This window comes from Bactrocera oleae, chromosome 6 (genome assembly GCF_042242935.1).
Source record: "Bactrocera oleae isolate idBacOlea1 chromosome 6, idBacOlea1, whole genome shotgun sequence".
Taxonomy (NCBI): domain Eukaryota; kingdom Metazoa; phylum Arthropoda; class Insecta; order Diptera; family Tephritidae; genus Bactrocera; species Bactrocera oleae.
This window is the reverse complement of record NC_091540.1, coordinates 11,329,127-11,401,215: the sequence shown is the minus strand read 5'-3', so window position 1 is coordinate 11,401,215 and position 72,089 is coordinate 11,329,127. Positions and strand designations below refer to the sequence as shown.

General features: G+C 35.8%; 2 protein-coding genes and 1 non-coding gene across 4 annotated transcripts; all 3 read left to right on the top strand.

Annotated features, from left to right (window-relative positions):
* Window positions 1-11,168: 11,168 nt before the first annotated feature.
* Window positions 11,169-11,240, top strand: TRNAE-UUC (transfer RNA glutamic acid (anticodon UUC)). Its single transcript has one exon. It is a non-coding gene; the product is annotated as a tRNA-Glu (tRNA).
* Window positions 11,241-55,791: 44,551 nt separating this feature from the next.
* On the top strand, window positions 55,792-58,737 carry LOC138857729 (putative uncharacterized protein DDB_G0285119). The gene is made up of 4 exons (XM_070111382.1): window positions 55,792-55,883; window positions 57,091-57,351; window positions 57,821-58,663; window positions 58,710-58,737. Exons 1-4 carry the CDS (start codon window positions 55,792-55,794, stop codon window positions 58,735-58,737), a joined length of 1,224 nt encoding a protein of 407 aa, XP_069967483.1.
* Window positions 56,575-65,325, top strand: Dyro (Dpt-YFP repressor by overexpression). Of its 2 annotated transcripts, none has more exons than XM_036360875.2 (3): window positions 56,575-60,350; window positions 62,140-62,337; window positions 62,448-65,325. In XM_036360875.2, the coding sequence occupies exons 1-3, from the start codon at window positions 58,776-58,778 to the stop codon at window positions 63,234-63,236; spliced, it is 2,562 nt and encodes an 853-aa protein (XP_036216768.2). In that variant the 5' UTR covers window positions 56,575-58,775; the 3' UTR covers window positions 63,237-65,325. The 2 variants fall into 2 exon arrangements, with proteins under 2 accessions (XP_036216768.2, XP_014090858.2); XM_014235383.3 differs by having other exon boundaries at window positions 57,752-60,350; window positions 62,191-62,337.
* Window positions 65,326-72,089: the final 6,764 nt, after the last annotated feature.

Sequence of the window (72,089 nt, the reverse complement as noted above, 5' to 3'; positions counted from 1 at the left end):
ATTTTTTAGCTCTGCTTCAAGCTCAGCAATTTCGTTTATATAATACTAGTATTATAATAACTTGTTAGCATAAATGATTTGAACTCTATTTACTGGGAAAACATATTAAAATAAAATAATATAAAAATAATGTTGTTTAAGCTCATATTATAATGATTGTTTTATTTAAATGTCAAATTATATCAAATATTCCTATTGCGCAACGCTTACAACAACACTTGAGTAAATTGCGAAATTTTAAGTGCTTGCAAATCTGTGCCATAGTGATTAATTTGCCTTTCAATTTACCAAAGCAAAATAATTTACATAAATTCATATTTTTCAGCGCAAGGAATATAGTAAAATAAATTATGCATACACTTCAATAATTCTTGTTGCTTAATGAGCTGGAAGCTGGTTGTTAATCTTTTTCTACTTTGTGCCACAAAAAAAAAACTTATTGGATAGAAAGTAATGCAAACACTACATTACTCAACTGAACATTTGTTTGCAACATTTTTGTTAAATTTTTTTATTATTCCGATTTCTTTTTTTTGTTTTTGCCTCGCTGATTTATTGTTCCCGCTGCTTGTAAGCAATAATGTAACAAATTAAACAGAAACATTAATAGACGATTACATAAGTACTTATCAGTAATGCTCTGCAGGAAATTTTTTAGAAAGTGCAACTAGTACTTATATTGTGCGGAAAACAACTAGTTGGATAAAGAGATAAATTTAAATTCAGAAGTGTATGAAATATATGTCTTTATATTAGGCACTTTTAATAAATAGGCAGGCACCAACAGGCAAAATTTTTGAAAATGTCCGTTTGAAAAAATCAGTCTCAAATTATATGCTCCTACGTTCGAAAAATTCATCATGAGCTTAAGAACTGCATATTTTTTTAAAAACCTATAAAATTTTGTATCGTCGGTTAACTTCCTTACATGATCGCTACGGTTTGTAATTTCATTCATTTTTTCTGTTAACTTCCCCTTTCCGCATTTTCTTCAGAAACTCTAAACAATACATTTACGCGATTTCTTTTATACACATCTGACTCAGGCAAAATTATTTATTAGAACAGATACGAGATACATTACCAGCAGTCCCTGGGGGATGCTTTCCGCTTCAATGGAGTGAATGTTGCAGAGGAACGATGTACATGCATATGGAACAAGTGCCGCTTGTTGTACTTCTAAAAACAAAAACAAGCAAAAACACTAACTCCGTTTGCACCGAAGCTATAATGCCCTTCACAAATACAAGAGATTCGTTACAGGAATTTTGAACGGTCTGTTTGTATGACAGCTATATGCTATAGTGATCCGATCTGAACCATTTCTTCGGAGATTTTAATACTGCCCAATATAATAATCCATTCTAAATTTGGTGAAGATATCTTGTCAAATAAATAAATAAATAAAAATAAATAAATTTTTCCACACAAGCACTTGATACCGAACGTTCAGTTTGTACCAACAAATGGTGAGAAAAGCGCGTTTGCAAAATTTTAGATCCATAACTCACAAACTGAGGCACTAGTTTGAGTATATACAGAGAGACAGATGAACAGACGCACATGGCCTAATCGACTCCGCTCATCACGCTGATCATTTATGGTTTATAGGTATACGCTTTAATAGAAACATTTTCTTGTGGTTGTTGCAAACTTAATATTCCCTGTTTGGGGTATAAAAAAAATCGAAGACATCAAACCGAACAAACACACCCCGTTATTCCTTCCCTTCAGTGGTTTGCAACTTGAAAATTAATTTGATTGGGAAATGCAGCACACACATGCTCAGATGTTTCTAAATTCATTTACACTCGCACAATTTCAATATTTATGTATTTATGCTATAAGTGTAGTACAATTGTTGTAATTTATATGCGATCATATCTTGTACAAAACGAACAAAAGCACTTATGTTGTTCCCGGTATCTGTTTAAAATGCATTTATACTTGCTTGAATTGCTTCGGTGGCGTTGATGGCGGTGGTGGCCTGTTTCAGCTTCAATTTCAGTTACGTTTCCCATGCCCACACCGCACACCCCAGGCTCGACGCTATGTGCCGCGAATTATATGCTAATTGCTCATTTGTTGGTATCTCTTCGTGTCGTATAAATTACATTACATATCTCTTCTATTTGTTTATTTCGTCGTTTCCCCTGTGTGGTGTATGTAAAAGCGTTTTGTTGCCCTAGTGGTGCTTCCTGGTGACTTCAATGTTTTGTGGGTTATGACTGCACTTGAGTTCTTTATTGCGCAGTTTTGTACACATTGTTCAACGGATTGCCATCCATGCTAATGTTTTTCATAAGCGTCTAGTGCGCTATTATGTTTTCCACTGGTGATAAGTGATGATCTTCAGCATAGTTTATGCTGAATGGTGGATTGAACTCATTAACATATGTACATATATGGAAATTGATATGGAATCTTAAACAAAATGAGCGCAATGAGCATATAAACCATTGAAATAATGGTTCTGTTTGCCACTGATTTGCTTTGATCAGCATTAGCATAGCAAATTTTTCATTAATGGTTTAATGAATATTGCACACTAAATTTACATATATAATATGTAATTTCGGCAGATGTGTGGTTTTGTGGAATGTTGGCCTACCTAAATTGATTTTCATTATTTTCAGTTCTAAGCTGAAATAATCTCCTTTGAAATCACATATATTTTGATTAAAACATTTATAAATGATTTATTTTAATTGTTCGGTTTTCTTTCGAAATAGTTTCCAGGCAGCTTTTCGCAAAAGCGAAAAAGTACACCGGGAAAGTACAAGAGAAAACAAGATGGGACTAAGAGAGTTCATATATAATATGTATTTCAATAAATCCTTCGCGCAAAATTTATGTTTAGCATTTTTAGAATAAAGTCTAGTAATTTCTCAGTACAATTTTAAACGATTTTGGAAAAGAAAAAAATGTTTCAAAAAGGTAGTTTTTAGTACCAATTCTTATATTTTAAAATTCATTTACTAGTTCGTTACCAAAAATACATGTTGAGCTTTGTAATTCTTTTATGGCTTGTTAAATTTTCGATTCTGAAAATTTCAATGACATTTATTTTATCATATTTAACCTGCAATAAATGTTCTTAAAAGATTTGGTACAAATTTCTTGATTTATGGTTGAAGTTCATGATATATCGAAACAAACTTTCATTAAAAAAAAAACTCAAATGTTTCGGAATGCAATCATTTCCGAAGTTAACTAGTTCAATTCCTCCCATTCTTTTAAAATGCGTAAAAATTAATGTATTTCAAAAATTTACTATACAGGACTTCTTGAAAAAAAGTCTTGCTTCAATTTTATCAGATTTATATGTCCACTGAAAACTGCTTAGCTGAATTTTTATCCACTGAAGAGAAATACTATTCTTAGAATTGCTATAATGATGATAATTAAGTTCACATTCTCAATTAAAAGGAAACAAGTTCACTTAACACATTACAAATTTAAAATTTCCTTGAAAAAATTACGATGCAACACAAGACAAATGCAACAGAAATTTTGCGCATTACGAAGCTAACTAACCTAAAAATTACTATACCTAAAAATTACTATGGTATACAGCTATCTAGTTTATGCATAGATTTATGTACTAAAGTTGTTTTTAAAAGTTTCGAAGTATATCTTTTTTGTATATAAAGTGTGATAATTCAATGTTATTTTTCATTTGACAAGATATCTTTACGAAATTCGGCACGGATTATTCTTCAAGGCAACGGTATAACCTGCGAATAAATTGTTGACATCGGACCACTATAGCATACTGCTGTCATACAAACTGATCAAATTAAATCGAGTCTTTGTATGGAAAGCCTTTTTATTCGAGAAGATATTTTCACGAAATTCGGCATGAATAATTATCCAAATCAACGGCATAATCTACGAGGAAATTGTGCAAATTGAATTTATATAGCATATAGCTGCCATACAAACTGATCAATGAAAATCAAAATAAAAATCTTTTTATACCCTTTTATGCAACTCTGAAGGGTATTATAATTTTGGTGCAGCCATTTTTATACTCCTCTAGTCATGCCTGTTGACGTGAACACATGTGCTGACCACAATTCTGCTATGAAAAGGGTTCAAAATTCACACTTTTTAGCAATATAGCTTCATTTAAATAAGTGTCACAGAGTGTTCAAGCAAATCACTTCATTAAAACAATTAAATTTGCATATTAAATGTGGTTTCTTTGAAAAAATTGCAGTCATCAGTACAACAAATTGCCAACAATTTTACAAAATTAACACTAAACGCAACCAAAGAAAGTGGACGAGAGAAATAATGCCAAGACAGTTGAGGCATTAGTGCGCTCTAAGAAAATTTATGCAAATTGACAGCGCTAATAATGGGAATTCACACCGCCTGCGCCACTTAGTTCGACTTTGTATATGTTTTGATCGCTTGTGCACTGGACACAACGATTGGATAATTAAAATTTGTATATTAATAACTCTGTATGTATACATACACAAATGCATATGCAACGGCAGTTGCAAATAAACGCATTCTGGGCGGCAGATGATTACTGGCGAATGTCGGCTAATTTCATATAATTGGCAGATGAACAAAATGCACTGTAATACAAACACCAGCAAACACTGTATGTATGTATGTATGTAGGTGTAAGCGCTAATGCTTTTATATAAAAATGATATATGCTCTACAAGCATTAAATATGCGCTGATGACCGCCTGGGCAATTTCAAAGAGGAAACACAACGTATTGTGTGATTAGTGTTTAATTTGGTTAGCTGCATGGAAAATGGTTGAGAAGGTTAGAGAATTGGAAACAAGGATAATGGCACTAAAGGTAAGAATAGTTGATTATTTATCGTGTAATGGCTTTTTGATGTATGTATACATATATGTATATATATGTTTGTATAATAGCGAAATTATATATATTATATATTGTAAATCTAATCGCTTAATGTGTATAACAGCTTTAAAGCAGATAAATGTTGTCGCTTTAATACAAGTGTTTATTCACAAGCCGCCATTTGTCTATGTTAATTTGCCATCTATCATGTGCATACGTAAGCAATAAAGCGATTAAAATAATTATCGGTTAAGCTTTTACAGGCTATTTATGGCTTATGCCACTATATAAATAAGTAAGTGCATACGGCTATAGCTTTTACGAGTCGCTTTGAAATACTAAAAATAAATGTATAATATTACACTTTACAACACAATTAAAGTATTACACTTTTTAAATTACAACAAGTAAGGAAGAGCAAAGTTCGGTTGAAACCCAACATTTTATACTCACGCAAAATATAGTGATATATGGAGTTTTCGTATATACATATGTTATTTAAAAGTAAAAAGTACAGCATCCATTATTTACAATCACAGGCAAAAAGATACACTATTATTTGTAAGAGAATCTTTCTGAATTTCATTGAGATTGCTTACATATTGACCGATAGATGCGGCATTAAGTCAACGGGTAGTTCGTAAATATTTATATAAGGTATTTAAGGGATCGATCACATAGTTCTTGAGATATAGATTTTCACCTAAAAGTGGGCGGTGCTACGTCTATTGTCCAATTTTTACACCAGCTCCTATTAAGCCCTCCCTTAACATCGTGACTGTGAAATTAAAGGCTTGTGGCGCATTTATTCAGTGAGCTATCGCACTTTTAGTAGTTTTCAACACAACCGTTATATAGCGGATGGGCGTGGTTATTATTTAATTTTATGCACTTTCCTAGCATATGAAGCAGTGCTAATAAGACTTCTTCCCAGCCTGTTTGGTTGAGTTAGCTTCAACGGTTTGGAATATATGTACATTAAACAATTTAGGGGGCGTGAACCCGCCTACTTTTATAAAAATTATAGCCAACAGATATGCTTAGTTTTGGTATATATATTTCACGAAAACATTTAATAAAAATATCTTTTGTTTCAAGAAAATTAGGCATTGCATACCTTTAGGCGCAATGCATATTTATTTAATTTGTTTTCACGATGCGAAGTTTCATTGAAAAGTGTTGAAAAACGTCCAGCTTACTTAAAGCAAAATTAAAATATTAAAAAAAAATTGTTGAAATTTTCCATAAAGTTTTTACAGTTCTTGTTTAGCAGAGCGAAAATAAACTTATATTGATTGAATCCGAAAAACCGCTATGTAACCTCAAAGCTGCAACATTTTTTTTTTGGACAAACTGTTTTGTTTTGATTTTTACTTTAGGTATATCATTTATGGAATTTATTTAGTTAATTGCACCGTATTTTAACTATTTTTTATTAACTGACGACAAAGTTATGAGCGTGGCGAAATATCTATAATTTTAATACATTTTTTTCTTGGAGGATTTAGTATATAGTATGTATATGAAACAGGCGTAATTGCTTTTGGTAAGCGGCTTAACGTTTAATTATTTATGTACCATAATTAGCATTTCATTAAAAGGCAATTTAAAACCTTTGCTGTATTATAATTAAAAAAATCAAACACTAAAAAATTGAGTGAAATTAATAAGCGCTTGGAAACCCTTTCGCAAAATACATTATTATTAAGGCAAAATATAAAAAGATTAGTGGAATTTAATTTCAATTATGATATGAAAAAATGCGTTCAAAATTTTTCTTAATTTAATGCAGTTGATAATTATGAAAAACTGGAGCAAAAATGTATATAAAATATATATTTTATAAATATATTACAAAGAAAATTAAAAAAATTTTAATGCTGAAAATAAGAGGATAATATAATTTGTTTATATGTCAAAATGTATAACTTACATTTTCCATTAAATTTATGAGACCTTCTCCTGGCGAGAGATTATTAATTATTGAATATGCAAAAAAATTCGATGGGGTATATACATATGAAATATATATATATTGAATGTATATACATACATAAGCTGCAATAGTAGAAATAAATTTACTTTAAAAGAAAAATTTTTTAATAAATTTTAATGTTTAATTTAATATTAAATATATGTTTTTTTTTTTAATTTAGAAAAAATGTTTAATATAAATTAATTAAAATTATTTAAAATTTTGTGCGATTTATTTTCAAAAAAGGAAAATTTATTAAATAAAAAATTTTCAGTTAAAAAACACATTTCTCTCATTATAAAAAAAGCACTAAAAATTTTTTAGATATGTGGATTTATCCTTTTATCTTTTTATCTTTCGGTGAACCATATTAACCAGCAATCACCAATTTGAGCAAACGGATGGCCTTCTCACTAGCCGCTTGAATTGCTAACCTCCTCCAAATTTCCGCCAAATAACAATTTAAAACTATCACAAAGTGCATTGACTCACTACAAAGTTACTGCAACAGCAACAACATGCATATACAAAATGCGTGTGTATAAGCTGTCACGCATTGTTAATGGGTTTTGTTGCCGCGTTGTGACCACATGTCACTACAACAGCATTACCAACAACAAGTCGCCAGTGCATTGCATATGCAATAGCATAAGAGAAAACATATGCGTATGGGTGTGTGCGTGTGCAAAAATATAAAAATAAAAGCGCTTAGCAAAATGTGGAAAATTTGCAATCACGCCACATATGAGACATTGCAGCAAGTTGCAATTGCAGCTGCCGCACCGGTGTGGCGGACTAGAAAATTTTCCACGCAACGCTGTAATGGAAGCTTCATAATTTATTTACGCGTGCATTTTGCTTGAACGCAGCGAATGGCAAATTATGAAAAGCAAATGCAACGCGTAGAAAGTTTAGAACAGAGAAAAAGAGAGCATGAGCGGGAGTTGGCAATGGAGAAAGAAGAGTGTGCACTGTGCTGCAGTTCGCACAAAAGGCAGGACTAACAAGTCGGGTCATGAAGGACCTTAAGAAATTACACGCCATTAAAACGGTTTTTTGTTTGCCAAGCAAAAAAGACTGAAGGCGACGCTAACTCTACTCTGAAACGACTACAGACTCACACATTACAAGCGTATCCTTGCAATTTTAAACATGAAGTAGTGGCATTAAAAATTCATAATCACACTGGCATTTTGCAATTTGACTACAATAGCGAAATTGCATGGTAAGCTCTGGAAATATACGATTAAATAACATGTGACGTGCGCGCTGACCTTTCTCGCTTCGAGGCAGCGTTGCTGGTGTTAGTAAGGAGTTTTCTTTCTTTGTAAGCTCTTGCCAGCCATAAGGTCCAGTAATAGCACAAGTAAGCGCTGGTCCGACTCGTGTCTGCCTGATTGCTGCATTCACATTTCTTAATCGCCTGCATACGTGCAACAAATCACGGTAAATATTTCGCAAAAAAAAGTTTAAACTAAAAATATACAGGGTATAACAGTATTTTCTCTATTTATAATTCATATTTTAAACACCCAACATGCTTAGTATGTATCAAAACCATTTTCCAACTTTAGACGCACGCACGCACAAGCATGTATTTGTGGCTTACGCATGTATTTTGGCTTAGATTTGTGTGTTTGTGTGTGTAGTAAGTAGAGCTGTAATACGTTTTAATCTGTGCAACTTATGACATGCATGCTAATGCAATACCATATGCATTTAATTACTTGCAACACGCATCGGATACATGCGTGCCACACACACATTCATAATCGGTGCAAACGCACTGACCAATATTGCATTAGTCATATGCACTGCGCGGAGCTAAAAAAAGAAAAGCAAACTTAAATGCAAATAATAAATAAAAGTTATGCGCAGTTTGACAAGGCTGTTCGAGGAAATAAATATTCACTTGTCATGCTCTAAAACATCAAGTTGCGCGCTGTTAATGCCAGCGACCAACAGCGTATATTAAATGGCAAATTACTAAAGAAATGAAGATAACGGTAACAACCAAGTCTTTAATATAAAAATTTAGTACAGAATTTTAACATAATTTCTAGTCAGAATTTTCACAAAATCATTTTTTTTTTGTATTTTCGTTAAGTGTAATATCTTGAAAATATTCTCTGAAAATTTCAAGTTGATCCGATAATTACTTTTTGAGTATTTCGACAAATAACAAAGAGCACTCGGGCACGTCAAAGCGCTCGGCAGCTCTAGTGTGAATCTTAAAATGCGTTTTTCTCAGAACTATATTTTTTTAACTGGTGACAACTGTAACTAGAAAACCGCTAAGTACATGTTAATGAAATGTATACAGCATTTAAAATACATAATAAACTCAGGCCTGATTGAAGGTTTCTTTTTTCAAAACTTTCGATTTTTTAGGACCAATTAACATAAAACTACTTATTTTTGATCGTTCAGTTTGTAAGGCAGCTATATCATATAGCAGTTCGATCAAGAAAATTTCTTCAGTTATTGTAGCGTAGCTTTGGGTCATAATCTATCGAATTCCATGAAGATATCTTGTCAAATACAGGAGTGCAATTTTTATGAGAGCTAAACCTATAGTGGTCCGATCTGAATAATTTGTTTAGAAATTGGTGCGTTGCCTTGGAAAACAATCTATGCAAACATTTATGAAGCTATCTTCAAATGAAAAGATATTTCATGCAAGAACTTAATTCTGGTTATTCAGTTTGTGTGACAGCTATATGCTATAGTAGTTCGATATCGGCGATTTCCACAAATAAGCAGCCCCTTGAGGAGAGAAGAATGTGTGCAAAATTTCAGAGCGATATCTCAAAACTGAGAGACTAGTTCGCGTATATACAGACAAGCAGACGCACATTTCTAAATCAAATTAGCTCGTAGCGCTAATCATTTATATATACATACATGGCCTCCGACATTTCCTACTGTGTGTTACAAAATTTGTGGCAAACTTAATAAACCCTTTTCAAAGTATAATAAAGCAAACGCATACGGGAAGATGTAATACTTTTGAAAGCGTACACAAAAATATGTATTATATTTTTAGAAACTGAAATTTGCACATATACAAGTTCTCGAGTCGAAATTGTTTTCCAAATGCCATTACAATTAAATGAAAGCCAATGATTTATATCACTGAAAAATGCTTGCAAAAAATGCTTACCGAAATGCCAGCTCGGGCTGTCGGCGGTCAAGAGTGGTACACGTGCCGACAAATAACACAAACAGAATAAGTAAAAACACTGCGACAACTTAGTTGACTGCGTAAAATCTATTTTTCGAAATATACAAAAACATTTCTAAATTTAATCAAGTAACGATTAATTTCGTATGATGCAAAATAAGCAATAAATTGCCGCTTAGTGGCGCTGTTGTTGCTGGCGTTGATGCTAATTTCGTTGTTAACAACAACAATTCGTTAAAAATAGTATGGCATGCCGCAGTAGCGAATGAAATTGTTTATCAACATTTCAGAGCTATTAAAATATATACATAATGTAAATATATATATACAAATATACATACATGGCATTGGCTGAGCAACGCTGACCCAAATTTACTGGCCCATAATTTTAAAAGCAACAAGGAAAATCCACTTTGCTGTCTACTGGTTCGATCTTTTTTTGATTTTGTTCTTTGAAAATACGTCAGCACTGCTCTTGGCCAAGCCAAGTGTAGGCACACAGATGCTCATGCACGTGTACGTCGCAATTCGTTGGCGCTAACGCCACCTTTCGACCACTACGGCGACCCAGCCACCTAAGCGCTCGCCAGCGTTGCCAATTTGATGGATGCTCCTGTTTATTGGCTTAACTATGTTCGAGTGTTGCTTTAGTTTTGTTTACTTTGTTAAGTTTCACAATTTTATTTCAGCTATAAGAAAGCATAAAAAACGAAAGCTTCAGTTCTATGTATGCACAAATGTACAATAGGTATGTATAAGTATGCATGTGTTGGGTTTTCATGTACCTACGACATTTTATGCCCGCTCGTGGCAACTTGAAAAACAATATTTTATCAATACTATTTCTTTTCGATTTTCGTTGGCAGCAGCTGTTTAAATTTTCAATTTTTTTAAGTTCTTGAATTGATGAAATAAATGCGAAATAATATTGAAAGCGTAGATTTGTATGCGCAGCACTCGTAAAGCGCGCATAACAATCCAAAAACACTTAATTTAGCAAAACAAAATAGCAAAAATAACACGAAATACAACAAAACATATATAATATACATTTATATGAATATAGATATACTATATATAAATATCAAATATATTTTTTATACTGAGTCACTGCTTTCGCCATAGCGCAAAACGAGCAAAATCTGCTGCGCATTAGATTAACAAGATAAGCGGTCCCATATGGTCTAGTGGCTAGGATATCTGGCTTTCACCCAGAAGGCCCGGGTTCGATTCCCGGTATGGGAAATCTTTTTTTTGTGTACAATATGATTTTTTAAATAATTTATTTATATCAAAAAAATTGTCTGAGTTGGGTTATTGGGTTAAAGTACTCGAAACTTCCTAACAATTTCACACTCCTTCAGTTTGTTGAAAATAGTACGAAATCTCTCTGCATGCGTTCAATTTCGATTATTTTTAAAATTTACACTAGGTATGGCTTATCCTTAAGGATGCTTTGATTTGGATGGATTTTCGTCCGACAAAACTGACACTAGAACGGTTAAAATCTGAAAACTATAGTCAAGAAAGATATAATGTTGCGACCTAACTTTTGCAATTGCAGTTATACTCAACGCTGCCACCAGCTTAAGTTAAAGACACTTGTGTAGTTATAAAATAAGAGTTTTCAAAACACCTTTTTACATTGGATGCTAATAGTGTCTTGTCATTGTAGGTCGCATTAATAATGCACAAATTTCAAGGCGTAGTCTTCAGTGGAAAATTAAACATGAGAACCAACAGCGGTTAATGCAAAGTGTCATGCAGAGACTAAAGCGAAAATAGAAAGGCAACACTATAAGTGCCAGTTAGTATTGCAAATTATAGAAGTTAATTTCCAAGAAAGCACACGCTGAAATGACGAAATGTTCTTAAGCGAAACGCACGACTTCAAGGAATTCATTTTCTCATTTCTACTAGCTATACTTCATTTTCGTTAAAAGTTTATGTGTGTACTTTTGTATTAGGGTGGAACGAAAAAAAACATTACTTTTTTTTTGCTTAGCCTGAGCGTAAAATTTGTAGATTATAAAAAAGGAAAATTTTTGGAAAAAAAAAATTTTAACTAGAGGCGGCCTACTCACTTTTGAAGTAAATTTCGAGTTAAAATTTTTTTTGGATTGAATTTTGTTTGTTTTCTTCACATTTCTATAAAAGCTACCGAATTTGACGGTTTTTGACTCAAAATTTTTTTAACGCTTAAGCAAAGCATGTTGTCCTTTAAGAATTTTTTCAAAACTCCAATAACAACCCCAAAAATTTTTTTGGAGTTGATAACTTTTAATAGGCCGGAAAGAGAACTCTCCACAGCTTCTAGAACACTTATCAAAATTTTTTTACGAAATAAAAATTTTAGCTCGAAACATTACTTTAAAAGCGTCTAGATGTTAAAAAAAAATTTTTTTTCCCAAAATTTTTTTTTGTTTATGTTGTAATCTTCAAACTTGACCATCAGGCTAAGCAAAACAAAAACAAAATTTTTTTTTCGCTCCACCCTATTATGTATGAGCGCATAAATAATATTTAAATATATACTTAGTTATATTAAATATGTCATATCATTTGTTATCTTACGTTTGCAATTAAACTTTTACAACCAATTAATTTTTCTTTATTGCAGATTTGGAAATTTGCGCAGCAGTATATATGTATGTACGTATGTATGTAGTTGTATTGAATTGTTGTAGGTATGTGTACCGTTGTGCCATTGCAAAATGAAATGAAGTGAACTTTTAATTAATTTAATGCACCAGGACACGCCTGCCACATCCTGTCTTAATTTTTTCTTTTGCTTCTGCACCCACCTCCACCTGCCTGCAGTCATTTTGCAACTACTCACATACACACTTATACACTTATAAGTGATACACATATATCTCTAGTAACTTTTGAAGTGTAATTAAATATGTCACAACGTAATAATCACAGACAGTCGCTCGCAACTCTACGCCTGTTGGCTGATGGCTCGTGACGGCAGTGACAACGATGATACCTGCGCTCGGCGTCTATTCAACTATACACGCACATGCAGGTAGTGGTGTGGCAGTGATACACCTGCCCTCGATTATTTCATGGCAAGTTTAACAAGCAAACTTTTCATTTACTATCTCCACGAAGTTACTTTGGTACTTTGGCACTGACAAACAACTGATATAACTTTTGCATTGAGTCAAATTTCCGCTCAAACAAAGCCATGGAATGAGCCAGCTAGCAGCGCTAACTGCCATGCACTAGTGGAATGAGGCGGCTAAAGTTCAGTTCAATGGGTTAAAGTTGGAACTTTGATTTGCCATTATGGTGCTTTTAAGGCTCCGAGTGCTGGAATTTGCACTGCATGTTGATAACCTGCAAGTTTTGCTGTTCATTAGTTGGAAAAGCAAATCAGTGCGATGGGCTATCTCAAATAGAAAGTTCGCATGGTTCGTGCTACACTCTGTATATATACCATATATACGTGTGTGTATTTTTCAAGTGCTTTTTGCAGTTAAGCCTAATCAATGAAATCGAAGATTGACATTTTGTGTAGACTTTGACTTTATAAATGAATTAATGAATGTTTCGAACGAAAGGGGTACGTAAGCTTTATGTAATTAATGATTGATTTCTCTAATCGGTTTGCCATTGATTTCGAAACCAAATTGTACGTTTGTAATTGTAGGCCTGCCTTGTCTAGCGTCAAAACTGCCTACAATCCATTATTTTTTAACCTTTCATTGCAATCACTCACTAATGAATCACTTAAACCCGTGAGAGATTGAAATCTCTGACATATTTTCGTGAATTAAGTGCAACATTTTTACTAAGCATTGCGCGTAACTACCATACATTTTGTAGATTGTACATTAATTAGGTCGGAACTACTAAAATTATAGGTAGAAAGGTACAAGTAAACGAAGTGATTTATAATATAAGATATAAGCTTTAACTTTGAGTTGTACAGCGGGTAATGATAAAGTTTGTGGAAACAAGTAAGGAAGACGCTAAGTTCGGGTGAAACCGAACATTTTCTACTCACGCAACTTGCAAGGATCAAATGCTTGGCAAAAAAAATGCAGGTGTTGGCAAAACTTTAACTTAAAACTTCAAGAGGCTGCACTGTTGTTAGAAAAAGATTCTTTCTGAATTTCATTAAGATTTCTTACATAATACAGATAGATGCGATGTAAAGTGAAACGGAAGTTCGAAAATATTTATGTTAGGTTTATGGTGGCTAAATTAAGTTTTGACCGAAGTCAAGTTTTGGTTACACATGTTATAATTCGATTTCGACAATTTTTGAACGTAAGATGAAATACTTTGAACGCACTATTTATGCAAGGATTAATTCTGATAAATTCATTGTATTTTATAAAGTGATTTGTGTATTATAAAGTGAAAGATGGAATTAAAAAAAATTTTATTTGAGAAATAGGCGTGGTTGTCACCCGATTTCGCCCATTTTTCCATTGTCTAAAATAAATGTTTGGATAATCTCATACACATTGAAATCGGTCCACTAATTCCGGTTTGAAAGACATGTACATTAAACCTCTAAGAGTGTGGAACTTCGCCCACATTTAAACAATTTTTAGCGCAGTGGTTTCCCTGGCTACTGTTCGATTCCGCCCACTGTAATACCAACTTCCTTAGTGTTTCAAGGAATATGTGCATCAATAACAATATCACTTTTTATCGCTTGCACGGACAAACGGACAGACAGTTATCCAAAGTGAAAATCTCGCCTCGTCATCCTGATCATTTTTATATAAATAACTCAATATTTATTTCGATTAGTTTTAGGTGATACAAACAACCGTTAGATGAACAAAACTATTATACACTGCAGCAATATGTTGCAAGAGTATAAAAATACTAATATACTCATTACAATCACTATCACATCTCAAAAGAGCAAAGTGTAACATACCCATTAATCAGGGCATAATAATATCGGCGATAGTGGTAATGACAGCCATCAAAAACACGTTAATCACGCGCTTTGGCGTGTACAGGATATATGGTATACCTTTTTATTTGACAAATTATCTTCACGAAATCTCAGAACATACTGTTCAGATCGAACCACTATAGCATATAGCTGTCATACAAACTAACCGATCAAAATCAAGAAAAAGAATGATTTATGCACTTTTGTGCTTTAAGTATTGCAGCTGTGACGCGTATTATAACTTTCAAGTAAGCAACGTTAACTTTTTTTTCGTTTTGTTTTTTTTTTTGTTTTTCATAGCATTTACTTTTAATTTAAAAGAAATTATATCCGATATGCAGCGGTAATTTAAGCGAGTAAATCAAAATTTGTAGGAATATATATTTTTAGAATAAGCTTAACATATATTCTTTGGTTCTATGACCGACCTAGTCAAAAGCTGTATTTTTCTTGCAGATCTTGTTCTTAAATAAGACAGTGGACACAAAAGCATGCTTGCTAACAACAAATGCTCGGCTTTTCGAGTAAAGCGAAGTGGATACAGATTATTTCATTTCAAAAAACTACGAGCAAAATATTTTACAAAACATTTGCAAGGAAGCATACTACTTGTTAAATAGTAGCTTAAGGAATATTTTATCGCTTACAATTAAAATGCTTATTTTGGTTTTGCTTACGTAGACAACTGTATTGCAAATGTAAATAAATGTGAATAAAGAGCTTAAATCTCGACCCTCAGAATAACTAAAATTACGGAAATTTCTTTTTAAATAGAGTTCAAAACTCAATAACAAATATTACAACTTCAAGCATATTGCTGCAATGAAAAACACGTCATAAAATTTTACGTTCTACACATTTCGTATGAATATGTTCTTACAGAGAAACAAATTTATTAAAAATATTAAACTAAATCGTTTCACGCCTCATCACTACTGCCAAAACGTGCTGTCCATATTTCCATAATTTGCTCGTAATAATTTTCTTCACGAATACCGTTGCCCGCCTCATACGAATAACAATTAAAAAACCACTTTTAATAATACTTTCTTGTTATTTATTCTATAATTGTCATGCCGTTGACGTTTACGCTAATCACGTACGAAATATATACTCATATGAACAATTGACGCGTTTAGTGTTGTTGGACAATTAACATGGGGCATGCACCATTAGCATGTCCATAGACAAACAATAACACTAACTACATATAAACAACAATTAAAGAAATTAAAAAGAATACAACACAAATAACATACATAAATAAATAAATGCAAGTAAAAAGTAAATTAAAAAAAAAATTATCAATAAAAAAGATTGAATTTTGAAATTGACAGCTCAGCACTTAAGGGCAAAACTTCAATAGCAAACGGAATCGGAGATTGAAACTCACAGAAACAAGAGTTCAAAGTATTTTAGTTAGAAACTCATTACATTCTATATATAATATATACAACCAAGTAAAAAAATGTGCATGTGTATGTGTGTGTGACGAGCAATTTTGTTGCAACATTTAATATGCCAAGTGTGCTGCTAAGTACGTCAGTCACACGTCACAATTTAAACGCTTAGACAAGTATTCAAGTCGCGGCGTTTATTTTCGGCGCCCCGTGTTGCATACCTACACCCATACGTGCATATATCTATGGTATATTTGTAGTATGCTTCTTAGTACGTGCATTTCGAAATTTATTTTACGTGAATTGCATATAAAACGAGCCAAAAGCAAATAGTTAAATGTCTGACGACAGTATTTAGCGTTTTACTGCACAATCAAAATTGTCGTTGGCGTTGAAAATTTTAATTTAGCCAAAATCAGAAAAACTAATGATACACATCGCTCATTTGGGTATACAAATTTTAGAATTTATTATACTTACGTTGATAGTAGGCAATATTTAATCTGAAAAACCTTACACAGGGTGTTCAAGTGTAAAAGTTAAAAAAGAACGTAAATTCAGCACACTTTTAAACAAAAACCTAAACAGCTTTATATTTACCTAATTCTGGCAGAGAAATTGGCACCACCAGATTCTAAGAACAGCACTTAACATGCGCAGATATCGTTTCCCAAGTTCATACAAAGATCTTTATCTTGATTTTGATCGGTCAGTTTAAATGGCTGTTAATGGCTATGCTATAGTTGTTCGATCTGAAATGTGCCACATTTCGTTAAGATATCTTGTCAAATAACACTTAATGTAATGAAAGAAAAATCGATCAACATCGTGTTATAACGCTAGGCTATTGATGGCAACGGCACTTTTTGCCTCTTTTCGAAAGAAATAAGGCCCGATAACGCCGCCATACCACAATCCGCACCAAACGATGAATTTTAGGTGATACAATTGCATTTCCAAATTATTGTATATCAAACCAAGTAAATGCTTAATATAGTTCATATTCTAACGTCACGGTTCACGGCCCTATACAAGGGAGTGGCTGTGGCAAATGCCTTAATGCTTAAATGTCCTCCAAAAAAGTTTAAAATACATTTGAAATAAACTTTCGCAAAACTAAAACTATTTGAGCATAAAATACAAACACAACAGGCAAACGTGCACAGCATAAAAACGTGTCACCGGAAAATGTCACGTGTGACAATATTTGTACGCACCTACATACATAATTAAATATATTTATTAATACCAATTTGTATGCATGTAAATACCTCAAAGCGCTCAACTATTACCATATACCTTATAGCCTATAGATATCTAATTTTTCTACATGTTTTCATATGTATTTTTATGACTATGTCTGTATGTATTTACGTGAATTTTCGCATTTAAAATTCCGACCACATTTTTGATAGAAATGAATATGGAAAACTCAATATTTTTTCAATTAATTTCAAAACAACAAAAGAAAAAAACAAAAACAAAACATAAATAAAGACACATTTAATATAAATGAAACAAATAAGGTAAACCGCACGCCATTTGAATGTGCGACAAAATTGTTATTTGGCACAAACAAACAAAAGCCACAATTGGTTACAAAATCAAAACAGTGTTAAAATTTGTATACCCGTATGTTTAAGTTTTTTTTTTTAACTAGTGTTTTTACTATTGTACAATAATTACAAATGCATAGCACGTAGCAATTGCGTGCATGCGTATAATCTAGTAAAAAAATTTACTGATATCTGATTATTTTCAAGTGGTTCAAACCTGGATACTGGGCCTACCAGTGTATTGTTTTAAAAGCTGTTTTTATTGTTATTATACGTAGATAGCCTTTTATATTTCGGGATTTGGCAACGCGAGTGTTGACAATTTTGATTTTGTATTTATAACAACTCTGAACGTTTTGACATACGAACGCATGTATTGCTTACAGTTACTGAAAATATTCATTTCGGCCAAAAAATGGAATTAAATCGCGAACATTTTTTTTACAACTTTCGACGTGGATTAACTCAGCAACAGGGTATCAATGAACTTAGTTAAATTTTTGGCGATGAAGCTCCATCAAGAGCTGGTGTTTATGGAGCGTATGATGAATTCAATCGATATCGTAGATCACCAAGACGAATTTCGTGAAGGTAACGACCTGTGGTTGTTCCGGTAACTATTGATGATGTGCGCAAACTAATATTGCAAGATCGTCACCTATCGAGAGATTGAGATAACTATAGGCATTAGTGGGACCAGCATATATTCAATATTGCATGAGTATTTGACAGAAAAAATTTGTTCACGTTGGTTCGCACACAATTTGTCAATCGCTCAAAAAAAGGCGGTGCTTTAAAACACGTCTATGAAATGCTGACGGTTGATGAAGTGGTACATAACCATTTCTTTGCCAGTTGTCTTTCAAGAAATCAGGAAAACCAACCACCGAAGACGGAGCTTTCCCTGAAAATTTTGAGCATTGAAAACATAGTTCTGACGAAGCACCGAATGGCCTCTATTTATTCTCGTACGTAAAAAATAAACTAAGAGCTCCACGTTTTTAGATACCTAAAGAGGCGGTTTATGCGTTCAGAACCTATGTTTTTGAGTTACCTCAATCAGAGTTCAATCAATTGGTTCAAGCGCCTGCAAAAATGTTTAAATATTAACGAAAAATACTTTAAAAAACAATAAAGCGATTTTCGATGTTTAAAACTTGTTTTTGTTCTCTTGTCCTAAAAATAAAAGGCAACCCTGGCACCATGAATAAGATAGGCAAAGTTGGTCACGAAATTTGTAACATTCAGCAGGAAACGTCGGAAAACGTAAAGTATATACTTGTATATCTATATATAGTAAATGATCAGCGTGACGAGTTGAATCGACTTAGCCACTTAGTTCCCTCAATATCGATATATATCGGTTCTGATATGTTGCACACGTTCTTTTATAGCAAAAGAAAAAACAACCACACCTTTTTTTAAATGTCTACCAATCCAATTTTTGCTGTGATTATTTGATTATAGTTCATTCTGTGTATTTAGGCTTACAGATTAAAACCCAGCAAAATTTTTTTTTGTTTGTGATAAAGTGGAGGAAGTGCGAGCCCATTTTTCGTGGCGGGTTCTGAACGCTCTAACTCATGTGCTACATAATATTTTTAGCTTAAAATTTATATCTACGCTGTGGAAATATATTTTAATAAATAATAATAAACTTAAAGCTCTATTTACTTGCTGGTCGTAGAAAATAACAACCTAAAAAACAGGCCGTCGCATGGGATGACCCCCTTAACTCAAAATTTTGGAAAAGTATTACCTAAATGGAACTTATTTTGAGAGAACTCTTAGTGATAAATATTTTAAAACTACTCGGTAAATTTAAAAGCATTTTTCATTAGTGACAAGCATCTTTATTCAACCAAGTCAGCTCTTCACATTTTCCAATACTTTGAAATACACTTCTATTCCACGCGATCTAGCACTATTTAACACAAGGATGCTTCATTTTCACTGTTGCTGTATGCTGCTGCTGCCGCTGACATTAAGTAGCCACTTTATTACTGCTCGTACAATTTTTCACAAACAAGGTTGCCTTTTAATAGAGCACTTTCTTGTTTATATCCTTTCTCTATGACTTACCAATATTGGATGAGCATAGAACAGCACTTAAATGAGTTTTCAAACAAATTTCGCTCAGAGCATAACCAATAGAAGGAGGAATTCGAATACGAATAACAGGCAGCACTGCCAAATAAATGGAAGACTACGGCGTACAACAACATTTATTGGAGATTTTTATGAGTATGATGTATCTTTGTTTTTTTGTATTTTCAAAAACTTTTATTACTTGCTACATAGTATATGTATGTATATATGTATGCATGTATTTTATAGCGAGTATATAGCACGACTGCTTAAACAATTATCGTTTCGTGAGGCAGTGAGTCGTCTTTAGTTGCAGCGTTGGTTGTAAGAGCAGTATTCACAGCAATAAACTATGTGTGTGTGCGTATGTGTACTGGTGTATGCGTGTGCCCATGTTAAATTCTACGTAAAAATTAATAGAAAACCATTTCGAATCAGCCCGATAAAACTTCTAGTTTGGTTTTTAAAGCAAAAACAGCAGCAACAACCCAACCCGAAGCTATTCATGCTTCGACAATTTCGTTTGAACTTCGCAAACAAGCACAGCGCAGCAAATGAAAGCATATCAGGCAACACACACGTACATGCACATATACGCCTGTGTATTTATCTGCACATTTAGTGTATTTTTTTTATATCTATTCCCTATCAGCCATTCATCCGTTCATTACATCTAAAAGCCGTCAGCACGTCAGCCCATCATCTGCCCGACACATGAACGCCAATAGGCGCAGCTGAGGCAGCATCTGATACGCGTTAAGTTTGGCAAACGAAAATAGAAAAACAATAAAGATGTGAATTAGTAGTTGCGAGGAAAACAGCAAAACTTTGAAGTAGCATTAAAGCACTTTTAACGCGAATTTTATTACCCATTGGCAGAGCTGGCGGCTTTAGCATGGCGAATTATGTTTAAGTGCTTGCATGGGAACTAACATACAAATATTTTCAGATACATATATATAGGCCCAAATATATTTATAGTATTTTTATTATTTATTTTGCTAGACCTAAACAATCGTAAAAATTTGTGTATTTTACGAAACCGTTTAATAAAATCCAACAAGAAATCGCATTTCTGCGCGGCAACTGAAACAATCCAGAAAAATATCAGTCGGAACATAAACAATATTTAACAAAATATACATACATAAAATCAATAGAGTATATAACAAAATAAAAATAATCATCTTTAATATTAAAACTTTTTTGTACGTGTGCCCTACAAAAATCAAACAACTCTATATTGCAACATTCGTTGTATTCATTTTGTTCATTATTCCATAAATGTCGAGGAAAATGCTTTACTGAAAAAATCCAAAAATTCCATAACCCTTTAGTTTAACAATATATAAGTTGTTTATACATAGATTTCCAGAATATACTTCATCACTACCCGCAGTTTCCTGGTTTTCTGAATCTAAATTCCATAAATACACTTATACTTTAAAACTACAACAAAGATATTTATTTTGCCTTTCATAATCTCAAAATAAAAGTTTTCACTACAAATGTGTAGTCTTTGCAGTTTATCACGAAAAATTTGTGCACTACACTCCTTTAGCCAGTCAAAAACTTCAATCCTTATATGCAAATTACAAATTCTTTTACATTTCCACTAACAATAACACAAAAAAATATTTCTTACAACATTTTAGCATTTTTGTTCAGCATTTAAGTCTCGTTTTGTATTTTAACTGACGTGTGTGGGTGAAACTTAGCGTGAAGCGAAAACAGATGCACACGTGCGTATCGGAATCAGCAACAGGACTCAGCTGCTGTCCATCACACACAAGACATACTCTTACACATACGCATGCAGAAATGCGCGCGTACGATGCGTATGCACATACACAATTACCGTTATATGCATTGCGCTTTCATAAGCTTGTGTACTCATAGTTACTAAAGCGCTTACACTAGCACAATTTTAATACATACTGAGCGTGCTTACTCTTCAAACTGTGCAAATTGTCAGTTGTCAGTTGCAGAGATGTGGAAAAGGTAAAAAAAAAAAAAAAATTGAGCGAAAAGGAATAATATGAAGTCAACGTAGTGGCAGATTTTATAACTAAACAAGTGTATAATATTCTTTAAAGGAATAGTGAGAAGTCAGCTGAGTGCAAATACGAAGTGATGACAAATGTCAACAGTGTGATCATTATGCGAGTAATAAATTTTAGTTAATTTCACTAATTATAAATAACAAAATATATTTGAAATGCAAAGCGGGTTCGACATACATAGTTGGCTTCGACTTTTCGAATAACAGTAGAAGTGCTCACAAAATGCACCCAAAGCGAAGTTAAAGAATGCAAATAATTTTCCAATAAGACCAACTTCAAAATCCAGCTTTGGTGAAATGTACAATTATTGAGAAGGGATTTTCCTACAGCATACACCAATAACCAGATTACCTCTGTGATATGACAAAGATTATTATTAAAAATATCTCCTAGACATTCAAAGAGAGACGAATACTTGCATCACTACTATATTTATACCCTGAAAGGGGTATATAAAGTTTGTCACGATGTTTGTAACGGCCAGAAGAAAACGTGGGAGAACCTACATAATGATCAGCATGTCAAGCTGAGTCGATTTAACCATTTCCGTCTGTCTTCAGTTTTTGAGATTTGAAGATATTTTCGTTCTAAGAAACTACTCATTTGTTAGAACCGCCGATATTGGACCAATATGGCATATAGCTGCCATACAAACCGAATAATCTAACTCAAGTACTTGTATGAAACATTTTTTTTATTTCTGCCAAAACTCCGAATAAATTTTTCAGATCAGATAACTACAAGTATAGCATATAGTTGCCATACAACTGACCGATTAAACTCAAGTCCTTGTATCGAAAACCTTTTTATTTGACGAAACATCTTTACGAAATTTAGCATGAAATATTACCTAAGATAGTAGCACAATCTCCAAAGAAATAGTTCAGTTCGTATCACTATAGCATATAGCTGCCATACAGACTAACCGATCAAAATTAAGTTCTTGCAAGAAATTTTTTTTATATGTGAAGTTTTAGTGCAACCGAAGTTAACAGTTTTTTTTTGTTTGGATGCAATTAGAACAGACTTTACGGTTATGAAGGAAAGTTGGTCAAACATTTATCAAAGATGGAGTTAAAAGTCCAATTTATATAGGCTACCGGTAGAATATAATATTTAATCCGGTTCCGGGTCGATGTAAGCGGTTGCAACCCAGTTTTATACGAGTACACGACTACTCATTGTAACAAGGGTAATTTCAAAAAATGCATTTCGAAAATATCTAAAGCTACTACAACAATAGATCAATAATAGCAGTAAGTAGCACGAAGATTTTTTTTTTGTGTAAAAATTTTAACTTCAAAAGTTCATTACAAACTAATTTACTAGACATGTGTTAAGCAACGAATCGATTTTTGGTGTACGTTTGGTGAGGAAGCAAGATCTCGAGTCATCTTATTCCACTGGTTTGCCGAACTTACTTCAATAAAAGTTGAGTTTCAACATAGCCGTCACAATGCTGAAGCAAGGTCTTCTTGCGTTTGATACGGATCCTCATCGAGCAACGTCTTTAATTCACCGGCTTCGAAGATTTTTAGTCTTGCTGCACGTGGACGGTGGTTAATATCGAAATCGCCGACTTTGAAGCGACGAAACCAATCCCGGCACGTTGTTTCACATGGCTCAGCAACTCTGTAAACTGTTTGAAGTTCCAGACAACAAAAAGTATATGTCACATAAACAAAGTCACATCGCTGAAACACAGTTTCTTTTTCAAATGTCTAGGTTAAGTTCATCACGTTTACGATATATCAAAATCTATCACCACTAACTGTGGCAGCCACCTTTTGGCAAACAGCGCGAACTTAGTTACCTATAGCACTCATCCTACAAGCAAATTTTCCACAAAATTTATAAACTTTTAAAACAATATTTGAACTTAATCTACAGTCTTTCTGTTTATGCACTTAAAAAGTGAGTCGAAATGGTGGCAACGAAGTGCAAAACATCAAATCAATCACTGCCACAACAAACATTTGAACAAAGATTAAAAAATGCGAACGCCACGCTCAAGCAAGCGTATTCCCTCAGTGCCAGCAGTGGATAATTTCTATAAGCGTTTATTTGCTAGTCGATTTATCAAACGTGCACCGATGTGCCATGGCCACTATTAACCTATGGACTGACCTGAGGCGACAATAAATGTTGTTGTTATAGTTTTTCTGTTGTCGGCTGTTTGATTTGCAGCAAATCGGAAATCCGAAAGGAAGCGTGTCAAAACAACGCCAAAGGGTCAAAACTATGTTGAACGCAGCTTGTGACGCCAGCAAATGTAGAGAGAAAGCAGTGAAATGCCAGAAGATGAATGCCATAAAAGCGTGTAAACGACGAGTGGACGGACCACGTTGCTAGATGTGCTGAGTAGGTGAGGCAGTAAAAGTGTTGTTCTTGTTGCGGATGCTTGCGCCGATATGTATAGCCGTTGCAGCTGCTTTTATCATGAGCATTTACACTTCCCGTTACCTCAATGCGGCTGGACTGCTACTTTGTGTGTGTGTTTGTGTTTTTGGGTCTGTGCGGCATAAAAACGCTAGGCAAAACGCTCGCTTACACACTAGCGAAGTTGATGTTGATGAATTACCGGATGTGACCCGATACCTACTGCTAGTTGTGGTGGTTGGCATGCTCACTTGGCTGCAATAAATACCACACTGCTTGCCGCATGTAATCCCACCACAGCCACACTGTGAAAAGTGAATGCTTCGGATAACATTTGAATGCTGTTAGTTGGTGTTATTATTGTTGTTACGGTTTGCTTGCTATTATGGCTTGTGGTCATAATGGAAAATGGCATAACTGATGAATGAGTTGCGCGATGTTCTGCCGGTTTTTCGGTTTGGCTGGCTTGTTTGCTCTTATCTTTATGGATTTAACGAATTACATGCAGCATGAGTTCATTTATTTTGCAACAACAACAAAAACCATGCGTGCTTTGTATATATATATAACAACTCGAAGTGTAAAAATGTAACTGCTATGCACAGACGGCGTATAGACCTTAGCAGCTCGGCGTTACTCATATTTAAGCAGTTGACAGTTCCATTTGCGAGCCTTGCTCGACGGCGCAGTGCAAACACTCACGTCATATACACACATATGTGAGCATATAAGCAATACACACATGTATAATTGGCCCAAAATCATCCGCAACACACTACTTTGAGGTATGAGCGCTATGCCCAGCTACTTATGAAATATTAGTTAGCAAAGAGCAAAGTTTTTCGCGTTGAAACTTATGAATGCATAAAACATAAGACACATGGGTGGTTGTTGTTGTTGCTGTCTAGCGTGTAGTTGGCGAAAATAATGAATTCTGTCAGAAATGTGAAAATGATGGACACGATGATGAGCAGTTAAATGCGCCATACTTTGCCAACTAACTGTACACTGTTGAGGGCCTCGCACTTTGGCAGCGTTGACAAGTGATGAAATATAAGAAATTCTTTGCGTGCTCTTCGGTGAGTTGGAAAGCTGCTGTCATTAGCAGCTAAGCATGTTGCTGAAAATTCACCAAACTTTGAGTGCCCATTAACGGTGTGATATACGCATATGTGTGTTATAATAATTGTGCGTATCATGTTATAAGAGATACACATTTTTGCAGATCTTATCAAAATAGCTATTATGTATGGCTTAAAATATGTTTTTTTTTTGTTTTTGAAGTGGATTTCATTTTGCTTTAGTTGCATAACGTGCTATACAGAGATAGGTAGCCAACTAATTAACATATTCTTATTGCAGATTAGTTGAATATATTTATAAAGAGTTGCTATGCTGACGAAATATCTTAGTAAAAATCATTTATCTGGTTACTCGTTCGAATACGAGGCGTTAAAAACCTAAGAAACCTTACATAATTGCTTACATTGAATTAGTCGAGTCAGATTTTTTTTAAAAATCACTAATATCAATCACTCGTAGTATATAAACGACCGAAGTTATTCTAGTTTAGTATTTGGTACCCAGCTTATCACAACTGTCTGAGTCGGTTCAACTGCTCAATATCAAGCAAATAACCAAAATAATACAAAGCATACATAATGGAGGTCAAAACTCGAAAATTGTAAAAATTATCACTTTTATGCCCGATTGAAATATTAAACTTAAGTCTTATAAAAATACTTTGTTCTGCAAGAATATAAACGACAGTAATAAAGAATATCAAAATTTAAGGTGGGAAACCAGTAAAGGAGGCCGAAATTCGAGTGTTTTTTGTCATGAGAAAGAATACTTAAAAATTCGTTTAAACTTGCAGGATAGTTTACTCTTATTCTGAACTACACTTCTAAATTTTTCGATGCTCTTTCCGCCAGAAGTTGTGAGGTTAGAGGGTGGTGTGCATAGACGGTCGCCAACAGAGTTGACTACTGGCGGGATACCTGGAGGTCACAGTTTTGATTTGAAATCATAATTTTTTTACCTTTCGTTAGTAACATATTTTCTTAGAATATGAACCGAATTCTGGCCAAAAGAGTTGAAAATCAAATGTTTTGAAGGTGTTTGAACAAAATGTTATGTTTTTATATCATTTCTTTCACTTTTCTTATATATTTTACTTAATAAATAATATCATTCCAGCGTTTGATTCATATTTTTCGGACTAAAATATAGGATATTCACACAAATTTTCCGATCGATTCGTCAATAACTTTTCGAGCTAGGATTCCCGCAAGTGGAAAATAAGTCGTTTCGAGAAAAACGCATTTGAAAAAAAGTGAATCGACCGGTGTTTACCTTAATGCTCATATCATCGGAACTAATTCTAATTTTGTTTTGAAACTTAAGCAACATATTCTTGAATACTTGTACTAACAATTTATGCAATAAAAAAAATCGATTTTTTTAAAACTAAAGTGGTTTCGCCGATTAAACAACTAAACCAAGTCGTACCCGACAGTCATAGAAACAGAATTCCAGCAACTCAACCGCAGCGCCATCTTACAGTTATGTAGCACACTTCAAAGTAAGTTCCGAATCTCTCAGAAAATTAAGCATTACTTTGACGACAGTTAGAGTTAAATACAAACAGGCAATGGACTTACACCTTACACTTCGGCAATGCGCGCCATGGCGTATGAGCAACCTTGGTTAAGAAATGTGTGAAAATATACTTATACTACTTACTACCATATTCTGCAATTTTTTTGGTAATCACAAAAAATATATGAATTAAAATACAATATAAATCTTCAGCATGATTTCGAATTTGCGTAAAAGCATTTGCCAAAAGGTCTTAACATCAGCTGAGTGCTTGCTACCTTTCAGCTCCAACACAATGCAACGCTGAAGGACTACTCGAGCGAAGCGAACGTCAAGAAAAGCAAAAGGTAGAAGGTTTTGCTTCAATGGCAGTAAAGCAAAAATAATAATATTATATATGATTGAAAATGCGAAGAAATCGCTGCATTGATTGGGTGCCTCGGCCACACCTCGGCAAACATTAAAGAAATCACAAATCATAAAAGAAAATAGTCGAGCGAAAATTAGAGCAAAAAAAAAAAATAATAATAAGGGACAAACGAAAATAAACGCGTTTAAGGTGCGTGCCTGCTGGTCACGTAGTAAAATCTCACGCTTCTTTTCAGTTTAATGCGGTTGCGTGTTGAAAATCACAAATAATCACATCAACGAAATCAGCAACAATAAAAATTAGAAAATACACTCCAAGCAACAAGAACGAGCTTTACGCAACAATACAACGGGACAATTGAAATGTTTATGCGTTATAGTGAAAAAACTTTTTCAACAATTTATAGCACGAATATATACTTAATATAGCGTACAAAAAAATAAAGAATAAAAACGCCCAAAGGACAAACTGCGCTGCACACAACAGTAAATTCAACTATGCGCATGTATTTGTGCGTATGGCATGGGGAAATATACGCTTATATTGTATGTGAACACAAAAAGCGCATAAAAAGTGTATAAATGAACACAGTTGCCTTAATGCCACACCATTTGTGCTATTTGTTTGGCAGTGAAGTCTAAAGGTCCTCATTTGTGCGAAGCGCCACCATACGTGTAAGTGCTATTGGGTAATTTCCGTTAAATATATTATATGCATGTCGCTATTTATTGGCTACACCCTTTTGTTGTCAGCTCATTACGTGCATGCAATAAAAAATATTCGCCTTTTCCTTTGCTCGTACGTCATATGCAGGTCTCACTTTTTATACGTGTTTGATTTGAAGTATAGTTTCAGTCACTCAAGTCACAGATTTCTACGCTGATAAGAAATAAACTTGTGTTGTAGTATGAAACGGGTATTCAATAAAATTAAATTAAGTTTGTTTTTGTTTAAATGTTTAGTACAAAAATAAAAAGGCTTTCAACTTTGACTCACTCCTTTATAAGTTTTACAGCATTTGACAGCTCGTCCGAATGACCGAAGTTAATCAATCATAAAAGTAGGCAAAAATTTATTTTTTTTGACGTTAACTTTGGTAACTGTCATATAACAAATTTAACTCGTACTGCAAGAAATTACTAATAAATAATATTAATCATAATTATGGCTCGCATATAAAGAAAGCACTCTTTGTATGCTCTTTAACTATCTACTTATACTACTTTTTGTAATATAAAAAAAGGTATGCAGAAGAAGTTAATACTGTTTAGATTATAACCGCCATCTTCTTTCACAAAAGAGGCATGTACAAGGAATGACATAAACTTCAATTTTTTTTTCATATTTTTTGAACAAAATTTTCTAGTTCTATTTATTTACATTTTTGTAATACTGCGTTCCCAATATTTCAATTTTAAACATTATTATACGCTAACTTTCTCAAAAAAATGCAACCCTGCCAACAGACCGAACCTACGGCAATTAACAGATCACGGTTACTCTGCTCATATGACGGCTTCGTGTTTGCATTTAATAAAAATGAAACAGATTAAATTCCAATGAGTTTTTAACGCAACGCCGAAGGCGAGGCAAGCAACCAAATTCGCCACAAAAATGAAATAATTGATTGCTTTAAAGAATAAAATTCTATTCGCCATATATGTATAAGCCCAATTTGTAAGAAAATGTGCCAACGAAAAAAAACTCAAAAGAATGGCAAATGGTAATAAGCAGCGTTAGCTACGAGCTACAGCTAAGAAATGCTGAAGGCAGTTAAATTGCTGGTGGTTGATGGCTCCGATGCTATTGATGGAATGTCAGCAAACTTGCAAAGGCCGCCTAATTTGCCGCAAACCCAGTACAAGTAGAGGAATGAGATTAACGGTAAAAATTTGCAAATACTTGGGTACTTCTCAAAGCCGTATTCATGCTGGGATCTTTGAATAGTTTTTAAGCATGCATGTGTGTACATTTGACAAACGAGAAATATGCGCTTACAAAAAGGTAGCTTTCACTAAATGTTGCCTTGAGTCCTGGCGGTTAGTTCACATGGGTTAGCAGTGCATGCATCAAATATATGAGCGGCCTTGAAGCCATTTATTTTATATATAGTGCGAATAGTCCATATGCGTTTGTGTGTAAATGTGGAAAGACACAAGTTTTGAATAAATTCCTTTGAAGATTTGTTATTTGTAAGGCAAATATAAATCGAAAAATTCGATTTTTACCTGCCACATGAGGTGTTTTTTCAAACAACTCTGTGCCATATTAATTTTCTTCTCATATTTGCATATGAAAGGTATTCTACGGCATATTTTAGTTTCTAGAGTTGCCGCAGATCAATAAAAACATGGCTAAATCGCTGATAAGCTGATCTTTTATTTATATATTTTATAGCATCTCCAACGTTTTCTACTGAGTGTTACAAACTTTGTGGCAAACTTAATATACCTGTTCAGGTTATAAAAGCACGATATACATCTAACTTACAATCCTTTTAAAATTGTAGCGGTACTACAAATAATTCAACACTTATGGTTTATTTCATCTGATATACAAACATACATACACATACTACAAATCTACGAATTAATACTCATATACCTACAATTATGAGTAGATATGTACATAACTTTGAAGACACAGCTTTTGTAGCGCCTAAAAATATGCAACAAACTTTTTACTTGTGCACACACATTCAAAGAGCCGCGCCGGTTGTAGAAAATAAAATTTGTAAGCGTAAAGCAGATGGCAAATCAGCATATGGTATATATGTTTATGTGCATGTATGGGTGCAGGTGTGATTTTGAGCAAGAAGCTTATAAATTATTACTCTGTGTAAAAGTACGTATGTTATGCAGTAATGCTTCGTGTATGTGGTTCTTGTGAAAATTTACACACACTGCTTTGCATAAATACATGCATACATACATTTATATTCGTTAGTAAGTGGTTATGCAGGCAAGTACATATGTAGCTACATTTATATAATACAGACAAATTATATAATATTTTCAATTCTTTGTCAATAATTCTTCATTTAGCGCTGCGGCTTGGCTGCACTGTCTACCTTAGAAAAGCATATTTGATGTTTTTACTTCTGTATGTGTGTGTATTTGCCTGTGCGTTTAACTCACACGGCGGCTTTTTTTTAATTTGTTTCCTTATAACTTTTCCAAGTCTACCGTAAACATTCGCAGGCATAGACGTCCACACAAACACCTAGGCGATCGCCGCTTAAAGCGCACATCTTAGCATTGTGACTAGCCTTACTTAATGTATAAATATACAAATACTTATGGAATTTATTTTATAGAAATATCATGTAGGCAGCGTTTTTTATGCCTTAAAATTTGAAATGTAAACTTCTCATCATTTCAGCTGTAAAATTTGCTTTGACTTCTAGGTTTCTCTCACTTTTTTTGTGTGTTTGTGGTGATTTGTCCGTCTTTGCATATTCTTTCTAACATTTTACTTTCACATTTTCCATAACTGCTGCTTTGTAATGCTGTTGCCACCTTAATTTCTTGCAATCGCCTTGTAATTTCTTACTTATTCATGAATCTTAACTTAAGGGGAGATTAGGGTTTCAATGTAACAAAAAAAGACTTTTTTTGCGAATTTTTATCTAAATATGGATTGAGTAATTTTATTCGGACCTTTTGTACATTATTGAGCATACTTTCGGCAATATAGGGTAATTTTCTCATGCAGGAATATTGAAGCATAAGCCGGGAACAAGCTTCGGCCAGAACGTCTTGAAAAAAATAATTTGCGGTGTGCACCATAACTCGACTGGAAATTATCCGAAAAAAAAACCAAGAAAAATTAGCTAAATTATGATCAAATCTTCCCCCCCAACGTCCTTTGATCATTTTTTTTGTCATTAAAAAAATTTTGGCGGTTATTTAAAGTGTAAACTGTTATTTTCCACTAAAAATTTCGCCATTTTGAGGGTGGAAAACAACCTTAATGTAAAAAAAAAAGTATATATATAAATAGGGGGGAGGTAATTTATATGTCGAAAATGTTTATAAAGCTTAAAATAAATCGGTCAAGTAGTTTTGAAATGACAGTGAACACGGACTTTGAAAAAGTAGTTTTGAGAAAAACGCGTCTAAAGTTTATGAACTATTGGTTGGAGCGTTAAAGGCCAGGAGATTAATAAGACAATAACTTTAAGAGTATTGCTTATATCGTCCAAAAATTTTAAGGACATATTCTTGAAATGTTAAGCAATAAGATAAGAGAAAAAAATCGATTTTTCTAAAGTAAAAACCCTACTCCCCCTTTAAGAAATTGTTACTTGCTCTTTTAGTTTTTTGCGCTGTTGCCAATTTTACTACTTACTTCTATTGTATTGCTTTTTATGAATACATGGTATGCGCTTTGTGGTCTCGTAGATAGAACACACAATATTTATTTACAACTTAAAAATGTCTTGATAACTTACTTAATTTCTCATATACAATTTTATTTGAATAGAATTACTCGAGAGATCATATTAAGTGAGCTAAATTCTGCAGTCTCCTATCGTTTCAAGACCGCTGTTTTTTTCACTCTAACTGTACTTTATTTGGACTTGAAGAGTGGTGGGAGTATGTCCTATTGCTGGAAAATAGTGTTTCAAAATGCCCTTAGTCGCCACCTACCCTTTAGCTAAATGTTTCTTAAAAGCTAGACTAAATCACATGAGAAAGTTTTTTACAAAAACAATAACTTTTTCCACAAAACCTAACCGTAAGTTGAGCCAGATGTGTAATTTACAGTAGTATAAATTTTCTATTCCAAATAAAAAAAATTAGAAAAATATATTTTTTAAACAAGAAAGCTTCAACTTAGAAAAGCTCAAGCTCAAACCGATATTTAGTCACGGAAGCCCGAAATGATTCTATCAACCAGAAGCAAAGAGTGCACTCATTGACGCACAGCCGACAAATCAATTGGCCATTCACACGAAGTGTTTCGCTGTATTTCCAAAACTGCCGTTGAACGCTTTTTGCATTTATTTGACTTTTTGCTATTTATAAAGGTTTTAGCAAAAGCTTTCGGTTTTCAGTTTTCCAATGCTCGTAATGTTGCACGACAACATGAGCGCAAAAAGCAATACATATGTACGTTGGCTGTGACAGCGTCGATGGGTGATGGGGCGATCAGGTGGGCATACGTGACTTGTATGGAAATGCGCCAAATCGGAAGATATTGAAATTGAACGGCAACGAAAAATGGTGTGGAATTTCAAATCAGCGCAACGAATCAAAACAGCAGCAACAGCAACAACAATGTGCTTTAACTACCGATATATTAAAACAACAAACAGCGAGTAGTAAGTGAAAAATAGCAAAAACCAAAATTGCGCGTATGTATGTACCATACAATAGTGTCAAAAAAAGAATGAGAATTTTAATTTTCAACACCGGTCACTTGCCGTCTATTGCCAATCAAGCGCCGCGCGCCGTGTGCCACATTCCACAAGCGCTTGCCGCTTGTCGCGCAATCACTGTTGGTTCTAGTGCTTTAGCTTAAAATGGCTGGCGCTGAGCTTGAGACTTAATTGGTTACATGAAATTTCCAAAAATACTATATTGACAGTGGTTTTGCAGCTGCATCGATGTGTACGTTTATTCGCAATGTCACGAGGGGCAAAATTGAGTTTTAGCTATCACTTGGCAATTTGTTGAGGTACGACGTAAATAAATAAACGATAATAAATTAAAATTGTATTAACATTTGATGTAGGACGGACGGTACAAAGCTTGCTACTATCGAAAATTTATATATTTTGTAAAAATTAGGTCACTATAGACCTTAATTACTCGCTCTAATATCGTGGTCTTACACCCAGTGTTAGTCCAATGCTCGCTGATCTGGTTTCATATCCATCTCTTCAGGATTAGGCACAGAGCCCTACAGTTGTCTGTGACTGCAAAGTGTAACATTATCGTAAGAGAGCAAGTGATATAGCGAGAGTGAAAATTTCTCAAACAATTTTGAATTGAAAGTTATGGAAAATAAGGCTCCGATTACCGCCCAGTAGATGTCCTTGGTTTCTTAACAACTTTCTTCAACTCCACTGCGGTGGCAGCAGCAACAGCTAATAGAAGCAATAATTGAATAACCAAACTGTAACGATACAGCAGCTAATTAGGCAATACCAGCTTGAAATTTCGCACACAGATCTTCAGGCATATTGACCAAGATCTTAGGTGATAAAATGGAACCCGAGTCGTATTGACCCGAATGGGCCAATCAGCTTTTTTTTGATTACAAAATTTAACTCCTGCAAGAAATGAAACCACACGACCATTAAGCGCGTCGCACGTTCAGAATGTGGGTCCACAATTTTTTTGAAAACATAGTGGCCAACTCTTATCTCTATAATAAAGCTAAATTCTTAGCCATAACATCAAATTATATGCGTTTTATTTCTTCTTGATAACTACATGCTTAAAAAATCACCCTTTATATAAAAACATGATACATTTACACCGAAAATATCTATATGAGCTTACCTTATACAATCTTATGAGTGTATATTATAGACACAAGTATATATCTATCTAAGTTTAAGTCAAATCAGCAAAATAATAACGGAGTCTATAGAGATTTCTGCACAAACACATTTGCATTGATTATTGTGAGCATGCATATTAATAAATCACCGCTCTACCCACTTTAACTTATCCGCGCCACATCTGCGCACTCATTTATGCATTTAGTTTGGTATAATTTTCTAAGCGTAAGCATAAGCAACAGTAGCAAGCGCAAATAATGAATATAGAATTTATCAACAAGTTATGCAAGTATTTATGATATATATATGTATATTAATGCATGTGGTAGATCGTCTAGTGTTTACAAATACCATTTGCATTTCGCAATAATATTTCAACTCAGCCCCAATGCATTGCGGGCCCTAGTCTCCTTCGATATGAAACATAGCCTGACGCACTCTAATGATAACCACAATAGCAAATGCAAATATTTCACATGTGGTATGCTAAATTTATTGCAACCACGCTGTTCCACATGTTAAATGCACATATCTGAGTATACTCACGCAGACATACCAACTGAGCTGGAATGCAGAGGCGTAGCTGAGTGGACGTTATTACTATTTATGAAAACTTATTTTCAAGTTTTCGATCAACTTAAGTTGTTTGTCGAAGTAAGTGGTGTTAAGACGAACATTTAGTGGTATTAAGACGGTTCCTAATTTACATCCAACCAAAATTTTCAAAAATTATACTTTTTAAACCATGACTATTTTTTCTTATTTTTACGTATCTCTTCATATATTTATACCCTGAACAGTGTATTTTAAGTTTGCCACGAAGTGTTCAAAGCCCAGAAGAAAACGACGCTATAAAATATACATAGGTAAAATATATAAATGTTAGCACGACTAAGTTAGTCTATTTAGCCATGTCCGTCTGTATGTATATACAGTTTTTGAGATATCAATCTGCACACGTTCTTATCTCCCGAAAAAGCTGCTCATTTGTCGAAACCGTCGATATCGGACCACTATAGTATATAGCTGCCACATAAACCAAATAATCGGCATCACGTGCTTGTATAGGAAACTTTTTTATTTGATGAGATATCTTCACGAAATTTGACGCGGGTTATTATCTAAGACAATAGTATAATCTCTGAAGAAATTGTACAAATCGGATCACTGTAATAGCTGACATAGAAACTGAACCATCGAAATCAAGTTTTTGTAAGTAAAATTTTGTATTTGTGAAGGGTATTATAGCTTCGCCACAACGAAAGTTAAAGTTTTTTCTTGATTATTAAACACCCTCCAATCAAATTTTTCGACCCTCTCCATTGTTTTACACGCTCATTACCCACAGTGATGGCGTCTGTATTGTTGCTGTTGCTATTGGAGGCGTTTGTCTTGTTCAATTTAATTGCATATTAAGTAACAAGTTTCCTGTATGTTTATGCACACACACACTCACACAAGTTATATATATTCATGTATAGGTATACATATCTATATTCGCTTGCATGTGATGTTTTCTATTCATTAGTCATTTCACTTGTCGGCGCAGATTCGCGTTAATGTCTAGAAATGCTTACAGACACAAAGCTCGGCGGGCGAATTCATAAGAGTTTTTGCTAAATAATTCAATTCTGTTATTAATAGGTGTAGGCGTTATTGGCGGCACGCTTTGATTAATCGCAGTTATGAATAAATAAAAATTGTATAATGGATTTCTTTAGATAAAAAACTAAGAGGCACTTTGATAATTTAAACATTACGAAAAGGATATGGAGAGAAAGTAAAAATGTAACTTAAAGAGAAAATTTATAATTAATATTTTTTATTTTAGAATCTGAATACACGAAGAAGAAAAAATATCAAAATCAATATGTATAAATACTTTCTAAGAATTTGCCAGGTCATTTCAGGGTTTCAAGGTGGTCCAGGGTGGGCGAAACCCTAAGTAAGATATATCTACAACGAAGTACGTGGTTTTCACCAGATCGAAACACTCAGAACAAGAGAGATAGATGAACCCAGGTAAAATCCGAGGTTCCAATATTTAATTTCAGCAATATCCTGTCGCAGCTTACACCTTTACTTACTTTATGCTTACACCTCTGAGTAATAAGAAAAACTCAACATTAAAAAGTTAGAACCAGATCTGAGCACCAACGAACTCTAACCTCGGTATCGCTCCGACTCATTCAGAAAACTGTTCATAAACTCAAAACCAAAGAAAACACGTTTGAATAGAAGGACCTGGGTAAAATTCAAATTTCAAATATTGAACTTCATCAATATCTAGCCGCGGTAAGTTGTGCTTACGCCTCTATACGTATACCGAGAAGAGCTCAACATTGAAAAGCTACAATCAAAACTAAAACCCAACGTATTCTATTCTCGGTTTCGCACCGACTCATTGAGAAAACTGTTTAAAAATTAGGTATATAAAATGTTCTTACTAGTCGAGCTCTAAAACCTCTGGAACGATGCAGCGCAGCGAACTGTTTTTATGCATACAGAACGACTGAACGATACTTTAGTCAAAATTCACCTGTCGCCTGTCGGAGATGTACCATAGATTATTTCATCTAACATAGACGCTAGCACAGAACCACACTTGCTGAAAATTGCCAGCTTAGAGTGAGCAAGCTAAGCAGAAAAAGTTGAAAAAAAATGAACGCCGACTAGATCCGATAAGCTCTGAATGTGTTCGAGAGCGTATTTCTGCGCAGGATTTATGATTTTTTACGAAGCCTACGATGAATTGCTTATAAGATGAAATGAAAAACTGTGTAATGACAACAACATAGCTTGCGGTTTAATTTGAACCCTCTCTACAGTCGCTTCACTCTGGTCATAGCAAAATAAGGAAGACCAAACAAAGTACAACTAGACATATGTGGACTCAGCCAAACCCATTTAAATGGTTACAACATTTCATAAGCAAGCGGAATAATTTTTTCAAGCAGAAATAATTTGAAAAATATACACAAAGCTTAAACAAACTTACATTCAGCCAGCATAATGAGTCCGAAAATCATGTCACCCACTAAAATGTATAAATTCAAACGGTAAGAGCTTTCGCGCAAAGCCCCAACAATTACTTTTCACATTCCTTTCGTTTCATTTGACATGTCAGAGAAATCCTTTCAAAATCAAGCAACACTTGTGCGCGTGTTCCCATTTCCCCTTTGGTGCGGAAAGAAATTAAAAATTAAATATGCGTGCGATGTATTACAAACAGCATTTTCATATTTTTGCTTTCAAGCGACAGGCCACAAGTGCTTACTACGACTATGACGACGACGACGACTACTACTCCCATTTCCGCAACACCGCGCAACCCGCACACAAACAAAGACACTCTAAAAGCGCAGCACTTAAGCGCCATGGAAAAACTTGCGAAAAATGCTGCAGATGTGTGAGTGCACCATTGTGTTGCGCGTTGCAAGCGTGTGTGGGTGGTGTGTGTGTTTGGCTGGCAACAGCAAATCTTGACTAGATTTGTGCGCTTTGTTTGCGCTATGTGTGTGTCGCTCGGCAGCACTCATCGTTGGCATAAACACAAACGGCAGTGCATTAGTGGCAAGTACCTGCCCAAGTGCTCGTGTACCTGCACTTGCTACTTGCCACACGCTCATATTGTGCGATTTCTCATTTCATTCATTTTTTGGTTGTTACAAGTACAAACGGAAGCATTTTAACTTTTTCCCTTTTTTTTTGTGTAATTTCTGCCTTTTCAGCTGCCGCTGCAGCAAAATTCTTTAGTTCACATTTCCTTTGCTAGCCAAACACCAACCAACAAACACTAAACCCACCACCACCCACCGTTAAGTGCTAAGTCCCAGTTGTTACTTTTAATCGCTGCACACATTACTAAAGTAGTGGCCGCATGGTAAGAGGCGACAAGCAGTGGACGAGAGGGTTAAATGCGTTGCCAAGTGCGGTTTGTCAAAGCTGCATTTCATTTCATTTCATTTCGTTTTAATTTTTCTTCACTCTTTTTTCGCACATCTACCGTTACTTAATTTGTTTTTAGCTCGCGCACTTTTTAATGCGCGCCCCACTCCCCCTCTGCTTGTGTCACTGGGTTTCAGTTAACTCACCACATAGTTTAATCGGTCGAATGCTTGTGCGTTTTAAAGGTGTAAAATTATTACGTACAATTGGACAAATGGAACGGTTGATACGAAAACGCAGTGTGTGGGCTATAATGGTTTTAAAGGCGTTGCGTAGAGCCATTGAGTTAAAACAAGAAAAAACGTCAACTACGGCTACAACGAAGCAATTCACAGGTAAAAGAGTATAAAAAAATATTTTTCTTGATTTTGATCGATAATTTTGTATGGCAGCTATAGTGATCCGATTTGAACCATTCTTCTTGTAGCTATGCTTTGGACAGTAGTTAGGACAGTAGTAGTAGTGCAAATTCTTGTAAAGATATCATACAACGACTTGATTTTGATCGATCAATTTGTATGACAGCTATATGCTAAGATAGATAGAAGATTGATCAATATCTCAAATAGCCGAAGACCTGACTTTTCAGCAGCTTCTCTACTAGGCACAATGCCTCAAAACAACTTTACGTTTTGGAACAATGGTGCTGAGGAATCGAATTTGTAATATAGCAAAAGCTGTAGATAAAAAATCACGCACAGCATTTTTTGTTTATTTATGTTATATTATATTATTATGCCAAATCAGTTTAAATGAGTTCAAAACGTTGGGTTTCAAAGCAAAGTCTAAGGTATTATCTCGCAAACGAACTATAATTTCAGTTCATCATTAAGTAATATTACAAGACCTCTATGAAAGCTTCAGGTACATAAGAAAAGCAAGAGGGAGAGAAGCACAACAAGAATTTAAGAGAGTAAGAAATTTTAGATAACTTCGTTGATGAAATCTGGTAACACACTTCAACTTGGTACAGTTCAGTTTATAGTACTTTAGATATAATTTCACTTATGAGATATCAAACGGAAAACAGCAAGACCAACCAACCAACAACAACAAACATATTTAAGCCGCAAATGATATTTTTTGCGACTCAGCATTAAGCTTAAAACTTCAAGATGCGATGTGTAGCCCTACAAAATTTTTGCAGATTATATACCAAAGGACTAACCGTAATAAGGTATATTCGAAGAGTGAGCACACAAGCCAGCTCTAAGCCGAATTGTTGAAGTGAGCTCGTAAATTTAATGAAGAAATAAAAAAAAACTGAAAGCCGAAATGAGCCTCCGGCCTTGATAGACCGTAACACTTGTGGTTGTTGCAGCGCTATTACCACCGTGGTTGCTCTACTTTGATTAATTTGACGCGATTGTGTTTTACGAGTTGAAAATCCTTTTCAATGTGCGCCAAAATCTAATTTACTCGATAAGCTCTGTGGCACTTGAAATTTTATGGTTTATGCATATTGAAACTTCTTCTTCCAATTTATAGGAGTATGTTTGTGTATGTGTTTAAATGCTTAGTGATGGCGCAATTTGCCATAATGACTCTGAGGTTTTGCTAGTACATAATAAATTAGCAGCGGTATACATTTTGTTCAGCTGCTTAGCAGCGATACTTTATTAAATGAGAAATTAGAGCAAGCGCCTCAAATTGGAATTTGTAACTGTATTGGTGATTGAATTATGCGTCTCCCAAAATTAGATTTTGGAAATAATGCGCGACGGCATTAACACAATATGGTTCAAAATATGGTGGAATTGATTTTAGTAATGGAAAATATTGGATTTTGTGTGGAGTCGAAAATTTTTGATATATTGATGTCTAGCATAAGGTTTTCACAGGAAAAATTGTGTACTATTTTATGGAAACTTTACTGCAATTGTCAACGATCCTGAGCGAATTCAACAACCGTCGACCGTCGCTAAGGGTTGTTGTCCTTGATAAAGAAAACAAAAGCGTCATTGACCTCAGTGTCATTGTCTTTGCTAAAGGTAAACAAAGGCTATCTTCCTCCCTAAAAGTAAACAAAGGGGTCATTGATCTCAAGGAAAAGGTTAACAAAAGGGTCATTGACCTCACCAAAGTTCATTGAACTTAGACGAAAGGTAAACAAAAGTACCGCAGGATTGTTGTCTTTGCGAAAAGTAAACTAATATATTGTCTTCACTGAAAGTAAACAAATAGGTCATTGAACTCAGGGTTGATGAACAAAGGGTCCTTGACCTCAGCAAAAGGTAAAAAAAAAGGGTTATTGCCATCAAAGTAGTTTGATTACCTTTGCTAAAGGTAAAGAAGGATTGTTGCCGTCGCCAAAAATAAACGAAAGAGTCCATGACCTTTCATTAGGTTAAAGCTAAAAAAGGGTCATTGACCTCTGGAGAGGTTATAAACCTGAGAGTTGTTGTCCTTGCAAAATAAAAGTAAACAAAAAGTCCATTAAACTCAGATTTGTAGTATTTGCTAAAAAATCTTACCAAAGGTCATTGACCTAGTGTTTAAGTACCAACAAGGTGCCTTTTTGAAAACTCTCGAAAAATTAATTTACCTTCGAAATGTGAACTAATTCAAGGTAATTTAATTTCTGTAAATGTAAATAATTAATACAAGTGTACTAAATGATAACAAAATCAACTTGAAAACAGTGCCACCTGTAGGCTTTTATTTGTTTTATGAACTTAATGTTAATAAGAAATTATTTGATTCTCAATATATGTATTATAAGTCATGGTTTGTTATAATATGCCAAAAGAAAGCATATTTAAGACGATGCTCACACTCTATGAGTCCCCTATGGGAATATAAAACATCAGAAAGCTCTATATGATAAAATATTTTCTTGAATTTTTTGGTAGAAAATATACTAATGAAAGTCACATCCGTAGCTTGGTTAAAAGAAGGCCTTAGACCTCTATTCTTCGTTCAAAGTAAGTTGTAATGTAAAATTCGGAAGAATCTACGATGACGTATATACCGTAGATCACTAGAACAGTTTAATAGAAGATATAGGCGGATTTCATAGCGCTATTAACTCAGACGTATCAAAACCTCTTCACTTTGGCATAAAAAGCTATAAGTTGCGACTTTCTGTCAATTACGTAGTTTGTTAGATGATCGATTTGAAGTTTATGCACACACCTTTACGTGAAAAAAATTAGTCAATTCAGGCGCACAGCCAAGCAAACGAAGTTTAAACTTTCACCGCACCAGCAGAGCTAAACTTTGAAAAACCGTAAAAGCATTCAAGTCGAAAACACAGCTAACAAATGTGAAAAGGATGCTTTTAGAGTGTGCTGGCAACACACACACACAGAACAAGAAAGTTACCTTATCGGCCGCTATAACCAAAAACCTCGTTGAGCCCACAAGCAAGTTGAATTCGAGTTGAATATAATAAGATGAGAACGAGATAAAATTAGAAGTGAAGTCAACAAAAAAGTAGATGAAAACCGCAGCCAACGTTAGTTCAGCGTAACTTTATAAAAGTACACGCAGTGTTGGCCGGGCAAGTCAAAGAACGTGAAGTTGTAGTGCATAAGGTTAGAGTGTAGCTAAGCAGCTGAAAATAGTCAACTAGGCGTGTAAGACTGATTATTTATGCTTCGACACGCGCGGAAAATTAATTTCGCCACCTTCAAAGGATTCACCACGCCAAAACAATGAAGTGTGAGGTGAAGGGCGGATACAAACACATGCACATACGAAAGCAGTATGCAACAGTGGCTGAGCAGCAGGCGAGTTTTGATTGAACACGCGCTTAAGTTGGCGCATGGTTGGGGGACGGAAGAGTTGAATTACAAGAGAGCTTTGCTTGTATTTCATTTATTCATTAGCGCGTAAATGTTGCTTCGCTAATAGTGCGCTTGTCACAAAAGGAAAATGTGAGCATTTCGGCAATACAAAAGGCATACATTACAGATGTATGTATATGTGGGCATACTTCTGTGTGTGTGTGTGCTTACAGCAGCAAACTAACTGTTATAGCAAACGCACCGTAGTGATTTTGAAAATTTAATATGCTCTGTTATAAGCACGTGTAGGTTCATACCGTAAGCACGTGACACGCACATACACTCTGCTTTTAATCCACTTAATAACCTTAGCGCAAAACATGCATACTCGTACAATTATTGCTGTAAAAAAGTTATATAATTTTTTTTTTGTACCGGCATCACGTGTGCTTGTGGTAAGCTTATTATGTTTTCATTTCCCCATACAGATATATTGCAAAATTCATACTCACATATATGTGAGTATGTATGTGTGCACGTACTAGATATCCTGAAATGTTGTTGTTGTTGTTTGCTAGCTGCTACTATTGCACAACATGTCGACTATGTCTGCGAGTGCGCTGAGTGCTGCAACTGTTGTCTGCATAAATGGTTGTGCAATAAAGTAAAAAACAAATAAAAAAATAAGCAATTGAGACAACTTTAAAAAATATTGATTCATTTTATTGGCGTGCTTTAATGTTTTGAATAGTATTGTATAATTATTATATATGTGGCAAAGCATTCGAATATTAACTTGGGTATTTAAAAAAAATGCTGCTGCAAATTTGTTTAAATATATGTATAATTATTAGGGTGGAGCGAAAAATTTTTTTTTTTTTGCCTGAGCGTAAAATTTGTAGATTATAAAAAGAGAAAATTTTTGGAAAAAAAACTTTTTTTAACATCTACTACCAACTCACTTTTAAAGTAAATTTCGAGTTAAAATTTTAGATGTGATCTAGAAGCTGTGGAAAGTCGTCATTCTGGCCAATTATAAAAATTTGTGGTCATTATTGGAGTTTTAAAAAAAAGTCTTAAACGACAACATGCTTTCCTTAAGCGTTAAAATAAATTTTGAGTCAAAAACCGTCAAATTCGGGAATTTTTATACAAATGTGAAGAGTTTAAACCAAAAACAAAATTTTTTATCCAAAAAACCATTTGACTCTAAATTTACTTTAAAAGTTAGTTGGCCGCGTCTAGATAATAAATTTTTTTTTCTCTTCCAAAAATTTTATTTTTTTATAATCTACAAATTTTACCCTCAGGTTTAGCAAAAAAAAAATTTGTTTTTCGCTCCACCCTAATATTTATACATATTTAAGAATATCGAATTTTTACAGAAAAAAAATTTAAATTTGTAGGTGTTATACGCGATCCCCGATGCTGCTAAAAAAAGGTACTCCACTGCTACAGTTTTTTCGGCTTTCTCCGTGAATGAAATCTGCTAGAAGATTGTGCCTGTACTTACGATTGAAAAAATCAAAAATTTAATAAATTGCAGTTTTTATTGTAGTAAAAAAAAGTTTTGACCCGTCAAAATTTGAGTTTTGGTCAGATCAAAATATTAGTAAGACATTCTATGGAGAACTATAAACAGAACATGTAGAAAAAAATGATAGCGAGTGATAGGTATGCTCTTTAAGGCCGACAGTTCAGATCAAGTTCGATTGTATGAACAAACTACTTTGATCCCTTGCATTCTTATATGTTTGCAGTATCTTGAAGAATTTTAAAACTTCTTAAGGCCATGAAGCCTCACCTCTTGAGTCCATAACTCTTGACACACTTTCCTGACCTAATATACATTATAATAGGCATAACATATATGTATATATATATATGTTTTCGCTTTCCAACACTGATTCAATGAAAATTACAACAACATCTTTATTATCGAAAACTTTGGCGTGGTGTCAATTTATGCGATTATGTCAATAAAAAATAATAGCAACAAAAACACTAAATAAATTGTTAGCGAATAATAGCACAAAAAGTGCCAAAATACAAAGGCGCCAACAAGCAGCAACACCAACAACAACAACTGCTTACATTAAGTCATCAATAAGGCAACGTTTGTTATAACAACAATGGGAATTAACTATCGAAGCGATTTAACTTTCGCCAAACAAGTGCAACAAACACAGCTACAACAATAAAGCATAATGAAACCAGCGACAACGAATAATAACCAACGGCCAACGCTGCCGTTGTACGCGAACATACACACAAACGGACAAACCGCCGAATATTCAAACAACCAACAGTTGGCAACAATCGTAGGTAGCGAATGTGAAACCAAAAAGAGAAGTTACGACACTAACAGCGACACACACAAGCGTTTGACAGTTGAAGTAAAAAAACAACCAATACTAACAAAATGGCATTGCATACATTTAGGCGTTGTGACAAAAACCATTTGCCCTCTGACCGGCGGCTCGTTCATCTTGGCTATGAGCGACACCTACGCCCATTAATCATAACGATAATGTGCACGGGCGACGGCTGATCGGTTTAGGCCTCACAACAACAACAGCAACAGCAAGAAAAAAGTAGGAACATAAAAGAAACATAAATAAATCATGGCAACAGTAACTCATCAACAAACCCAAAGGTGCCGCAAAGGAAATGAAGCAAACATAATACACATAGAAATGGGGAAATTTTGACAGTTACCGCTTTGCAGAGGATGAGCGTATATCATCGCAAAGCGCTGCGTTAAATTCTTTAGTGTTGCGTCGGCTATTGCTGGACAATCCGAGAACAAAGCGACCGAAAGAAATTTATAGGCGAAAAGCTAGCAACAAGAAAAATAGTGTTGTGGAAAGGAGAGTGTGATATGAACGAAAAAAAAAAAACGGAATAACCGTAAATGTAATAAAATTTGTTAGTTTAAGCGTTAAATTTAATAAAGTAATGAGTCAAGGCACACACGCATATGAATTAAGTTCGATTATAAAAAATGGTGAAAGACTTCTCCAGACACCCTATATACACCACAACAGTTAATTCAAACCCAAAAATAGTTAAGCAAAACACACATAAATAAAATGTCAAAATGCTGACATGACTTCAACCATTTAGCGTTATTAATGTCAATTTAGTGGGCCACAAGGTTATCAAAGCATTATCGCTATCGAAGTTCTATCGATTTTATGTAATAATTGGCTAGTTGCTCTCTCGTTGAGGAGTATGTCAGTAAGTGATAGGGCAATACCATTTTAGTATTCGGCAATGAAAAACACTGAACGGAGTTGATGAATTAAACGTTTTGATGGGACAGCCAGGGGAGAAGCAACTATTTTTCTTTTAAACGAAACGTAAATCAAATTATTTGCAACAAAAAAAAATTATTTAAATGCGGTGTTTAAAAAAGTAGTAGTACATAGTTTAGTTGAAGTTGGTAACTGCAGTATTACTTCACAGAAGAGAAGGTATTTAAGGTAGTTATATAACCAATAACAATAAAAATTTTCCATAATGGAATTTCAACTTAATCGATCAGTTTGTATGGCAGCTATACGCTACAGGGATCTGATCTAATCAATTTGTTCGTGGTTTGTAGCGTTGTCTCGGACAATAAGACATGCCAAAAATCGTTAAAATAATTTTTCAAATATAACAGTCTTCATATAAGAACTTGTATTTGATTGTACGGTTTGTATCGCAGCTAATCGCAGCTATATGCTACAGTGGTCCGATAACGATGATTCCGACAGCTGAGATGATTTTTGATGATAAAAGAACGCGTGTCAAATTTCAGTTCGATATCTCAAAAACTGAGGGACTAAACAACAAATAGACATAATAGACATGAATAAATCGACTCAGCATGTCACGCTCTCATTTATATATACATATATATTTATTAGGGTGGTCTTTATTTGGGCTATGTTCAAATTTTTTTTCACAGTAGTCTTAAATTAGTTCCAAATGTATAAAAAAAAAATTCAGGCCAAATTTTAGCTCTTAATTTTGGTATTAACCCGTGCCCTCCCGACAGCCAATGTTTTAAATGGAAATAACATGGGAAAAGTTTTATTATTAATTTGGAATTTTTTACGTCATGAACTAAGAAACAAATCATATCAAGCATCAATAATTCTTATGTAGAATTTAGCGCTCTACAAAAAAGGTCTCATATGATTTTTCGATAACTCTAACCGTTTCGAAATTATTCACAGTCTAAGTTGAAGCTATAGTAATTTTTATAGTTTCTTCTATTTTTTTGGTCATTTATCGATTTAAAAATGATAGACAGGTTATTATTTATAATCTCAATTATGCTCTTTTTCAGAAAAGTACCGGAGCAACTGTAACTCTAAAATGATAGTTACACAAAACTTTTTTGTTATCTTTCAGTCTTTTGAAACCGATAATAATTTCGATATTGGGGTGGCTCACATTACAAAAGCGACGGCAGAGCAACTATTTCTATAAAAAAAGAAAAATAACTCTAAGATGTCCGCGAAATTCAAGTACTGAGTATCTCTCGCTCACTTACAGATGATTCCCAATTATTACTGTAAATTAAGAAAATGTGACGATCTTATCGAACAATAAGTGAAGATCTCTACAACATCCATGCATGGAGAGTCGCTTTACTCTTAAAAATATTTAAATTATTTAAAAAATATTACAAGACATTCAACTAAGTCAAGAGTTGCCACTTTATTTAAAAAGTGAAAGTATTACAAAAATATAGTTAAATCGTCAAAGCCTTGACCATATTCGTATAATCGCGCACGCGCTAACTAAGCCATTGCTATTTATACAGCTTCAGTACAGTGCTTATCCGTAATTAGGTGCAAGCCAAAATCACACTTAGCAACAATACAAGTATACTGCATTTAAGTGACGCAAACAAACCGAAAATAATATTTCGGAAAAATAAAATGAACAGATAAAAGCTTAAAATATAGAAAACTTGCTTGGCACGTAGCGCCCGTATATTAGGTCACACACGCTGCACACACACACACAAACATACACACAGACATTTGTTTGCGTTCGTGTTTCCTAATTTTTAATATGTTAATTCGCTGCATTAACAAACGTCGTCCGTGTCTATGCAACATGCAGCGCTGTGTGGCACAGTTCTGCGTTGCTGCGTTTTCATAATGGACCTGTTTTTTACACACATACATACATACATGCATACAAATGTTCATTGGTTTTTTACATTTTTTTCCAAATGCTCCAAGCAAAAATGGCCGCCGCGGCAAATTGACGAAATTTATTTGCTGCATTCATTAACATCAATAAATGTGTTGAGGCACTTTCCCCGCGCCCTAAAACAACAAAACACTGTACGTTCAGCGACAGCTAAAAATACAATATCATTACAACAGCAACCAAGACAAAGCGTCACCTGTGCGCCGAGTGGAAAGTGTTGAGCGCTGACGCTACTTTGTTATAAGTGGGTAGCTACATAAGTGTTGTTGTTGTTGCTGTTGAATTTTTGTGTGGCAGCAACGAAGCGAATTATGCGTAACAGCAATCCATGAAATTCATGCAAACTAGCGGACGGACACACTTGTCCAAAATTTTAGTAGCCAAAAGAAATGAAAATAATAACAACAACAACAAAACACACCAACAACGGTAGAAATAGTCAAAGCAACAAGGTTAACTTATTTCAAGCGCCGTTGCAGCGACACTGTGCTATAAAATATATACGTATAAAATTTGGTTAAAAAAGAGAAAATGCGCGAAAGATATAAGAAACAAATAAAAAACGATCAAAATTAAAAAAGCAGCGTAAAAATCGATGTGGTTTCGTATAAGTATGTATGTATGTTGAAAAAGCAGGCGTGCCACAAACAGCGCAGGCGATGTCACTGACGCCGCGTTATGCGAATGAAGCAATAATACGTTTCGACATTCCGACAGTGATGTTCAATGTGAGGCAAGAGCAAAGTGCCAGGCAACATACTTAACACAGGGCTAGCAATCGATATGCAGAGCGTGCGTAGCTAAAATTGGCTACGAGCAGCGAGAAATCGGCGTTGTATATTTATTAAACGCAAGCGAAATGGTAAATAAACGCTGAGAAGTTAACGCGCAGGGGTAACAAGTTTTAACTAGCTAAAATACTAATTTTCTTGAAATCTTAATCGCTTTACATCACAATTGGGCAGAGAACACGCTCCACAGCACCTAACAAACCCCTCACAGTTGCATTTCTTATAGCATAAAAGTGTATGGAAAAATATCTAGCTGCATTTTGATTACTCATGTTGGTATGGCAGCTATACGCTAAGGTGGTTCGTCCGAAGAATATGTTTGAAGATTGCAGTGTTATCTTTAACAATAATCTTTGCTAATTTTTGTGAAGGTGCCTCAAAAGTTTTTCATACAAGAACTTCATTTTGATCGGTCAGTTTCTATGACAGCTATATGCTATAGTAGTGCAATATCGGCGTTTCCGACACCTGAACAGTTTCTTGTGGAGAAAAATGCGTAAAACTTAAGCACTACTTCGCGTCTATCTTGACAGAATTTGTTTGAAACAAGTCATTAATCTTCAACTTAATGTGAAAACAACTACTGAGCCGCAATCTTCAATTATAGTAGATACTTTATTAAGCGAGACATTTATTTATTCAGACTGTAACAAGACATCAGCACTGGATTTCAAAGAGCTTGTAATAAGCCCTCACGTGAGACTAGCTTTTTCTAATCGCCCTTCACATACACTCATCTAACATATTTTTCCATGCGTCCAATACCGTAAAATATTATTTTTCCAGAACTTAACGTTAGAGGACTTCAGTGAAATCACTAGACTTACTGCTAAAGTGCGTTTCAAGAATACAATTACAAAGTCAACCACAACAACAGAAACGGTTTTAGTTGCCTAAGATACTACTAACACGCTCGTTGGAAATACATGCATTCTTAAATCTCTCATAAACCTCAACGTTGGCAAAACTATGGTTAAAGCCTCAGTGAGCCAAATACACTTTCTATAAGCTTTAACACTCGTTTGTGTAGTATCATTTCTACAGCATTGCCACAAGAAGAGCAAGCGCCAATTGGGCGAAAAAATTGTAATTTCATAATTTTCCATTAACACCAAAATGCTATCAGCGCATGAGAAAAACGAAAAAAAGGAAAGACAAAAAACAAAAAAAAAATTACAGTAACAACAGCAATCGCAATAAAACGGAAACCACAAGCAAACTGAAATTCGCTAATCCCGCACAAAGGACCAAAAATGGGCGCACACATACAAATATACACACATATTTTAGGCATGTGTGTTTGTGTGCTGCTTTGTTATATTTCTTTTTCAAAGCGGATATATATAATGTCATGTGTACTACAATTACTTATATGCCCCACCGGAAAACTCATTAACTAAGTGAGCATTTATTGCCTACTCAACGCCATAAACACGCGCAGCATGTTGGATTCTCCGTTTCAGGACTAAAAGATTTCCAGAGTGGTTAAATAAAAGAACTATATACATTATACATATGGGCTTAAAATATGATCAGAGACTAACTGAAAAAGGTGCATATATGCTTGGACATGTGCTAAATATTATTTAAGTTAGGTAGTACAAGGGTGCATATGTGCATAGGCATGGATATATAGCGGCAAATGGCATTTTAAGGTAACCACATTGGTAATTGGTAGTGCAAAGAGCAAATGCTCAGCAATAAATTGGCGTAACCCGTACGGGCTTACGTTATGTGATGGCGCGCCATAAAAGCATGGCTAAGCTCAGAGTTCTGTATCGGCTATATGTATTTAGTAAATTACTAGCGTTCTTATTTTGGATTACTGCCAAGGGATGATGGTGCCACAATTCGTTTCCTACACTTTTCTATTTTCACAAATGCCTTAATAATGGATTTCATTAAGCTTTGGACTTTACTAGGCAACAATAATTACAAATAATGCGCTTGAAACAGAGACGCGGTTAATGCAAACGAACCCCCAACCCCGATCGCCGTCTATATGTGTGTGTATGTATATACCAAAGAATGGTGAAAGCTTCGACACGGGCGCGGCGAACCTCAAGAAAGTTCAGCAAATCCTTAAATATATTAAAAAGCCGGCAAACAATACAACCTGAAATTAAAAACACGAGAAACTTCAATCAGCAAACAAACAGCCGAGCAAACAATGCTTGCAAACCAGAAATAAATGCTAATGAAATAAAGCGAAAGAGAAATAAAAAAACTCGACAAATACACTCACAAATTAAGGCAAACATCAAGGACTCAACGGCCGCTCAAACAACCCAAAAACGGCGAAGTAGAACCTGGAAGTTGAGATCGAATAGACGAAAATAGCAACAGAACCATCTACATTTCCACCAACACTTCACGCTCGCTTTTAGTACTTGCAATAGATTTGAATATTTATGCCTATTGCCTAACCAGCCTCCGCCACCCACCTTCAGCACTGCGCATTTCGCCGAAAATGAGCGTAACTAAGCAATAAAAAAGCACAAATCTAGGCGCAGGGCAGGTCAGCCTGTAAATTAGGATTAAGTCGACGCAACAAAGGAAACCCCCTGACACCAACAACAGCATAATCAGCATCTGCAGCGCGCGGCACAATCATCACTTGCCAATGCCAACGGCAAACGGTTGTGCCAAAGTGTTTTTCCGGGCAGTGCTCGTAATTAGAGAAAAAATCAGCACATTTCCACACCAAAGTGAAGCGTAAATTAATTGGATTAAAACCGAGTGAAAGCCGTGTATATTGTGAAGAGGTCGCTTTTATGCGGAATTGCAAATAAATAATGGGTGAAAGCGCCCATAAAGGACTAACAAAGTGCAGGGAGTGTGCGGCAAAGAAATTTTAATCACCTTAGCGAGGCACTGTGCCCTGTTGCACGTGGCGCATTCAAGCAAGCAATCGCTTGTAGTTCTGCAAATCTTTCCTTTTAATATTCTAAGAAATCTACAATTTTCCATACTTTTCAATGAGCAGTTTCTCTTAATAAAGCGCTGGATTTAAAATGCATTTTGAAATAAAGTTATTCTTACTCATTGAAGCATTGCAGCTTAAACTAACGGCATTTTAAATGGAAATTACGTGGAAACTAGTTGCTTCAGCAGTGCGTTTTGGAGGCCGGATTTTTGTATGAAAACATAAAAAATAATTTATTATTTTATAGTTATTGCAAAATAGACAGAAACTGTCAAGGCCTTAACTACATTAATTTCAACAAACATTTCCTTAAATTTGACCCTAACTATTAAGGAATTGTACTTTTTATATTTTTTTAATACAAATTATTATTATCGCCCTCATACCTCCCACTCGAGTAAATAATCATGCAAACAACTTATTTAATTTTCCATACACTCGTCAAGTATCACTTATTTTAATGCGCATCTGATGGAAAGTTCCATAAGATATGTTGGGAATACTTACTAACTGTCTAACAATAGATTCCAACGAAAATAAGTATTTTGACAATTTTCATGAGAGCGAGCACGACCTTCGTAATCATAATTCATCTGGTCTTACTCATATAAAAAATGTGTTTCCGCCTCCAAGATTAACAGGCTATCATTATATAAATTTTAATATATACACTTTGAACACATATTCTTACAGCAACTCCTGCGATATAGAATTCGTTATGATTTTACAGAGTAAAGTTTCTAAACACTTTTCGATTGGGATATGGAGTTATATTGTACATTCTTCAGCACACAGCGTAGAACTCTACTAGAATAATAGAGCTAGTATCCCCTTTTTGTATAGATATTTTTGATTTCGAATGTAGACTAAAGTTCTACAAAAGTTACAGCTGTAAATGCAGGTTCTTCTTATAAGGTTAAAAGTACATCTTAGTATTTATAGTAGGACTGAACTGACACCGAATAATTTGGAACATTTAAAATATGAACATTAATTGTGAGCTTGATCGCTTTTTTCTAATCACAAATGGAAACTACTGCTAAGGGTACATATGTACATATGTGCCTGTGGGTTGTGGTAGTGTTCACTATTACTTAACTGATCACCTAACCAAAACTTTTTGGCACCAGTGATTGATTTGCAATATGAACTCCGACCCAACTTCACTGTCATAGGTCTTTTGGATTTTGTAAAGGTTTTTGTAGTTATTAAGACTTAAGGCAGAGCTTTGCCACTTGCAATTGTCTAATTTTGCAGACTGCAGCTGACTGTAGAATATTCTCAACTAATAATTTTTGAAGCCTAATTTCTTCCTTCATTTTAAACACTTTCATACGATTATCTTAGCAAAACCATCTGCAGGCCATCCCAGCACTCAAATTTATGATTACTCACGAAGACTAGTCAACAGATTTGGATTTGTTTCAATAATATTCCTATCAACACAAGTCTTTATTTGTTTACACGCAAAATTCTTATAAAAATGAAAGTGTGCTGGAATTCTCCGAACTCGCTTCAACTTTACCTAAGCGCGGACATGGCCAACAAAGCGAGTGTTGTGCAGAAAAAAAAAACGTTTGAGCGTTCAAAAAACCTGTAGAATTGCTCAATAGATAAGCGCTAACAATCGTAAAAGCGACGACAACGGTGCAGAAGCCAAGGAGAGTAGTGAAAAAAAAACAAAAAATACCAACAGCAATGATAATAACAAAATAGCAACATTGGGTACAAAAACAACAAAATAGTCAAATAATCTTGTATGTAGTAGACAAAATAATAAAAATGTATGTATTCAGAGTAGTGAAGGCAAGAGTGGCAGTGTCAGGAGAGCGGCGGTCAATTGAGGTGCGACTTGCCTATTACTCGTCAACCTTAACGTCGCTGTCAACGACGCAATCACCATGAATGTGACAAACTAATGTGCCAGCATTAGGCAAAGTTATTTGCAGTTGTTTTTGTATTTTGAGTTTTTTGGAGCCGATCGCACACGAACGAGTGCGACACAGCACCTAAAAATATCGGTTCGAATGTCTCTCTAATGCGTCAGAGCACTTCACAATGCAATTTCGCTGCTCATAAACGCCAAACGCCAAACACCAATAACAACAACATCAAAATAAGAGCCGAAACTAATTTATTTGAGGAGCCGACCGCAGAAACAGTAAAAGCACAACCGCAAGGCAGCGCCGTTACCGCAGCTGCGACGGCAATGAAAGTAATGGCAGCAGCGCGCTGCCACACTCAGTACAAATGGTAGCTTTGAAGGGCAGCAAATGCAACAACAACGATCACAGCAAGCCCGAGCGTTACGGAGCGAAAAGAAATTAATGAAAAAAAGTAACAACAACAACTGTTTGGCACATTAAATATTGAGTTTTGTCAACACACCGAATGGCGACGGCGAAAACACACATAAACCGCCCGCGTCCCCTCCGCTAGCGCCCACACAAAGCCCATACACAGCACGTTTTTGTTTTTTGCATGCGTGTGTGTGTGTGGGCATATACAAGCTCACGCTTTATGCGTTGTTGGATCCACATTGACGACAGACCAGATCCAGTGGCAAGTCAATTTGACTAACAGGCTAGTCGGCCAGCTGGCTAGCTGGCTAGCTGACTGACTGACAAAGCGAGCCACCAAGTGCCAGACACTCTACACGCTTGTCAGTGTGTGGCGTGGTGTTGAAGACGGTGGTGTGCAAATAAGCGAAGGGGACGGACGTGACGTAAGGTGGCACAGGCGAGTATTTTTGATAACCGTTGCGCTTGACACATGACAGCAACAGCAACAGCAACGGCGGCAGCGGCAGAGACAGTGACGGCGACATCGTTGGCAGCGACAGCACAGTGGCAAATAGCTACATTGTGAGTATGGAAATCATAACACCAACTCACACTTATGTAGTTACGTTACTACCAATGCTTCAGGTACTCTTCCGCAAAAGATGTGCTGAGCGGCGAGCAAAGTTGGAGTGACAGCAACAAATGCTAGCGCTGCGATTGGAAGACCCTGAGAGAAGTGTGTTAAAGTGTTAGTTTCGCATGCGATATACAGGGTATGCGATTTCGTTGCGCGGGAGCAGTGCACCGCCATTTTACTGTATTGTTTATTTGAGACGTCCAAAGCTACTAGAATGATTAACATGATAACTAAAACATTAGAGCTGACATTTAGCTTCAAGCGGCCTCAATTACATTGCAAATTCTGAAATTATAACACTAAAAACTTATTTTAGAAGAGATCGACAAGCCGACTAAAGAGCAGCGTATTACAAAAACGCTCAACATAACCTCAAACTTTTATACAAGTTGTAAATACCATAGATACAAGATTTCATTACTTATTGTTAGGTTTTAAATGAGCTAGTTCAATAAATAAGTAAGAAGTTAAATAATAATATGCAATATGACCTCAAAATTGTATATATAAAATTGAAAAAGTATACATCTTATTGGTAGTTTCTACAGTGTGCAACAAATTGAATGACCCTGTATTACATATGATGATGCATTCAGCGATACAGTGTTTCGCTTACAGTCTCAAATCTCTTCAAGCTTCACACTTAATGGATTTCATATATGGTGCATTTTCCTCAAATAACTCTCAAGGTCAGCAATATCACAAGGAAATAACTTTTAATAGCGTAAAATTATATATTGTTTTGGTACTTATTTTTACAAATCTAAAAATAGAAACAATGCCAAAAATTTAGTGGAAATTTTACTGGAAATTTATTAAATATAATTCGTATTTAAGAAATCCACAACATGCATACCAAAAAGGTACTAGGCAAAGCGGCTGACGTGAGAGTAAAGAAGGCTGACATAACTGCCAATTGGTTGCTCAGGTCGAATACCGGCAAAGGCAAGTTAATCTTAAAGGATGAGTTATTATATATTAGTGAATTCTATGCGGCAAACTTCAGATCGCACTTTTTACATAACAAATCGATTAGAGAATCTTCCATTTGTCAAATAATATCCCGATATACGTATGTAAGTCTCAAATAAAAGAGAAGGTCGTCAAAACCAGAAGAATTATGAAACTAGACTAGCTTTTCTTATATTCTACAACTGTGGGTATACTGCACTGTTTGGTCCAGAGTTTCGGAGCGATCCCACTGTACCAAGTCATAAATACCGTACTTAAAATATATGCGAACGTGTGCGAGGAAAGGTGATACACAGGCGACGGGAGGTTATGTGTTGCGCTGTATTTGCTTTGGATGAAGCCGCAACTGGTGGCGGCATTGCTAGAGCTTGTGGTGGTCACTGATTACGGCTAGGTGAGAATGTGACGAGAGATGTAGAAAAACACAAATAGAAACAGCGATTCAAAGCAAGTGCTATGGGCGAGTTACTTTGCGCTCGCCGCATGTATATATATAAGTATATATGTATGGATGTATGTGTGTATGTGCGCTACAAAGCTGCTACAAACACATAAAATGTCCAAGTTTTTGTTGTTGAATTTTATTGCCGTTGACTGGCATTGCTAATGCTGTGTTTTCGAAAACTTGACTGCTTCGTTTGTTTTTTTTTTTTTTTGTTGTTTTGTTATTGCTGCAAGTGATCGCGCTCGCGAGTAAACACACAGCACACTTGAGAAGCAATAAATATGGAAGCAAAAACACTCGCACACGAAACACACACTATTTGGACGGACATATGTGGTGAGCGCAGCAGCAAGCTGTGGGGGCGGAGGACAGTGAAATACGAAAAAATGCGCAGCAACAAAACTCAACTCGCCAACGCCGCCACATGTCAGAAAATGAAAACAACAAGAGAAACAAAGCGAACGCGCAACAAAAACAAACAACAACAAAAGCAACATATACGAACACCAATACATAGGCATAGAGTAAATATATATGTATATATAATATATGTACATATATAAAAACCACAGAGATAACAACAGCAATAAAAGCTGCGGCAAGCAACCTTAACAGCAACACAAACAACAACAGCAACAAGTGCGCTGTACAAATGAGTAACGCAAACATTAACGGAACGGCAGGCCACGAAAAAAAATTTGGTATTTTGTCGTATTTTCCGATTTTTAACGATTCAAGCAACCCGCAACTGAAACTACAACAATATTAATGGCAGTGGAGACCCCGAAAAAGCTGACACAATCGCGTACGCGCATACACAGTCAAACATTTTTGTTTTTGTACTATAAAATACCCGCACAACAACAACACGTGCATGCATGCAGGCAGGCTTGCATGTGGAGACACCAACATACATACAAGCGTACATATTTACATGCATAATTACGTACTCATGCGAGGCAGCAGTGGTGCTGGTAACAGTTGCCACACCACAAAAAGCACGCCAACGAACGACAAGGCGACACGCGGCGGCGGCAGGGCAAAGTAAATGCGAGGCGGAAAGAGAAAAGCACAGCTGAGCAGCGCTTGTGGTTGCCAGTCGTATTGTCGTTGTTGTTGTTATTGTTGTTTTCGTAAGCGTTTTTGTTGGCGCTGCTGTTTTGTGATTGCCTTAATTGTTGTTGTTTTAGCTTTACTCACTGATTTCGCTGTTATTGTTGCAGTTGCTGTTGGCCGACTTATTTAAATTTCACAGTTGTTGTTGTTGCTGTGACCGCTGCGCCGCGCTGCAATGCAATTGTGTGACTGCTAGCCGCCGCGCGCTAATACAAAATTTCAATTGAATGTAGTTGCTGTTGTTGTTGACGTGGCTGCTACTCAACTTTGTGACTGTTGCTGCTTTTCGAGTTGTTAATGCCAGTGCCGTTGTTATTCCAAAGCTCCAGCATAAAACGGAAAAACACAAACTGAAATCCGCGTACACACATACACACACATGTTAAACACAGCCTAGCGAGCAAAGGGCAAGAAGCATGCGAGTATAGCGGGAGCACAAAGAAGGCGAACAAGAGAGCCAATTTGAAGCTTATGAGCAACGAGGGGCGGACGGCGCCTAGCGGTGAGCACTGACTGGTGAATGGAAAGTGGCGAACGGTGGGGAATAGTGTAAAGCAGCACTAACAAAAACAAATACCTATCAGTTGAAGTGGGGCGCGGGGTAGGGGGATAACGCGCGTTAAGGTAACAGTAGTAAGAGTTACTCAGCGCTCAGTGGGAGAGTGTAAGGTGCGTTAGAGACGACCGCGGAGGCTACGAGTACGGTTATGGCAGTGGCAGTGGTGTTGACAATTCGTTGTGACACAGTGAGGCAATTGAACGGTTCGCGGTGTCTGCAGCCAAAAAACGCATAACAGTGATACTACAAGTATATTTGCATATTAATTAGCGAAAATATTCATTAAAGCACAAATATCTCGGAATTAGTGTTAAGAATCAGTGCGCGCACATAACTACATATGTACTCATGTATATGTGTATATGTAGATATGTATTTGTTGTATAATAACAAACAAAAAGCAAAAATAAGTTAGAACGTCAGTCAGCTAGTAAGGTGGTTAGTCAGTGGCAGTGTGAGCAAGTAATCGCTCGTCAATGGTAGCCGCGCGGCAGCAGCAGCAGTAACAAAAAGCAGCACTTAGTGCGCGCCCGACAAGCTTTAACACATAGTCGAAACAACAATAACAAGCAATAGCGCCGATAGCAAAGACGCCAGCACCACAAGCATACAAGCGAGTGGAGCAAGTACAACGAGCAGCGGCCAACAACGCGTTCGCAGCTGCGATGACAGCGACGGAGACGACGGAGCATGCCACACACAGTTTAAATATGTGAAATTAGTACAAATCGTGATTTCAACGGTGAACGACGAACGTACGGCGGGCTGCACACAACACAACACGTTGTTGCGGAACGGACGCGCAGGCAACACACCACGGGAAAACAACAACAAAAAGTAAGCGAACAAGCTAGCAAGCTATCAGGCGAGTAAGCAAACAAACAAGCACAAAGCCAGCCAAGCCAAAGTAAGCAATCGAGCGAGCGAACGGGCCAGCAACCACGAGCGGTGGAGGAGAAAGAGCGAGTATAGCAACAAAAAGCAACAATAAGAAGAACGCAAGTAGTGCTGCAGCCAACACGAAAGCACAGTAGTAGCAAGAGGAGCTAAAATAATAACAACAACAATAACAATAACAGCGACAACAACAAAAATTGCTCCACGCCACAAAAAAAAACTGCAAACACCTCCAAAAGCACCAGTGCATGCCAGGCAAGCAGATATTCGGACAATCAGCTCAGCCAGTTTGCCAGCGAACACAATAAAAACAAGAGTAAAAATACAGCTGACGGCTGCACGACACGACGTACGAGCTAAACATCGCGCGCGCACATATTTACGGCACACATCACACACGAGCGTACAGGCTAATCGAATCGAACGAGGCTAATGCGAGGCGAGTTGGATTTATAGGCGAAGAGGAAGGAAACGGCAGTTGCAGCGCAAGGCGAAGGCAACTCCACGGTCACGAAGCTACTAATACGACTGCACGACTAAAATCAAGTCAACGCAACAGCAATAGCAACACGGCATCACAGGACACTTTGCCAACTTCCCCCATTCCTAATCCCAACCCTGAACACCCGCAGTCGCGGTACCACCCCTCACTCTTAACCGCACCTACTAGTCGAGCTTTGCGGCGACGCCTAACACGACAGCAGCAAGTGAACGCAATACCGAAAAAATTGCAGGTATCAGCAAAAACAGATAAGCGAAACGACAGCACCAAGAACTCCACCACCACCAACACCAAAACCAACACCAAAGGTAACGGTTGTACTAATAACAGTACACCACGTGAAGGTGACAATAAGTGTCCCCTGGCGGTTTTGACAGTCAGTACTGTAGTGTCAGCGCTGGCGAGAACGAAAAGGCAACGCGGTAGAAGGCGGCAAGTAGCGGGTACGCGTACTGTAATCGGTTACAGTTTTGGCAAAAGAAAAACGGGCAGTGCCTTAGAAAAAACGACCACCTGTACAACTAATAATAATCGTACAGTCGTTAATAGGAATCGCGTTTGGAAAAGCAACAATACGGAATCGCCAAACAACAACTTATCAAACGATTCGACAACATCTATAACTGAAGTAATTGAAAAATCATTGAAGACGTCGCCCGCAACGGAATCGCAGGTATTGGAGCAGAGGGCCAGGGAGCCTAAGGTTGATTCTGACGCTGAGGAGGCGACGGCGACGACCGATTCGGCTTTGTGCCCGCCCAATACCGATAAAGCTAACAACATTCCCCCACCACAGCTTCGTCGTCGTCGCAAAGCGCGCCTGACTTATAAACGCGCGCCACCGACACCATCGCCGTCTTCCATGTCCCTGTCGGTGGCGCTGCCAGTACTGCATGCAGCTGCCTTAACGACAGGTGTGGGGGCGGCGACTAACGGCAACAGTAGCGGTGGCACGGCTGCACTTTCACCCACTTTTGGCGTGGGCGGCGAATCACTGCCCAGCCCAACAAGCGATCGCGTCGAATGGTCACGTTCCACCATACTTGATTTCATCGAGGATTACCGTATGCATCGTGTACTTTGGGATCCCAACACTAAAGGTTATCACATCAAGCAAACCAAGTATGAGGCACTGAAATTGCTGGGCAACAAATATGGCACTGAAATACGCTCGATACGCAGTAAAATAAAAAGTTTACGTTCGTCATTTCATCGCGAACATGGCAAGGTGATGATCGGCAGGCAAAAAGGTGTCCACTACCAGCCCATGTGGTTTGCATACGACGCCATACGTTTCATACTTGACGGTGAGGGTGGGAACGGAGGAGGCAGTGGCAATGGTGGCGCAGCAGCGCGCGGCCAACACGCGCAAACTTCGGTGATCGGTGCGGAGGGCGAAGTTGACGAAGTGGAAGAGAAACTCACATTATTACGCGACGATAGCGTAGACGGTGGCGGCGGTGATGACGGTGTGGACGGCGTTCGTACGGAGAGTGGCGAAATGGATGATAAATATGCGACAACGATGGAGGCAGCAGTGCGCGCTATACAAGCAGCGGCGCTGGCTGGTGCGCGAGAGAGTGGCGGCGGCGGCGCAGTGACGTCCAGAGCGAATGCAGCGGCAGTGGCGGGCACCACTGTCGATGAGTTGAAAGTCGAACCACAAGCCACAAATGTAACAGCAGCGGCGGCAACAGTGAATACTACAAAAGCAACAGCAACAAATGTGCCCGGGGCACTACATTCTCAACTGCCAGCCACTGTGGTATATGGCATAAAACCAGCCGCTACGACTACTTTGGTCAATAGCCAGCTGTTTAATGCATCATGTGGAGCAGCAGCAACTCCTACGTCAACAACAACAACAAATGTAACCACAGTAGCGGGTGAATCACTTAGTACCACGGCAATTGCCGCGACCTCTACGAATAGTGCGGCCTCAACGGGCGCATCTTCAGTAATACCAACAACTACATCAGCGTTATTGCCACATTGTGTCAACAACAATAATAAACTACTTGCCAATGGCAGTAGCAACAACAATAAAAACAGCAATAATATAAACGTTAGCAACGCAATGGCCATGATGACAATGACGACGCCAGCGTTGACAATTATCGGCAGCGCTGGTCTGGCAATGGGCCTTGGCAGCCTGGCGACAATGACGACAGCTGGCGGCGCAGGTAATCTAAATGGTGTGCTCGGTGGTGGTAGCGCAACAGTTGGTGGCACAACAATGTCGCACGCGTTCGGCGCTACAACACCGCTGCACAATACTGCCGCCAACGCGGATGGCGACGATTCGACAGTCGCAAGCAACAGTTTGGTGGCGCGTGTGGCTGCAGCTGTGGCGGCAGCAGCAGCCGCTAATGCCGCCGCCGCAGCCAATGCAAATCGGAATGCCGTTATCGGTATAGACGAACAACAACTAGCGGTGGTAAGTAGACGCATATATTCATATACTTATATATATTTACATGCATATATATAATACATATATATACATATATAATTTTTTTTAAATAAAAGTATGTACGCGCTGATATAGCGCGGCTGATGGAGCGGCGCAGAGACAGTTAATTTTTACTACTGCTGCCATTAGCTGGTGTCGCGCTGTTGCCGAAACTCCTACTGTTATTTTGTGGTGGTTTATTCAGTCTATCGATATTCCATTCTGTTTGTTTATTTCATTTTTCTTATATTTGTCTACATTTTTTTTCCATTATTTTTGCGTTTTGCGTTCTCTGCGCTGACTTTCGTCAGCATGTCTAACTGTGTACACATTTCTGTGCATACTTCTTTACACATATATAAATACATACTGCGTACATACATAAGTAGTGCCATATAAGCATTTGTTGTTGGCTTTTTATTAGTGGTTTGACTTGTTGGTATTATGCTGATGAGTTGTGCGCCGAAGGTGTGAGACGTCAGTTAACGTCCGCCGTGCGTGTAGATATTTGAGCGTACGTATGTATGTGTGTATGCATATATTTCAGCGATAAGGTATGTGTATTTCGTGCTTTGTGCTTCGTTGCCGTCGTGCGTTGAGTGTTGAGCGCAGCGAGTACGGCTTACCTTATTGCGCTGCAATGTTGGAGCATGAAGCTTTGTCACCACAGCTCCTGCTTTTCGGTGCCATATGATTCGTTATTCATTTTGCATTTTTGTTGTAGTGTTAACTGTCGTCAGAATGCATAAACAGCGGAGACGCGTAATTCAGCGACACATTATAAACAACCCAATGAGAAGTTAATTATTGATTTGTTTCGCTTAGTAATCGGTGATTACGGATTTGTTTAGTAAAAATTGTTTTAATGGATTTTCGTGTTAGAAATTTTTATTTTATAAAGCGCTTTATCTTTAATTTTTAAACATATTTTTAAATACTTTATATACCAGAAAATTTGTATAATTTATAAATATATAAAGTAAATAAGTATGTCTGAGTTTTTTCTACTAATAAAAGTTGTTCGGCATTACTACAATCCACCCATGAATAGTCCTCGAACCCTTAAGTCACCTAAACAACTTAGATAGATAGATCCAAAATATGATTGGTGGTTGAACATTGTACGCTAAGAATGCCTCGTATTAGAAAACAACTTTTTTAAATTTTGTATAGTTTACTCAGACAATTAACTTACTATTATTAAATAATTAACTTTCTACAAGTACAAAAACAACTCTTACAGAAATATGGTGGAGGTGTGCAGACACAGTATAAAATTCCTACAGGGAATTTGAAAAGTGATTTACAAACGAGCTACGCGGCATTCGCTGCCAACAAAAATAGCAACGCTGGCGTTGGCAGCGCTCTGACTGCGGTTGCTGATAAGCTCACAGCAACAAATGTGCTTTACTCTTAATACGAAAGTGTGTGTGTGTTTAAATTATTAACTGTATGCGTGCAAATAATTCTCGGTAAAGCTGATGCAACAACAGCTACAATAATGACTGCAACAATAATATTAACAACAACAACAACAAACAGCATTGGCATGCGAGCACTGCGCTGTTGAACTTGTAGCCACAATCAGTGTTTTTGTTATTTTAATTTCGTACAAAATTTCTGTATTAATATGCATGACATTGTGGCTTGTGCTGTGCTGTGCTGTGCCTGTGCCTGCTCATTTCATTGTTGTTGTTGTTGCAACAGCTAATACTTTAGTGTTGTGCACAAAGCAACACACAACAAAAGCTTTTATATTTCGCTTTTTGCTTAGCTGTTAGAGTGCCAGAGCTTGTTGACATGTTCGACTGGTTTTCACTTGCAGGCGCGATCCACGGGCGCAGCGGGCGCGGCGGGTGCTGGAGCTGGCGTTGGCGCGGCCAATACCACTGCAACAACGGCCACAGATTACGAAGCCGATATACAAAGCTTTTGTTGCAACATCAGCGCAGACGATGTGAAAACCGAAATAGTAAGTTCGCCTTCAGGCAGCGATTTCTCCGCTCAGCCTACCCAACTAATGACTAATGCATAAATTTCACTCATTTTTTCTCCCTTTTCTTCGTCGCACTTTGCTTACAGATCGAAGGCGACACGAATGAACTAGTCATGCTCGAACAACAACAACAACAGCAGCAGCAACAGCAACAAACGCAACACCCACGTTCGTGCAGCGTCACCCCACTGACAGCTTCTGCGGTCAATTATTATAATTTGCCACCGATGGCGGAATTGCCAATGTCTTCCAGCGTTGGTGGGCGTAAACGTAAGCTGCTTAGCTTACACGCTGATGTGGCCTCGCCGTCCAAAAAGTCTGCATTAGCGCTGCAACAACACTTACAGCAACAGATACAATTGCAACATCAACAGCAACAGCAACAACAACAAACACAGACCCAACATTCCAACGCACAAGCGAGCTCCAAGCAGCGCGATCGTGAGCTATTAGCCGCCGGCGCTGGTGGCGCAGTCACTTTCGCCGCCGTGGCCAATATTCATAGTCAAAGTCAAAGTAGCAACAATAACAACAGCGGCAATAATGGCAACAGCACTGGTAGCAGCAGCAGCTTGCATAATCATAGTTCCAATCAAAATCCAAAGGCCAACACTAACAACAACAACAACGCCAGCAGCAGCAGTAGCAATAGTGGCAGCCACAACAACAACAATAACACTAATATGCAATCGCTGAACGATGAGTATGGCGTATTTGGCGAGTATGTAGCCATAACCATACGCAAACTAAAGACGCCGAAATCAAAGATTGTCATAAAGCATCTCATCAACAACTTATTGTACGAGGCCGAAATGGGCAAGTACGATCACGGCATGCCATCGTCCAAGGAACCACCGCAATTGTATAAGATGTGATGTAAGGACGCCAGGTTGAACGCGCCGCACTTGACTCCAACAACAACTGTTCCGCCTTGGTGCAGCACAACCACATGCCACGACGCTGTCAAGCTGGAAGCGTTGCCAGACATTAAAGCAGACCATGATTGTTGTAGTGGTATATGCGATCAAAGTGCGTACGGTTGCGGGGTTCACTGTTGTGGTCGGCAAACACCTGGACACTAGTCATAGTTGAAGCAAAGCAATCTAATGCAGAGTAAACCAGAGCCAAATATATGGCGTAAAGTGAAGTGAAGTGTCGGAAAGTGAAGCAAAAAACATGAAGAAGCAAAAGTAGTAGAAGAAAGCAAAGCAAAGTGATGTTTTCAAATAAAATGAATTGAAACGAAATGAAGTGCAAGTTATAATGAATTAGCAATGTTAAGCGGAATTGTAGCAAAGTAGAAGTGAAATGCGTTCAAATCAGGGAATAAAAAAGAAACAATGTGAATTTCAAACAAAAAATAAATAAATATATATGTATATATATATATATATAAACATATGTGAATATATATATAAAAGAAACAATACATATGAACATGCTTATGTATATATAATATAAACTTAAATATAAACAAATATACTTGTAGAACAAAGAATATAAGTGAGAAATAGTTAAAGCTTTTAGCAAAATGGGGAATGCATAACTGAATCGTTAGGTAAGGGAAGACGTACAGAATTGGCTGCAACGGAAGAACAAGTTAAACACACACACACAGACACACAACAACATACCATACAATTTTACTACTTTATATACATTAAACTCAGGTGCCTTTTTGATAGTCAAATAAGTTGTTATTAAATATATACTTTATTGTATTTATCTTTATATAAAAAAAAAATATATATATACATACATATATAACTTAATGTGTATAGAAAAAATATTCATATGTACATATATGAATTAAAAACAAAACAAGAAACTTTGCAAGCAAACAAATTGCAATAATGAAAATTTATTTACTAAATGAATTGATAAAGAGAAAACTACTTAATTTTAACTTTATATTTTATTTTACTTTACTTACAATATTTGTACAGAATGTACCTTTTAAATTGAAATGTTGAAAAATGCTAAATAAAGTAACATGAAGTTGAAATGTGTGGAGTTTTTGACATTAAAAACAAGAAAAAAAAACTGTAAAAAGCTGTAATGCCCTTCAGAGGTGCATATTTTTTATAGCTTAGAAGAATTTGAATCTAATCTATCTTGAATTTGTTCGTTCAGTTTGTATGGCAGCTATATATTAAAGTGGTCTAATCTAAACAATATATGCCGAGATTGTACCGTTGACTTGGACAATAATACACTATACACAATAAGACCAATTTCGTGAAGATATCTTGTCAAATAAAAATTTTTTCCTTACAAGAATTTAATTTAGATCGGTTAGTTTACATGGCTGCCATATGATATAATGCACCGATATCGGGGATGCCGACAAATGAGCAGCTGCTTGAAGAGAAAAGAACGTGTGCAAAATTTCAGATCGATATTTATAAAACTGAGGGATTAGGTTGCGTATATAAAGACAGACAGACGGATAAGACTAAATCGACTCAACACGTCACGCTGATCATTTATATATACATGTTTCCGTTTACACCGTTGGCTGTTACAAACTTCGTGGCAAATTTAATATACCCAGTTTAAAATGACTTTAGAACTTTCCGACTTTCCAACAACAAAACATAAGCGTTAACTATGGTAGAATAAAAATGAAGGTGTTGAAATTAAGTTAATTTAATTAAATTAAGTTAATTGAAGGAAGAAATTAAATATTTAGTAAATATATCATAAATCCTGTTTATACAAGTGTTTGAAGCACTCACTAAATTTTTTTTTATCATGCTGGCAACTCGCGCCAAGCACTATTTTAACATGCCAACGGTTTGTGGTGGCGACAAAGCTTTTTTGTTGCATACCTCATCACTGACGCATCCCTAATATTAGTCATATTAAAAACAACAACATATGTGTCAATTTATAATTTCGACAACAATCGCGATTTCGCTCAACTAGCGTATATTCTAAAATGATTAAAGCCGTAGAAACTCATTTTGTTTGCATTTCAATGAAATTAAAAGAGAGAAAGCTTGCACAAACTTAATACTTTTTAGCTTTTATGAAAAACACATTTTACACTTCAATATTTTCAGCTGCGATTAAATATTGCATGCCAAAAGTGTTTCGTGTTGGCATGCCCCGCCTATTTTGCAAGTATATATTTTCATTTCTAAACTTCGGCAAGCAAAGTTTTAATGAATTAAAATAATACTGAAGCTTTCAAGAGAATTTCGCTTTTAGTTGAGCGCTACCAGTAATTATACGAGTAATATCACATATCTCGAAGAAAAGTAAAAATTATTGCATAGCTCAGTCGACAATAAAATGCCCACTGATTGAAGGCGCTGCATTTTAAATAATTACGCAAGTTGGCTATATATTTATGAAAGCAAATATAACTGGTCGTATATACATACACATGTAATGCAGTGCACACATTTTCATATATGTACATATGTATGTATGTAATGAAAATTAATTATTTACAAAACAGGAAATTCTTATGAAGGATGTGGAAATGAGTACAAGAAACGACAGCAATACTAGCAAATAATGACCGTAATAATTGCAACCCTTCAGCATATAAGACAAATACACATACACACATATGTATGTATGCATGGTATGTGGATATGAATAGCTCAAGCTGACATGGCGAATGCGAATGAAGCAAATAAAAAGGTGGTGAATGCAAAATGGCAACGGTATGGTGCTAAAGGAGTTCCACAGTAATATAAAGAATATTAATTTTTATGCGTGTTTGCTAACATATAACATAAAAATGTTTATATGTGTGGACCACAGCCACCCTACAAGAAACTGCTAATGGGTTCACCAACACACTCACATTTGTTATGTTAATACTGACGGTCAATTTACACGGCAATTGACCGTCACTGTTATAGCAAAAAAGACACCCTTACGTTTTATATTGCTTACTATACACTGACAGTCAAATGAACAGTAAAATGACTGTCAATGCTTACGATTTTTCCAAAACGAAATTCTATATACATATGTCGTAAAAAACAGCATAAGTATATTTCAGTTTCGAGAAATTATGAAATACCTATGTAGCTGTTCCGTGCCATAAACCAAATGTTTTGCATGCTCTTGTGCAAAAAAACTTTTTGTGTTAAAAAAATAAATAAATAACGAGGGAGTTTTCAATTATAATATACGTAAGTTAGTATTATATTTCAAAAAAAATTATATTTTTAGTTAAATTTCGTTTTTCTTTAGGCATTTTTAAATTCAGAGCTATCCATGAGCTGTAGAAATGCGTACAGCAAAGCTTTTGAGAGGAGCAAGCATGAAATCAAGTGAAAATTTATTTTCATAATTTATTAATTAATTATATTTTTGTTGCACTTCTTTTTTATATTTATATATTTTATATTTTATATATAAAATGATAAAAACTTTGTTTTGCGCGCTGACAAAATGTGTTCAGCTGTGGCTGTCATATTACCGGTCAGATGACTACCACTGTTCTTGTAGGGCAGTGCCCTGTGTGTGGAGATGCCTTTCTGCTGCCATTTCCCGTGTACATCCGGTTCCGGTCATTAAAATAAGGTAAAACTCAGACTTGCGCTGGCGTGAATATAAATAAACACATTGCAGGAAGCTACACACACAAACAAATGAGTGAGTGTATGTAAGTAAATCTAAATTTAAGCATACGCCAAGCGAAACATCAACGCCTGTTAGGCTTAAGATGTATGCCTACGAATACATTTACACGCAAGCAAGTGTGGGTAACATGTGCGAGGTGATAAAAATAAAAGCACCGTATAAAATAAAAATGTATGAAAATTTGTCAATAAAATTGAAGTAATTTCAACAATGCCGTTGAATGTTGAATTGTTCGTAAGCTCACAAAATTCTATGTGCATATGTGTGTATTTACATGGCCGCAAAACCCTTTTTATGGACAGGGCTGCAATTGACCCATTTCTACAACAAAATATATCCGGCAAGGTTACGTCTCGTATAGGCATACAAACATGTGTGTACACATGTGTACAATATATTTATATTGTAAATTTGTAAACATGTTTCAAAAATTCATTAAGTTTTAAACGCTATGCTAGATATTTATTTAACTGTACACAACAACAATAAACGTTGGCATTTTAATACGTTTCACAGCTGCCAATTAACTTTTCCATCATAAAAATTGCGCAAAATCCGTATAAATTGTCATTTTAGATTGCAATGTCTGAAAATAACTACGTGCGTGCCATTGTCGGGCCAGAAATGCTCGTAAAATGACTGTTATAACACATGCATATTCATGTATTTTTATGAGCTTGAAGTTAGCAAGTGGAAAATTGATGCACTGGCTGAAGGATATTTTCGTGCATAAAATGCTCAATGAAATTCGAATGAAAGTAGATATTCGAGCTTGTAATGTGAATTGTTATCACAATTTTGAACATATGACATATTTTTCTTCATATGTAGAGCGGATGTCTTGAACTTAGAAAAAAGTGTTAAATGAAAACCCATTTTGAAAAACTACAAACAAAATCTTCACAAGCAATGAAAAGCACACGACTTATTAATAAGACTAATGATAAACTCTCTTGGTTCATATTTAATTTTAAGAGAATCTGTAATTTTTACTTAGTCGTGAGATTAGTCTTGAGTGTAACTACTCATAAGTTTGTCGCTTTTAAATCCAGAAACAAAGATGCCAGTAATACCGTAAATGTCATCGTTTGGAGTAAACACTGGGTTCTGCTAGAAATGTTCAAGCAATACCTAATATCCCACAGTTTAGAAACCAGAAATATATACATATATAAAGAACATTTTGAAATACTCACAAGCCCTTTTTAGGGTCACTAAGAGAATAGAATGCGTTCTCTATATAGAAAAGAATCGTATATGTTAAATAATTTAACTGTATTTAGTAAATACCAGAAAAAATGTTAATTTTAGCTACACCGAAGCTATAATACCCTTCACAGGTGTATTTTTTATAGCATAAAAAGATCTTTATCTTGATTTTGATCGGTAAGTTTATATGACAGCTATATGGTATAGTGGTCCGATCTAAACAGTTTATTCGGAGATTACATTTTCGCTTTAGATAATAATCTATGTCAAATTTCGGGAAGATATCTCGTCAAATAAAAAAGTTTTCTATATAAGCAGTGGATTCCGCTCGTTCATTTTGTATGGCAGCTATATGCTATAGTGATCCGATATCAGCGGTTCCAACAAATGAGCAGCTTCTTGGAGAGAAATGGTCGTGTACAAAATTTCTGGTCGATATCTCAAAAACTGAAGGACTAGTTCACATATATACAAACAGACAGACAGACGGACATGGCTAAATCGAGTCAGCTCGTCATGCTGATCTTTTTTTTATATACTTTGTGGGGTCTCCGACGTTTCCTTTTGGCTGTTACAAACTTCGTGACAAACTTAATATACCCTGTTTAAGGTATATAAATCGGCGGCAATGTATTTCTTGCACAAGTTTTCTTAAAAAATTGTCATTTCTACAACTCTCCCACTTTTATTGAAAGTAACTGTGTAACTTTGTTCTTTATGAATAGAAATGTTGGAAAACAAATCTGTGGCTATCATTAACAGAGTGCATTTTAGCATAAATTCCCATAAAACTTCGACAATTAACTCAAACCCTACAAACCAATACTGTTTCAAATACTTTTATGCAAAGATGCGTAAATTTTTTCAACTACATACAGAGATGCTTATGAATGCTAGTTTACCACTAGATATAACTAACTGCATTCAAACTAGACTGAAAAATACTAGTCTGCTACTAAAATTTTCCAAATGAAACTAAGCCCACTTGCAGAAGGCTTGATTTGGATCAAATATAAAACGATTTATTTTGCCTTCTACAAAAGATAACGTCTAAGACACTGTTAAATGTATATGTTAATAAATGATTATCGTGGCGCGCAGTGTCGATATAGTTGTGCCGGTTTGTACATATATACACAAATTAGTCCGTTTTTGGTATATCAGTTTTTAGTATATCGATCTGAAATTGTGCACACACCCTTTTCTCCCCAAGAAGCTACTCATTTGTCGGAACGATATCGGACTACTATAGCATATAGTTGCCATACGGAATATAGTTGCTTGTACGGAAAACTTTTTTTATTTTTTTTTATTAGACAGTGCAACAATCTCCGAACAAATTATAGAGATCGAACCCCTCATATCATATAGTAGCTGTCATGTAAACTGACCGTAGATCTTTTTATACTTTTTTATGTTCTAAAAAAATTCAACTGTGAAGACGTAACGTTTTTTGCTTTTTGTTTTGAATATTTTTTTTTTAATTATTGATTTAAGTCCACACAGGAACAAAATGTTGTGTGTCCATTTTGAACTAGTATCGGATTGGTATATTCGGATAAAAATCTGAAAAATTACAATGATATGTACGGATAAAATACATTCAGTTGACTAATTGAGTTTTTGGTTAATACTAGACGTTAAGTAGTTCGAAACTGGTTGATTTCACTGCATGATAATTACATCTAAAACTTTATATGGCCACACCATACACTCATATATGTATATATCTACATTTAAAAGCGTGTGTGTGCGATTGAGAGCATCCGTGCAACAAAAGTCATTTTACCCCAACCAGCGAAGTGTAAAAATTTTCCATACAACTGCCTCGACAATAAAGTTGAGAAACAATTTTGAACAACATTTGCTTTTAGCTCTACCGTCTCGGAAAACCTAGTACATCCTGCTACATATACATATATACATATGTACAAGAACAGGTAAAACCATTTTCATCTTGAAAGTGTGTAAGTAATCGAAGGAAGACTTGTGCAAGAACACACATAAAAAGGATTAATTGCGCACAATTAAAGGTTATATATTGCTAAGAAAGTGGAGGATCAAACATAACAAAAGAAAGACATAAAATTTTAATACATACCATTCGTGTACGTAACTTTTCTTGTTTTAGTATATACACAGTAGAGTGGGTCGTAAAAAACGGAAATTTTTTTTCGCTTGATACTCAGAAAAACAGGTTCTTAGGCACCTCTAAGAAAGGCTTTCCAATTATGCGCTCTGAATTGTAACGGTAAGGTCCTTCGCTTCGAAGTTTTCTTTATTTTATCTAATAATCAGATAGAAATATTCATATCTCGCTTCCAACTACTTGAAGAAATATCTCGTTTCATAGATTCTGGAAATTTACAGTTCTACCATAAACTGTGAGACCGAGCACATTCCTGTTACAATTAAGAGCTCATAATTGGAGTGTCTTCTTTAGCAGCAATTTTTCTGAATACCGAGCGAAAAAAATTCTCTTTTTTTTACGCACCCTAATACACAACATATACAAAAGTTTGTATGGTTATGTAAATATGTACTGCAGCAGTTAGGAATTATATTTTATGAGCAACTTGAGTCATCAAACATTAATTTAGACAATGGAAATTGCTGCTACTAAGCATTTCTATAGGAATTTGAATATTTACATGTACCGGCTACTACATTTGTATATTACAAAAATAAAATATGAGATATGTTAGTTTCAATTTTTGGCGGTATTGTGAATAAGTGAAATATCGCTCTATATATTGCATTATACCGAACACTAGATAATTTGATACCTCTATAACCTCTAGATGTACCCGCATTGAAAATTCTTCAAGCATACTTAAAAGTAAGATCGTAGAACTATCGATAGCGAAAATTCTTTTTGAAAACTAGCAAAAACTCGTTCAATAGGTTTTTATTTCTATCAAGTATAATCATCCAGACTTCGTCGCTTGTTACACTATAACAGTCTAAGATACAATTTTTGTCTACCAAAATTATGTATATTTCTGTAGATTGTAAAAAATTTGAAAAAATTTTGATCGGGTCCATGCTTTTGTAGGTTAGGTCGATTTAGGTCAGCCTAAAATGCTGCAGCAAGTGAACCATTTATGTTTAAGCTTAGCTAACCATTCCATTTGGTCGGGACATTCCGAACTCCGAGTTAAGCGTCCCCGGCCTAGAAATTTAAAAAAAAAAACACAGAATGAAGTGAATAAAATTGTGTTGCTCTCTCACATATTTTATGTTGCGATTTTCAGTGAATTAAAATATGGAAAAAATCGATGACTAAGAAAACCCATTCCAGACTTTGCCGAGACAAATATAGTCACCTAAGTTTAAACCTTATCAGGCATAGATGATGTCAGAGGGACAGACAGACGGTCATGGCTAAATGGAGTCAGCTCGTCATGCTGATTAGTTGTATATATAATTTAAAAGGTCTCTTTCTTGTTGTTACAAACTTCGTGGTAAAATATCCTGTTCAGGGTATAAAAACATTAAATTGAATTATTAAGCAAAGTTTTGAAATTCATTAACAAAATTAATCAACTTTACGCACGTGAACGTTCTGCAGCAAAGTTTAACAAAGGTTTACGAATTTTTAAGGCTTTTAAATCTATTTGAGGTTATGAACGGCTTCCGTAAGTTCTATAGAGCAAAATTTATATTTTCAAGGCATAAATGTATACGCATCTAAGTATAAAGTAGAAGAAGTTGTAAATGTACATATATACATACAAGTATATTTTATGTCTATTATTCGTTTGCTTTTTATGTTGCAAACAGTTTTGCAAACAACACCCGCAGCTGCTGCCAAATTTTACATACAAATATGAACTTAAAATACACAACTAAGCAAGCATATGTAAGGAATATTCTATATACGAAGTATATATTGCTTGCTCACAAAATAT

Bases quoted from the DNA above. Each gene is read 5' to 3' on its own strand.
- Dyro (XM_036360875.2), top strand. From the start codon at position 58,776: ATGTCCCTGTCGGTGGCGCTGCCAGTACTGCATGCAGCTGCCTTAACG. The intron at 60,351-62,139 runs GTAAGTAGACGC...CTTTTTGCTTAG, and splicing joins ACGAACAACAACTAGCGGTG to CTGTTAGAGTGCCAGAGCTT. The intron at 62,338-62,447 runs GTAAGTTCGCCT...CTTTGCTTACAG, and splicing joins ACGATGTGAAAACCGAAATA to ATCGAAGGCGACACGAATGA.
- LOC138857729 (XM_070111382.1), top strand. From the start codon at position 55,792: ATGCGAGGCAGCAGTGGTGCTGGTAACAGTTGCCACACCACAAAAAGC. The intron at 57,352-57,820 runs GTAAGCGAACAA...ACGAGCGTACAG, and splicing joins CGGGAAAACAACAACAAAAA to GCTAATCGAATCGAACGAGG. The intron at 58,664-58,709 runs GTGCCCGCCCAA...CCCCCACCACAG, and splicing joins GCGACGACCGATTCGGCTTT to CTTCGTCGTCGTCGCAAAGC.